The following is a 52194-nucleotide window of genomic DNA, read 5'->3' as shown; positions in this document are numbered from 1 at the left end:
ATGTGTTTGGACAGAGATAATGGCTTCTTGATTAGGGGATAAGGGTAATTTTCAAAGCTCAGCACAAATGAAAAAAAGTAATAGGTTGAATGCCAAAGCCTGATATTTTTTTTTCCAGTTTGATTTCTGAAACACACGAATGCATTTGCTCTTCATTTAAGTGAGTCAAATTGCAGCAAACATGGTATTGCACGAGATCATCCCTGGAAAAAATAAACCCACCGTTTTTTAGTATTTATAATTGTACTTCTTGTAAGTCACGCACCAATTCTAGGTTACCACAACACATAACAATTACACCTTTTACACAAAGGAGCCAATATCCAGTGAGGTAGCAAAGCACGAACAAGGAAAAAGAGCAAATGTCCACCCAATCCTAAACCTCGCTTTTTAAGGTGAAGGCATGTACGTACTGCAAGATAATAAGCTTTGGCCCTTACGTGCTTGGTGATACCAAGGAGTGAAGGTTACTTGGGTGATTTTTCAATTTTAATTTGCATGCTTTCAAAGACTTTCTTTCGGAAAATTATATAGTTAAATGAAAAGGTTTGTCTTTACGCAATCCTAGCTCTAGCACAAAAAAAGCCCCAAGTAAAGTGGGTTTGAGTCCCAAACGTCTACCCGCGAACCAGAGGTGTCGTAACACCTGCGATAAGCGGTACGGCCCGGCCTAACCCCGGGCAGCTACCGAACCTTATCGCCGGGGGCACTGAGAAGGCCCCTTTGCCAGAAAGTCAACAGCCCCTGATCCCACTCCACAAAAAGCCATGCAATCAGTGAGTTATTAAGCATTTTTTTTCTTTTTGATAAGCACTTTTCCTCACAGTTACGAGCACGAGTTCCTTGAAGGCGTTTCCAGGAGGGGGCTGCGCCCGCCCCAGGTGGAGCCTTCCCCGGCCCGGGGCTGCCTCGGCCCGGGGCTGCCGGGGGAGCTCGGCCTGGTGGGCCCCGCCCGGAGCGGGGAGGAGGGCGGCTGGGGCACGACGAAGCGTTCTGCTGTCTCTAAGAGCGCAAAGGCCGCGGGACGCCGCGAACGGCCGCCAGCGCCGACGGCCGTGAGGTACCGGCTCGGCGGCAAACCAGCAGCGCTAAGCCAATCCGCGCCCCTTGCCCCGGCTCACGCCGATAATCCCCCCGCCCCGCCCTCCGCTGCCCCTCGCGCCAGCAGCCGTTGCGGCAGGGAGGGAGAGAGGCGGCGCGCGCCCTCCCCCGCGCGCCCCGGTTCCCGCGCCGCGAACCCGCCAAACCCCGAGCCCGGCCCGAGAGCCGACTTCCCCCGGCCGGCGGCGGGAGGAGGGAACGGCCGGGGAACGCCGCGCTCCGATTGGCTGCGCGGGGCGGAGGGCTGCGAGGTGATTGGCTGGGCCACCCCCCCTACCCCGGCGGCGGCTCAGCGGCTCGAATTCAAATCGGCACCGGGAGCGGCCGCGCGGCGGGAAGGGAGGGGACCGGGCAGCGGCGGCGGCACCGCTCCCGGTGGGTGCCGGCTCTCACGCGTCGTGGGGCGGGCCACGGGCGGACAGCGGGGCGAGAGCGGAGAGGAGCGGCTCTCCGGGCACGGCGGTGGCGCCAAATGTTTAAACCGGATCCCGGAAGGGCCCCGCCCGCCGGTGGCGGCCAATCGGCGGCGCTGCGCCGCCGGCGGCCGGGGCGGGGCGGGGCGGGGCCGGGCCGTTGGGCGGCGGGCGCGGGCCGCCGGGCGCGCGCGGGCCGGGCCCAGAGGCGGGAGGCGACGAGACGTCCCCGGCGGCAGCGAGGGCGGCGGGAACCGGCCACGGTGGGCGCCGCCGCCTGCCCGCCCGCCCGCCCGGCCCGTCACGGGGGTCCCCGCCGGCCTCCCTGCTAACGCTTCCCTCCTCCCGCCCCGCAGAACCGATGCGGAGCGCCGCGGCGGGCCCGGCGGGCGTCTCCTCCTGAGGCCGCGCGACGGCGGGAGAATGCAGCAGGCGGGCGGGGAGATGGGGAGCGGCGACAAGGTAATCCTCGGCTCCCCCCGGCGGGGCGCCGGACCGGCAGCCGGGCCCGCGGGGGGTGCTGTCTGCCGCGGGTGCGCTGGGTCGGGGCGGCGGGGCGCTGCCGCCCGGGCCGGGCGCGGTGACAGCCCCGCGGTGCCCGGTGGCAGCCTCTGGGCCTGGCGTCGCGTTAGCCCCAACGGGCGCCTGGGAGAAGCCTCGGAGGGCAGCGATGGAGAGCGCCTGACCTGCACGTCGGTCTCTGCCCGGAGCAGCGGCGCCTACAACTTCACCCGACGACCTTTATCCGCCAGTTTTGTAACGAGCGGTGCTTCTTCGGGCTCCCCTTTCTTGTCTTCCTGAAGAAAAGGGGTTTCAGTCGCTCTTTCTAGCTTTCTGCTACGGCTTAACGTTCGTTCTGACCGTATTTTCCCTAGGGGGAACGAGAAGGAAAATTACCTGAAGAATGGTTGGACTTACGGTTGGACTCGATGATCTTACAGGTCTTTTCCAACCTCAGTGATTCTGCGAATACCGCGGGCCCCGTGTCTTAGGCTGACGGCACAGCCAAAGAAACGGTGTCAGGGAAGGGGTTCCTTGGTTCTGAGCAAGGCTCCAACCTTTGCCTTTGAGCCACCCAAAAAATGCCATCGATCTCTATCCCACGTTGACCGTTACCCACAAACGGGTTATAGCGCTTCTGGTTTTTAACATCGCGGTTTTTCTTTTTCTTGGTGTGTAGGAAAATCATTCTTCTGAGCCATACAGAAGCGTATTGAAAACCCCTTTGAAACAAGCAGCTACCTCACAGTCGGTATTGACAGAGATACAGCCTCTAACCACACCCCCAAAACCTAAAGAAGTCCTTCCAGCGGATCCATGGACGCCTACTTCGAACCTGAAAATGCTGATTAGTGCAGCTAGTCCTGAGATTAGGAGCAGAGAACAGAGAAGGGAACTGTCAAACAACGCAAGTGAGGTCCTACAGGCAAAACACTGTTTGCAGGTATGTTGTAAAGGTGTCGTCTTTATTTACTTTTTTTTAAAGTTAGCTGAAGGCTGTTTATTCAGTATAAAAAGTTATACATTAACATACTACAACGTTTTTAAAGTTTTCATTCTGGAGTATTTACCAAATATAAGTAAGGATATTGCCTAGTTACATACAACAGGTAACGTTCTGATGGGTTTATTTCACAACTGTTGAGGACAAAGGGAGAACACTGGGCCTTTGACAATGCTCACAATGAAGCCGTTAAGTATCTATGTTTACATATTTATTGTAAAAAATTTCAAAAAATTCTCTCTTCCTTATTTCCCTGTAGGAGCCCTTATCGGGAGATGAGTATGAAAAGTCTCAACCAAGTCGCAAAGAGAAAAGTCTAGGATTACTGTGTCATAAATTCTTAGCTCGATATCCTGATTACCCCAGCGCTGCAGAGAATAACTACATTTGCCTTGATGAAGTAGCTGAAGAGCTTAGTAAGTTGGTTTATATGCCTGTTACGTATCTCTTCATACAAATGCGCCAATAACCTACCATTTGTGTTAGTACATTTTTGCTCCGTAAAATTTTGAATGCTTACTCTCAAACTTATTTAAACCCAGCTTTAAACTCTTCATTCTTAGAGCAATTCTTTTAAAAAGCTGAAGTTTCTTCAGTGAACTGAATTGAGAAACTCTGAACTATGTTTAATATTAAACATCTAAATTATTGCCGATACCACAAATAACCAGTTGCAGTTTTTTGGATCTAGAGATGATGGCTAAGATTAGTGGTTGGATTCTTGCGGCAGGAGCTAGCGTCTCTCAAGCTGAACCCACAACTTCCTGTCCAATCATGACATCAAAGCAAGAAATTACTTTCTGCTCTCTATGATAATTCAACTTTCTCATTTTATGTCACTATTTTTATATCGCTCCAATGACCTACTGAGAGTCTAAGTTGCTAACATTAAGCTGAAGCTTTTTTTTTATCAAAGAGCCATGAAATTACAGTATTCTACAGATCATAACTCTGATAATAGTTATAAATCATACTGCCAAAAATGTTTTGGTGTCCTTATATCTTCAGAATATGTTGGGGGATACAGAAGAGGGATGAACTGCAAATTAAACAAAATGTCTATTTTATTTATACTTTGTACAAAATAACACCTCTTTTAGAAAAGGCCTAGTCAAAACCAAGAATTTAACAGACAACAGAGAGGACGGTGTGTTAATAGAATAACATATAAAAACATGTTACAAAACAGTTGTCTACCGTGAGTTTCCAAGGATATTTAACAAGATGATCTAAAATCGATGCAATGCAGAATTAAAAATGCTTTGGTCTTTTTTTAAAGCTGTATTGAAACCCATCTAACGGCTCTTCTGACAACAGTAACTTTCATTTCTTAAGGACGGCTGTAAACCAAGTATAACTGTGGAAAAGCAAGTCCTTCCATATCTAAAGCCAGAATTGTTTTCTTTTCCTTGCTGGCAAGATCTGTGAGGGCTATTTTCAGAAACCTTTGTAACAAGGAATTGGCGACAGTAGCTTAGAAGTATACTAAGAGGAGGAGGAAGTATAGGAAACTGATCCCTTCTCTGTGCAAACCACGTTTCAGGTAAATGTATGACCAAACACATTTTATGTAGTGGAGATATCATGTTCTTCTTTCTTTTATTTTTCAGATGTGGAACGTAGACGCATATATGATATCGTGAACGTGCTAGAGAGCCTGCACATGGTGAGCCGCCTTGCCAAAAACAGATATGCTTGGCATGGACGACATAATCTCTCCAAAACCCTGCAGGCTTTGAAAAAAGTTGGAGAAGAGAACAAATACACACAACAAATTCAGATGATCAAGAAAAGAGAGTATGAGCATGAATTTGATTTCGATGGTGAAAGAAATGAAGAAATGGCAAGATCTTTTGGCTCAAATGAGCATTCAGAAATGTCTTTTGTCGAGCTCCCAGGAATGGAATTTCGTGCTGGTAATAATTCTCAATAATGTCAAGAATAATATGTGCTTGTAATGATACATATCTATGAACTTGGAAAAAACATTTGTTGGACTTCTTTTTCTGAAATGCAACTGCCTGAAAGGCACCACAACTGTTTGTGGTGAGAAAAAGTGCTCTACATTCTTTCAGTTCTCTTATTCATTCAATTCTTGCACATGTATTTTGTTTTGACAGTGCAAGAACAAGGGGCCATCAGGTGAAACGATCAAACATACCCAACGTACAATCCAGTTTGCAGGATTTGTTACCACTGAATGTCGTAGAAGCCAAAAGTGTACATTACTCGATTTATTTTTTTAATTTAGGTTTGATTCATGGAAGAAATGTTAATTAAGGCTTGTTAAATGCATTGTGTAACCTGCAGTTAAGCATCTTTAAGAGTACAAGTTGTCAGACAATAGGAAATGTATACAGGGGGAAACATCACACTCTCCTCTTCATAGTTAGACTTGGTATCCACCTAATTATCTGGTTCTTGCCATGTAGAAACACGATTCTGGAGTCCACGTGGGCCCTGCCTAGTTGCTGTGTTGTTTGTTCTTACAATAATTGTTACTAGGAAATTTCTTTCAGTGTTACCTGTTCATGTTCATACTTGGCATGTCACTTAATACTTAAGCCTTTCTCCTGTCTGCTGCAGCATCAGTAAACAGCAGGAAAGACAAGTCTCTACGAGTGATGAGTCAGAAATTTGTGATGCTGTTTCTTGTATCGACTCCTCAAATAGTCAGCCTTGAAGTTGCTGCTAAAATCTTGATTGGAGAAGACCAGTTAGAAGACTTAGATAAAAGCAAGTTTAAAAGTAAGTAAAAAGTGTAAGCTAAATGATCTACTCTAGTTTATACAGTGTAAAATACTATCATCTTTTTCCTGCCATAAATATATTTGAGCCTCCAAAAACTCACTAAACACCTTGCGTAGTTTTTAACAGGGACCCACTTGTGCATAGTCTCTGAGACATAATGACATAATGACCACGTAAGAGAAAAAGTCCATTAAATCCTGTCTCCTGAAGTAATGTCACGAGGCTGCTTATTGGTAACAATTTATCTTTCCTCAAGCAGTCTGTCAAAGATTTCAGTATCTTTTCATCGCAGATGCCCCAGAATCATGCAAATCTGTGTTCTGGTCATATAACTTAACTTGTTGGAGATCTAAAGAAATTCTGTAAAAGTCCTGTTAATAACTTACACGTGAGAGGAAGTGAAACCCAACGCTGTAACTGCCAATTATTTCTTCATTCTTTTACCCTGCTCTCAGTTCCCTGCACGCTTCCTCCTCTCCGTTCAGATGTAAAGGTACTTCTAGGTCTAGGCCCGTATATCTATAATAATAAAAAATGTGCCTGCTCTTGAGGGATCAAGAACTAATTGTGGGTTTCATTGAAAATTACACCCTTCCTTGATTCTCAGACAGACTCCATTGCTTTTTTTTGTGGAATTGCATCTGCAAAATGAAAACTGACCCTTGCTGGTTTCAGTTCGTGATTTCCTTTCCACTGCATCATGGTAACATAGAGAGGGCGGGTGGGCAGTCAATAGGGGGTTTTTGTTTGCTTTCATTCTTTCTTCTTCCTCCACAACATCTGTTTTGCAATAAAAGCATTTTCAAGGCATTCCATCCACGTGTCTGTATTTTGGGTATCACATGTTCTACCGTGTTCTTGGTTAAGAAGCATAGTCCCCAGGTCCATGACTTGCTGGACTTCAAATTTTCAGTAGCAGAAGCTTTGGCCTACACATGTTCATTTTGCAGGCCAGAAGTCACTTGTAATTTGAATGCTGCCTAAAGCTTTTCCCTAAAACCTGAACCTGAAAACAGCTAAGAACGTGTAATATTATTATCCTGTTGGATTTTAGTGTGTCTCTTCCCCCTTCTTCCCATGTTCGGCATTGCATGCGTGTACCTGCCTTTTAAGCTACTTATTTTCACTACAGAATTTGTATAGGTTTGGTCACTGCACAGAACCTAACAGCTAAGAACGTGTAATATTATTATCCTGTTGGATTTTAGTGTGTCTCTTCCCCCTTCTTCCCATGTTCGGCATTGCATGCGTGTACCTGCCTTTTAAGCTACTTATTTTCACTACAGAATTTGTATAGGTTTGGTCACTGCACAGAACCTAACTTGTTTAGAAAATGCTTTTTTCTATATTTAGCATAATATACTTAGCAGTATTTTCTTTTCTAGAGCTGTATCTGTGTCATTCTGTTTTACATCTAAACTTTTTATTGTGATATGTTATTTCATAGTATAAATACCTGTTCCACAAAATTGTTCTTACAAAAAAATGCTAACGTTTTTTCTTTTTAGCTGCTAAAAGGGCGTTGTAACATTTTTAATCTGATATATGTTAACTTGTTAACCAGAATTACTATGCTTTACATTTGTTTATTTTATTTCAGCCAAAATTAGGAGACTTTATGACATAGCAAATGTTCTCAGTAGCCTTCAGCTTATCAAGAAAGTTCATGTTACAGAGGAGAGAGGTAGAAAACCAGCATTCAAGTGGACAGGACCCGAGGTCTTGCCAAATACTCAGGGTAGGTGTATGTATCATTTCCTTTTGTTCTGCTGATGATTTTGATTGTGTCTTTGTTTTCTCTGCTAGAAATTTTTTGACCAAAAGACAGAGTAAACTAAAGAGAAAGTCTTTACTAGTGACATCACTGTCCTTGGTCCTTGACAGCATAGCACACCAGTGTGTATTTCCACATAGTAGATGTACTCATACTGAGACTCTTGCATTTCCATTTTTGCTGCTGCTAGTACTTCAATAATTGTAAGCCAGGCTCAAATAACTGCTTTTAATTACTGAATCTGCTTATGATATGTATTTACTCTCTGGGTTTTTTTCTGCTTTTTAGATACAAAACTTGAAACAACTTCTACGACCTGTTCCCCACCTATTTCAGAATCCATCCCTTCCAAAGAGCAGTGTTCAAAAAACCTTTTTCCTTCAAGAGGAAAGCAAAACTTCACTCGACATCCATCTCTAATAAAGTTAGTTAAAAGTATAGAAAACGACAGAAGAAAGATCCAGTCTGCCCCGACTAGTCCAGTTAAAATAAGCACAAGTACGTATCTTTCTCAGTTTGTTTTTAACTCAGATGTAGTCTTGCATTAAATATTCAGGCTTGCCATCTTCTCATAGGAGATGCGGATGCGTGGGTATGCCCGCTTATAACAAACATGTTTTAAGAACTGTCAAAAAATAGACAAGATGGGAAAAATATATGTTGCCTATAAATCTGAGGCCTTACAAGATCGATAGTGAAAACAAAGCTAAACTGATCCGTGTTCAGTGCGTAAGCTCTGCATTTAGTAGAAGCTCTTTCCAGTTTGGTGGACCAAATCCAGTCGCAGCTTGTGCAGTTGCAACAGAGTAAAAATATTCATTGAGATCTGGACCAAATTCAGCACACTGTGGGGAACTCTAGCCTCCTCTTTCACACCAAACACAAGAGGAGAGGCACATTACTGTTTTGGGTTTAAGAATAATACTAAATCCCTTTTTACATATCACTATCTTGACTTAGTGTGGTGTCTTATTGGCTGCAAACTCTCTGTTTGTGTAGTATAGTGGATTCTCTGGATATTGTCTCCTTCTCTATGAACTGCTCTAAACCTGGTTTGTTGTGGAAACTGTGCTTTAGATCTTACTATCTAAGCAGTTCTGTATTCCATAAAATTGCCAGAAAATTACCTATCAACGTTCATGTTCTTGTTAGGTATCCTCTTCGGAGGGGAAAAAATAAAATAGAGCGGAGGCTTTAAAATTTGTTTGACGTAAGCTACTATCCAATTGATCAAATCAAGTCTGGGCTGCGGTTTGAGGATAACATGGAGCCTTAGTGTCTCCTCGTTGAATGTGTATGCGATGTTAAATAACACAGTCTCCTCAAGACAAAATTTAACTCCTACATTTGACTTACTAACAGTTCTGTTTTGTTTTCCCCCTCCAACCAGGTACTGATCAAGATTTACCAGCTTTCCCAAGTAAAATGGCTCAGGTTCCAGCTAAACGTCAGCTGGAAGGACAATCAAAGTAAGTTTGCACAAGCATTAAGGTGAGAAGCTGTATTTTGTCACTGGCCATTAAGTTAAAGCTGCGCTCAGTTTGAGTTGGGTAATAGTCTGCAAAAACCAGTAACCCCTGATACTGCAGGCTATTTTTTTTTCATTTGTTTTCTGTTTAGTGGATTGAGAAGTAAAAGTTCATGTTAAGTCTTTGTATTGCAGAAAGTAAATTGTCAGGGCATTCATTTCATCAGGAAGGTATTAAAATGTGTTTGGGCTTTTTTTTGTTTGTTTGTTTGTTTTTAAGGAAAGCAAAAGAGATGAAAACGAAACTGTCAAGATCTGCTTTGGAATGTAACCTGTCCTCACTTGAGGTAGTCCCCAAGCCCGAACCTCCCGTTAGCGCAGCACCCGCTCAGCAGCCAGCTCTCACGCAGCCACTGGGTGTCTGTCCTCCGAGCCACAGTCCAGTCTCACCAGTAATACTACCTCATACTCATTCTGGTCTTTCCTATGCAATATATCTGCATCCTTCCCAAGCCCACACTGTGACAACATACAGCCCGAGTTTCATGTTGCAGCCTCTACCATGTGCTAATGTAACTGGAGTTAAGAGTATGAATTCAAAAGTATTAAATAAAATAACCACTGAAGAAGGGGACAATCAGATAGCTACAGATGAGCCAACAAAGTCCTTGGCAGCTAGCGAAAGACCGACTATAAAATCAGAAACTTCATCACAGCAGTGCCTTAAAAGATCACAAGCATTACAAGAGAATAATTTAATTAAAAGGTGTAGAAGTGATGAGGAAAGCCGTGATACTTCTCTGGTAAGTTAAATTGTTTTTAAAATGCCATTTTACAGCTTAACGATGTTGCCGCCTACTCATTTTCAAAATTATTTAGGAGCCTACCAGTGTGTGTAGGCGTTTTAAGTAACATTACGCTTGAAGGGATGACGTTGTTGTGCTTGCTGATGTTTGGGGGGCTGTTTTTTATTTGTCTACGCACACACGTATCTCTCTATCTATATTTCAAATGTCACATAATCTTGCTGGTATTTGCAAAGCATCAGGCAGAATATACGGTATGCAATATAACACATATCTTTGAAAGGCCAACCTAGGATCAGGCTGTATTTTTCTCCTTGTTCCCCTCTCTTCCCCCTCCAAATACTTATTTCCAAGAAGACATGTCAAAGCGTACAGATGTTAGTGAAAATAAAACAACTCCCAAAGCATTATGTCAAGACTTACTATTTATACAATGATTCTGGAGTCGTTCAGGTTGCTCATCTTGCTGGCAGTCATTCTTGGCTTTAGAGGTGTTAGGAGAGAAAACGGACACATAAAAGTCCCTGGACAGGGAATGTCCCCAAATCCTGATACCTTCTAAATATTTCTGTCCAAAGTTGTACACTGTTAATGTTGGATTGTTGTAGGCATAACAATACAGCACATGAAGAGAATAAGAGGTTCAGATACACTTCATGCGTACGGAGAAAGTGCACCTGGATTGCTTTCTGCTCCTCGGTTGCTGAATGTTTTAGCGTCTCTGTTAAGTATGAGGCTGCTTTAAATTGTGCTTGCCAAAACAGTCGTGAAATGTTATCAGCGTGTTGTGACAACGCATGGTGTCAAACATCCACTAGCTGTAAAGAAGCAAGAGGGGATAACATGGAACTGGTTGTCTTACTGACTAGAAATATTTATAGGACAAACTTGGGAATCAGGAGAAAGGAGAAAGCTTGCTTTCCTCATTTTTGAAATGTATAAATATCATTGTGGACCTGTAATTGAGAATGTTAAGTCTTACAATGTCTGCCTTTGTTTTTGTACGTACTTTTTTTAAAGGGAGAATCTATTAAAAATGAAAGACCACCTTCCAATAGCTCACAAATGAATCATGAAATGGACAATTTCCAAGAAGAGAGACAGAACAAAACCAAAACATTAGATCAAAACGTGGCAAGTTGCTATGACCAATGTAAAAGAGAAGATGTTCCAGAAGATGAGGACAAAATCAAAACTAAACACGACATACCTGTAGCATTTGCCATTCCTGCTCATGAGGTAAGCTTTGTCGGACACCACAGCACGTCTTGCCATTGCCCGGGAAAACGTCACTTGGAGTCTTTGCAAAAGAAACAAAACTGTAATGAACTACACATATATAGATTGTCTTTAGTAGGATTATTTTTAGCGTGCTTTTAAAAACCTATTTTGTAGCACTTCTATTTCTGCATTAAGTACACAAATAAGAGGACGTGAAGCGACTTTCAGGCTTCGACTGGGATGAAGATCACAACTAAGACTGAGTAGATGAAGGCGATGTTGAGATCCCTTACATCCCCAGTCCTTTGTGTGTATTTAGTCTCAAATACTTCGAATTACAACAGAACCACGTGAAACTCTATTCATTAGTAAAATTTGGTATTCTGCAATTAAGACCTAACTACTGTAGAGAATCTGAATAAAGAACAGATCTGTTGACAAAACCAGAACTTGTAAATGCAAAAGCATTGTCTTCCAATATTTGTCTTAAGAAAAACAACCCAAGAATGAGGTGACGTGATGATTACTTGGTCCAGATGTTTCTTCTGGAAAAAAAAGTACTCAGTATCAGGATTTCTCTTTTGTCTAGTCTAATTGTACTGTGTTAATCCCAGGTGGATTTCCAGTTCCTCGCTGAGGATATCAGCTGGAACCGGAGCCAGCTGACTTCTGCACAGTAGGGCAGTCCTACTTTAAAGAGCTTCTCCCTGAGTCAGTTCTGTCTCATTTCAGACAGAAGGTAGTACAGGCATGGAATATAGGATCCTGGGGATATGAAGGATAAAGAATAAGAACAAGGCAAGGGGGATGCAACTTTGGAGAAAAAACTTCATTTTTTGTTTATTACGTTTTTGGGGTGAAGTTTTATTGTCTTTTTCTTTTTCAGACTTTTTTTCCATCTGGTTATCTTATTCCTCTTACTCAGTGCACCCACAGCAACAAGGCAGGCTTTTCTGATAAAGAGAAAGCTGGGATGTGTTCATTACAGCACACTACCTACAGCTCACCCATTGCTGGTGAGTATTAAAAAAAATAGGCATACAGTTGTCTGGCTTAAAGGATTCATCCTCCTGAGGTAACAAAATCACAACGCAGTGGCTCGCGTCTCAATTTTTAATCCCTTTCAACACTTGATTTTTCTGTTCCAGGTGTCCTTCCAGTGACAGCATCTGAACTGAAAGCAGTTAACATTCCTGCTTTTCATATAACACCCTTGAATATAATGCTGTCACCAACTTCTATAGCTGCTGCACCTGTACTGAGCAACTCCTGTCTCAATTCAAGCATTACCAGTTCTGCCCAAAATCCAAATTCTTCAGTTCTGAACTTCACACTGCAACACGTAGGACTAATACCTGCTGGTGTGCAAGTTCCTGCAAATCCTGTTCTTCAGCACATGCCAGTCTCTTCACAACCAGAAAATGTTAGCCATAGCTCAGAAAACGTGAACGTGCGAGAAGAGAAGGTAAGTAAAAATATAGCACAGCTTCTTGATGGTGGTGGGTTGAGTGGGAAGTAGGGTGCAGCAATTCCTTTACAGCAGGTAGATTTTTTTAAATAAGTATTTTTTTGATCTTTGTAAATCAGCACTGCCCACAAAGAGCTGGCCGTGAAGGCCAGCATAAGTACAATATAACCGAGAGGTGAGAAAGGAAGAACAAGCATCTTCTTTGTTAAGGAAGTGGAGCCAGCTGGAAGATGACAAGATGTGAAGAGACAAGTGGTTTAGAGGGAGGATTTTGCATAGATCTGAGAGGACACTTGTTAACAAGTTGTCCATTTGTTACTTTATCTTTCCTTCTTGTTACTCTTCTAATCTACTCTCAAGTTCTTGCATTTAATGTTAGCTTTTTTTAAAAGGATGGGAGTGTAGAGGGTTTTAAAAGAATATGTTTTTTTCCACAGGAAGTTTCTCTGTATTTTGTGTAATACTGTATCGCCCAAGATCTGGTTGTATTAAAACGGGACATAGGATGGGATTAGAGAAACCAGATTTTTATTTAATTCATTCTATATGTAAACATTTTTAGATATATCAAGGAATCCAGGTATATTCTTCTCAGTAAAGAGTCGTTAAGTTTTTAAATTTCAGGAAAAAAAAAATAGTTTGCTAATATCCTGTAGAAACTTCAAACTACAATTCACTTTTTTTTTTCCTTCCCCTTAACTGAAAGTAACTTTCTCTCTTCCCTTTAGCTTTCGGTTCCAAAGGAGTCCCAGGCAGTTACGGAAAATTTTTTCCGCACACCAGGAGGGCCAAACACCACAGTATCTTCACTACCTGCAAATTCAGATGGTACCGACAGAATCTCTGAAGGAAGTCTGTATATTCCTCAACGAAAACTTGAAGTGTCAGAAGACTAATTTTGGGATATCAAATTGCTGAATGTGTTAGCAGGCATAATTGCTGGTAACACACTGCACACATCTTGGATTGTATGATGGACAATGTGTGTTTTGGACATGTATTGGCAAGACCTCAATACTGGAATAGCCTTAATTAATGCTTTAGAATTAAAACTGGCTCTTTATGAGAAAGTTAATGTAATAATTTTTCCAAAAGGCTTACCTGAAGTATTATAGCAACAAAGTTATGTATCTAGTGGTTTTTGTGTTGCTTTTCTGCTATGCAAAGTAAGCTGAAATTATCTTTGTACAGAAAGGTACAGTCTATCAGTCAGTACGTATTTTGCACAAAGAAAAGTACTGTGAGTGTGTACATATTTTATGTTTTAACAAAAAGACCATAGTTAAAATGTCTTGCTCCTATGTTCAATAATGCTCTTTTGTAAAGTTAGTAAAAAAAAACAAAAACAAAAAAAAACTCAAAAAATGAATTCTTAATCAAGTTTTATATAAGTTAAGAATTATTTATACTGTATTTTTAAATCCATTTGTTCAGATTAAACTTACATCAAACTCAGATTGTGACTTTTTTTGTTTGATCAAATCAAATTACCTGAGTTAAGTAATACATTGTACATTGACTGGCACCTCTTCGTTCTTTCTTTGTCAGACAGGGGTGTGTCTGTCTTCTGGAGAAAGGGAAAATGGTATTTCGTCAGAAAGGGATTTAAGTAACTCCCTCTGACTTCTGAACTCTATCAGTAGAGATGACATCTAATAACAACATTTAGAGGATAATACAGTTATGAAGTTTGGAATTCAGAGTATCCTTATCACCCTAGAGTATTCTGGAAAGCGCTGTCCAACTGTCACAGAACGGAGAAGTTAGATGGTTTGGGCCTCAGGCTAAACAGGCAACCTTAGTAAGCTCTGAGAAACACTCCTTACCTCTCCTCGTCTATTAAACTCAGAGTTTGAGCCAGGTGCATGCTACACTATACACGCTCTATGGGGTCTCTTGACACTGGAGAGGCTTCAAGCCTAAGAGAAAGTTTCTGTAACGTTTGACCTAAGGTTTTGTAACCATCTAGAACAGTTTGTGGCAGAAATCACAGGCGCAGTTACCGAAGCACTAGCTATCCACTGTTGCAAACAAGGTAAGGTCTGGCTTCTAGAAGGAGGGAGCCCCGTGTCGCTCGGACATACTCACACCATACGGAGGCTGTGCTGTTAGATTCCATTCTTGCCAAGATCAACGTCGGCCTCCAACTGTTGTTTCTCCCCTACTGCAATTTCATAGCAAACAGGTTAAGTTAAACCAACTGAACTTAAATACGTACAGCAGAGTCTCTTCTACGCTGAAGGAAGAAAGACAAAGTCTTCTCATACAGGTCGCATACAGATGACAAGGAATAACTAACAAATGGAAGGAAAATACAGTGTATCTGCCTTCCCAGGTGAAACAGGCCTGGCTGTCCAAATTAGGACAGGAGAAACGCTGGCGAAGCCCAAGATTCAGGCTTGGACTAGGTAAAAAACATAGTTAAAACAGCTAACACAGTAAAACAAACTGGCTTGCTCTTTAATAATGCAAAATTATTTTATAATACAAAATACACCAGACAGAATAGGATTATTATTGAAATACTTCTACATGAAGGGGAGAGAATAATAGAAGCTGGAAAATGGAGGAATTCTCACTGCAGCAGCGAGTAGATTTTTTTCTTTTTCTTCTCCAAAGTGGTAATTGATTGATCTTCCTTACATGTGCCATCAATTTCATTCTAGAAGTATAGAGGTATACTTCACTCTAGAAGTATAAAGGCAAAGGTTTATAGAAACTTACATTACTCGAGGGAAACAAACTACAAACCTTTCATTTTTGGACACCACAGTAAGTAGTAGTTAGGTTTGGAGAAATGGTCTCAGAAAATGTGCTCTCTTCTGAAGAGCTGAACATGTATTCGGACCTGCTGCCTCGTGTCCCGTGGCTCCTGTCAAAAGCAGCAAGCTCCTGTTACTTGCTTCTTCACGCAGGCTTTACAACACCGGGCACTCTACTTCTTGTTCATTTTGCAGGCTGAAAAGCTACCGCTTCCCTGCTCAAAGTATCCTGTTCCCCAGAAGACCCGCATTTCGCTCTGACTAGCTGAGCTCGCTGCTCTTCCCACCCGCCCCACCTGCCCTCGAACGTGAGCCGAGTACGCGATGTGCTCTGTTGCCAAGCTCCGGGAAAGTCCCTCTGATCCTCAGGCTCGCTTTGCTTTTGATACGCTGCGTTCCGGTTCTCCAAGCAGTGTTTTTTAATCCCCCCCTTTGATTTGTAGAAAACGCTACATTCTCACTCCACCAGGAATATAAAAATTCATGCATGTGTACGTTCCAGTTGCGTATTTCAAGCCTGTACCTCCAATCTCAGGTCCTGATAACCAAAGTGGAGCAGGGATTATATGAAATGCCAACTAACCCACACGGGTCCGACCGCTCCTTTGAGCGGTAATGAGCCTCTCAACAAGACTCGCTTCCTTACAGGGGCACACGGTATCGAGGGTGGCACAGAAGTGCAGAAATGAAGCAACACCTAATACCGAGAAACTAAAGGTTGTTCCCTGCCTTTTCCCCTTAAGTTCTCTGATAAAGGGAAAATACTTACTGACATTTTAGGGCAAAATCTTACTCCACGGATTTCCCTGCAGTTGGTTACGGCGCAAATCCATCCAAGTACACGATCTACGTGGCATGAGTAAAGATTAACGAAGATTCAGTTCCCCCAAATGTCAAGGGTCCTAACTTACCGATCACCAAGGGTGCAAACGCTCAGCGGCTACAAGCTTCTTCGTGCTTCCCCTGTACCCCAACAGCGAGCTCCGTCCTGCCCCAGTCCCTCCTCGCTGCCGCCTTACAAGAAACATTTGTACCACGTACATCGCCCACCACCTCTGCGTTCAGCCTTTCTTGACACAGGCAGGCGAGTGCCATTAACTATCCTGGGAGAACGGCCAAGAAGAGATGGAGTCCAGCTCTCCTGCTCAGGAAAAAATAGTCCTCCAGCTTTACGTCAAGAACCTGTCTCTGCATTATAAAATCTTTGCTGGACTCAACAGTCAATGGATCCATAGGCTCCTAAGAGTTTTCAAAGTAGCCTCGGCGAACAGAGCCCCAAAATTCTCAAGTCTGACATGGATTGGGCATCTAATTTCCTTATGCTCCCGTGAAAGTCCCAGAGTTGAGACTCTCGGCTTCAGACTGCTGGTGTGTAACGCCCAGGCTGTAAGGGCTTGTGTCACACACAGCAACGCCCATGATCCTGAACAAAGCTTCTAAATTCAGACATCCTTTTAGAAAATGAGAATTAGCTTCTAAATCTTCAAAGCACTTACAATAAAACACTGTAAAAAGTGAACTTTAACTGCTTCATACTTTTAGTCGCGGCATCTTTAATATGCCTGCAGCATCACCCATCGCCAAGGAGCTCCGCGAGGCACGGCAAATATAACTGCAATGATTAGACGTGCTACATATGGTACGTATTAACTAGCCATCTTAACACCTAAAAGCAGTAAAAATTTAAAGATTAAAAAGCGTAATTCTCCGTACCCTAAAAAGACAAACCGATTGTATCAATCAAATCGTGAACTGCTGAATGAAATTCTATTTGGTTTAAAACTGGTGAGTTCCAGAGGTTCCTACAAACAGGCGTTTGGGGGGTTTTTAATAATTATTTCAGTAAATTACTTTTGGCAACGTGACCGTTTATGCCTAAATCCTCATTTCGGGAACTTTTATTTTATGATTCACATTTAAGCCATGCAGTAGCAACTCCAAAGCTTTAATCGTTATTTCTGCTCTATTAGACTGCATTTAGGAATGCCCTCTAGGCGTAATCTGAGGGGCTGCGTTGTTGTCCACCTACTCACAAGTGGACATAAGGGAACAAAATGCCAGGCTTTTGTCAGAGGTTATTTTCAGCTCGGTGATAGCGATGGCATTGCTCAGATCCCTGCAACTCTCAATCTCTCTCTCATTCCCTTCCCCTCCCCTCCCAGCTTATAAGGCCGACAGCAGTGGCCACCGCATTGAAAGCGCGCAGGAATCCCTCGCGTTCCTAAAAAGCGGGGAGAAACATCAAGCGACTCCGGTAAGTAGAGCATATCGCGTTCTACCACCACTGTCCGATATAAGGGTTTGGGTATTTCTTTTTCCCAACAGGCCGTAGGAACAGCTTATTGCTCGACAATGAAAAATGTGTAGGTACGGTACAGAAACGCGAGTCCTACAGAGCTGACAGCACTATTTTAGGTTTGGAGGAGCCAATTGATAAGCGAGATTCTTCTGGGGTTCTCAGCTTGTTTAGTAGCTACTAGTGTTACAAGAACGGGGCTGGGGGGATCCTCGCTAATGAGATACACCTTTGACTACATGCAAAACTGGGTAACAGACGTTTCAGAAGGTTTAAAAAAAATTTGTTGCAGAGCTACAGAATTATGTTTTCCACAAATAGTTTGTCTTCGTACATGCACTTTTTAAAGCACACAAATGTATGTGCTTTCATAATTTCTCAGGTAAAAATATTCCAGAAGTAAAATTTTAAAAAAACCCCAAAAATCCTCAAAATATTTGATGTCAGTGGCCAATTGGTTTTATATCAAGTGAGAAAAAAACTTCTATGCAGACTCACAGAAAACAGCTAGATAAGGCGGCAGGGTGAAAGAATTCACGAGTCCATCACTCAAGCATTAGAAGACAGCACGGATGGTCAAGTCTGCAGAAAAGCCCCAATAGTTAAAAAAAAAAGAAAAATTACTTACTTTTAAAAGTTTTCTACCTAAAGGTAAAATTATTTCAAAGAATAAAGCCTTGTACGTAGATAAAATAATTCTGCGTCTGATATCAATCATCACGGCAACGTTTCGCAGTCCGTAACAGTTTTACTTGGCACTTTAAAAGATTTAGTGCACAGATAAGGATTTAGAGAAGGATCTTACGGAAGGAAAAGTGCAAGTTGATAGCCCAGGATTAGGTCTGGAAAAAGAAACAGGTCCTTTGTACAGCAGGATGCAGTGTCCCCCAGCCCCACGAATCAAACCGAACTCTGTGCGCGTACGCGTGTGTGGCATGGGTGGGTTTAAGTCAGAACTAAGCACCTTGTTCTAGTGTCGGGGTATCTTACTTTTTGGAGGCGCAATTTAAGTTTCTACAAAAGTGTGCATCAAGGAAGAAATGTGGCATTACAACGCTAGAAAATAATAGATAATTTGTAAGGGCAGAGATGAAAGCAAAGGACTCAGACCCAGGACTCTGAGTTTTTCTATCAGCTTTGCGCATCACGCGCTTCATATCAAGTCACTTCATCTTTCAAAAGGGCTCGTGTAACTTCGAGTGATCAGTGTCAATGAAAAATCGTTATTAACTTCCCTGTGTCAGTGTGGAAATTGCCATCCCTTGATCTCCATGTGTTGGTCTACTGCAGAAATAAAGGAAACACGTTAGTCATCATGAGACCGTGGTGGAGGCTAAAGGGATGACACTAACTAATAAAATGTATCTGCATCCATAGTCCATTGAATGTATTGGAATATAAGGAATACGATTATAAATACATAACAATCTTGCGTCTTTCATTAAACGAGCTCACTCTTCAAACACAAACATTTTCTCTGTTGTGAATCTATTCTGCTGGGAGAGAAGGCTTTCTGCAATGGATTGGATTTTGACAAAAACACCTTCAGCCTTTTTGAGATGCAGTGGCAGGAATTGTGCCTTACACCACAGACACATCAAGATGAAACATAACATAGTCAGCGTTAGTGGCAGAGAAAAACCATAGCAGCATTTTACGGCTACTTTTATAAAGGAAGCTGTGTATCGTTACCCCCATGGCACTGGTGAGGTGAGTAACACTAAGGACGGTCCAGTGAGTCACTGGTGGTCACAGGACGGGTCAGCAGTGGGGCCGTGATTAGATACCAGAGTGAGGTCCCGGCTGCATTGGCATTTCCCACAGGCTTCAGCTGGGAAAAGCATTTCAAATGTAGCCTTGATACTTGCATTTCAGTGTAAACAGTGATTTAATTGGTATTATGACTGTTTATTTATCAAGTAAGGAATCAGTATTCTTATACTTTTAACTGAGTCTAGACCCAACAGCCAGCTGGGACTAAAACAAAGAGAGATGCAAGGCACATCCTATCCATCGGTCCTGGTTCAGCATTTTTACCCCCATTTCTACCAGCGGTCATGAAGACCGACATTTCCCATTCTGTTTATCCCCTTCAAAGCCATCCTGTGGCACATGTGGCACCCTGAGATAACCCTCCCAGCCACACGATACGGGACTTCTGCAGTCCATTCCGATATGACTTGAGCTCTAGCCTCGCACATGGGTCAGCACTGAGAAGGGAAAAACTTCGTGTTTAGCAAGGAAACACGAGAATTACTTTCAACATCTTTTCCACTGCACCGTACTGTCTAGCACTAGTGCTGCCTTTTACTCCTCTACCCAGCTTCATCAGGCTGATACTGCATCCGCTTCCCATTCAGATCAATGGATCTAAACATATTTTTGGATTATATTCTTATCAACAGGACTCTGACTAGAGTGAGACTCACTCTGTGACAGTTATGTGACATCCAGATTCATATGGTATGACTAACAGCCCAACAGAAGACGGCTCACATATTTTCATGCCTGTGCAGAGCACAGAAACACTTCAAAGACCTCCTCGCTCTGAGGCTGGCCTAGATAGTAGTGTTACAAGCTCTAAATAATGAGGAGCATGTACCCTTGGCTGCACATCTGATGTGTATAAATTCTACCCCATATAGTAGCTGTATTTTGAAACGGAAGGATACGAGCTGCTGAGTACTATTACAGCAAGACCAAGACCGCTCCTCCAGCTTAACAGTACCGTAAGTGCCCGCCAACACGCTGCAATATTAATACTCAGAAGTTCCTCTGTCACATGTTTAATACACTTAGATTGGGCCCACTCTACTTCCCACTAGATCACCAAAATACAACAAGTACCACGCAGTTAGCAGTCACAGAGAGTTAAACAGATGTGGACAACAAAGTTCGGGGAATTTCAAGGGGATTTAGATACTGACACCCAATGAAATTAAGTGAAACTAAGAATTTGGATATAATTTTTTCCTACGACAAATAGGAGAGAGAGTTCTATTTGCACGTTGTAAGGATGGAGATTTAATCCACCGTTCTAATTTAGATGAATAGAAAACCACGAATGCCATATACCCTCTGGAATTCACTTGCTCACAGTAATAGTGCTGCACAGGCAGCATCCGCAGGGACGGCCACAGCAGTTCAGCGTTCGGAGAGATGAGCAGAGCAGGGACTCGAAGAGCACGGACTTGCCCTGGTACCTCAGCCAGCTGTTAAGCCAGCCAGCGCAGACATCACGGCATACGCTGCCGTTCTTACGCCGGTATCCTTATGGGAACGTTTTACTGTGACTTCTTTCTCCTACAGCTTCCCATCAGGTGATGCCAAAACAACATGGAAAATGTGTATGCATGCCCAGTCATGTTACTATACTTAGCACCAGGAGCAATGGTTCTTTTAAGAGCTCTAACCACAGCCCGTAACAGCACAAGGTTCACTATCAGGCATTATCAGACTTTTTCAGAGATTATTTTTTGCCTTCAGCTAATGATGTAATTAGAGCTACTTTCCAACAAGTATCCCATTGCCACAGATTGAAATGCTTGGTGTGCCTTTGAGGGGAACTGAAAGAGCAGAAGCAGTTTTACAGAGACTGGAGGTTACAAACCACCCTCCTCCCAGGCAGCTATCGGTGCTGCTCCGGCTGGGAAGGGATTCGACTGGAAACTTGATTTGAAAGGGAACACTGTGAACACAAAAAACTCATTTTAATTTTCAAGCAAGTGTTACGAAACTGATTTTTATCTCCCATCGTTCTTCCTTCTCTTAAAATGTTTGAAGCATTACTTGAGCTATTTTTGTAAGAGAAAAAAAAATGGCACCGATGCAAAAGTACTTTAAAAATAGGAGAAAGTACAGAATGAGACAATAAGATTTTACCTAGGTGAAAGATTTCTCTCTGTTCCTTTATCTCCCATTTAAAATGAATGGGAAAAAGATTTTAGCAGTGCTATTCAGTAAAGCCTTGACAGAGTAAGAAGGGACCAAATTCATAGCGTGTTCCTTCTCACAGTTATTTTTGTTTCTTATTTCGGCTACATCAGATTTGTGCCTCTTACTCATTATATTACAGATAAACAGAGTTAGAGGCAAGCCGAGTTTTCTTCTCCTTCTTGCATCCTTACTATTTTCTAACTGTCCGAGCAGTTCGACTCGTGATCAGCCTCCCAAGAGGACTGACGGGGTCTGAAAGAGATGAGCGGTGCCGGTGCTGTACGACAGCAGAGGACTGGGCTGACTGAGCTGGGGGGCTTTGCTCAGCTGAGCATCGATCAGCCCACAAAGAGCAGGAGAGATTGGATCTTGCATCAGGGTGACAGGTATGCTGCCTACCGCAGGTAACAGTCACAACAGTGACTATGTCATGATACAGGGTTAAGGACATGCTAACAACTGCAGTACTGAAGCGGAGATGTTTGGATATGCATTGTTATCAAACACCGACTGTTAAAACGTGCCCATGTTGCTACGTCTTCAGTGCTATCGCTTCAGCGTGCGCAGACGTTCCTACGCTACCTTCCTTTTGCTGGACAGATGCGTCTTTTATACCATTGCATGGTTTTTAGTGTTAGTAGGCAGAAAGAATTCCCTTCAGGTTCAGCTAGTGTGTAGAAATTGTTCATTTCATTCTGAAATGCAGAAGATACAGTACAGAAGTCACTGAGATGATGATAAACTCAGGACATTAGTGTCCAGTGTACAGACATAGTAAAACGTTAGTCTAAAATGCAAGCTATTTCATAGAGCAGCTATGTCACATCGCTGCTGTGATGAACTCCCCTCTCTCTTTCACTTGCCTCCAGAAGAAAATTCTCAGGTAGCAGGCCTGATCCAGCGTTCAAACTCCTTTTCTTAATTGAGAATCTCTCATGGTGAATTTAATCCAATACAAACAGCACAAGCAGGCTTCGAAAGAACTATAATAAGAAGGTGACTGGTTTTCCAAGAAGGACAAGGAAGGTCTGCGCCAGGAGCTTGGAACAAGTCGATAATACGATGTGCAGATGACAAGATGACGTCCCAGTCTTTCCAGAAACGATGACTCAAACAAGAAAACAGAAGGGCAAACCGTAGGTTGGGGCTGTTTCAGATGCGTGATAGCGTAATCATCAGGAAGGGCACTCACTGAGCCTGCCGTCAGGCGACCTAGGCTGGGCTCCTGGCTCCGACACCGCCCTCCTGCGTGACCTTGGTCAAGTCATTTCACCTGTAACTGGAACAGTAAGAACTGGAACAGTAAGCACTGCTCTCTCTTATTTTTTTCTCAGATGTTTAGATTTTAAAAACAATTGACAAAGAAAAACATGCCTTAAGGACCTTCGGAACCTATCTGTTATTACTTTATAACGGCTGTCCAGCACAGTGATCTTGCAGGTGTTTTATGAGGAATTCGGAAAAGCAACAAACAACTTGTTTCTATTAAAGCATCCTCTGAAATAACATCGTACATTTGTTAAACTTCAAGATGAAATTATCCAGGTGTGAATTGTATAAATTTATATCATACTGACACAGAAAATGGCCTTTATACATGTTACCGAGGAAGCTCATGTGGCACTGGATGAACTAGCACTTGCTTTGGAGAGGTATAAATAGTACTATATGCTGTCTCTTAACAGCGTGTTTAGGTAGAACACCGTTCTGTTGAAAATTTCATGCCAAATATTGTCCACACTTCTGCTTTTAAACTCCAGTAAAACTTCAAAGTGTTTGTTAGCCTCCGTTAAAATTTGCCTCGCAAAACCAGATCAACACACATAAAGCAAAGACTGAGGGGAAAAGGCTATGCTGGGATACAAGGACGGGCAGGATCGAAATAAAATTACTATTTGTTGGAAAATAAATCCTAGAACCACTTCTCCAGAAGAGGTCTGAACGATCCTGGCACCTTTTTAATGAAACAACTCACAATCATTTCGTATCTTTACCATCACAACATACTGAGCTAAGGAATATCCTTATTTAGAGGATTTAGACTGCCCCTGCCCCCCAAAGCACCAGCTAGCACCCCCACCCATGGATAGGATACATCCCTGCTGCACAGGGACACACACAGGTACGTCGTACCCGCCGGCTGCTGGCGTGCCTCAAAACCCCGTTACACCAGCCCCAGTTCCCAAGAGCAAGGAGGGTCTCCCCAGGTCTCCCCTCCTCAAGAGGGCCAGCCACGGAGAAGCTGGGTGGACTCGCAGCTACCATCTCATCTCTCTGCTACCGCATTATCTACAAGTACTGGGGCGTAATGCACACGAGCAAACACTGAGTTGGGGCCACCCTGGAACAGCAGTTGACTGGAGAGGGTGAGAAAAGAATAATAATTAAAAAAAAAAAGAAAAAAGGAAGCTGTCCTGTTAAAAAGAATTCCCTCTTGCTGTTGTATTTATTCATGTAATTTGATTTTTCTAGGCTACTCTTCAGGCATAAGGATGCCGAACTGGGGAGGTGGAGCCAAATGCGGCGCCTGTGAAAAGACCGTGTACCACGCCGAGGAAATCCAGTGCAACGGACGGAGTTTTCACAAGACGTGCTTCCTCTGCAGTAAGCTGGGCTACACTGTCTTAACTTCACAGTATTCCCATAGCTCTATATTAATCTTCCATTAAAGCTGTAGATTTACTTTGATATTACTTCGCATGCAATAAAGACGCTTCATAGTTTCCCCAATTCAACATGTTTGCTCACAGGACACTTACACCGGGCTTTTAAACACCCTAAACAGCGTACAGGACGGTAGAAGCAACCAGCATCAGACTGAATTTCACACAGGGAAAGTTTTGTAAAGTTTATGTATCTTACTTCTGGGAAAGTTCGAAGTAGAGGGCAGTCACACATTAATCATCCTACCTGAAGTACAGCACAGCGAGACTGATTCTGGTCAGGGACTCTCTAAAAACCTACAGATGAAACCTGTTTCCCATCCTTTTAGTAACGGAAGGATGGAAAATGACCGTATCGGTTTCCAAAGCAGCAGGCAGTTTTCCAAAATGCCAGTTTGCCACTCCACAGCAGCTCTTAATAATCAAGGCCAGTTTTCTAGCCCTTTAGCCCAAGCAATCTGCCTCTCAGGCTCTTGGCTTTTCTTTTTTCACACGTGCATTGGATGATTATTGTTCAGGACACCGGAGTGATGCAGAATCACGGTATCTAGGTCCAGAATCCGTTATCCTGGAGATGGACCTTCTGTCCCACAACATAGCATATTACGGGTTTGTTTCAAGTTAAAAACTTTAGAAGAACTAAACAAACAGCCCTCATAAGACAGAAGTACGTCTTATTAGGATATTATAGGAAATGATTACTTTTATGGTGAATCCTAACATTAATTCATTTCACACAGGAAAGCTGAAAGACATTACCCCGCTGTCATCAAAGTCTCCCACCAACACTCTGCAAGTGTCTCAGTCTCCTCCTTCCCCGTATTTCATATAGTCCCATTTCACTTACTCTTTTACTCCACGCACCTCAATGTTCGGCAGAGAGCTTCCAGGAATTTTGCTTTCCCTGCAGACGAGCTACCCCTTGAAAAATTAGAGAGAAGGTCCCAATCAACCCAGCTCTGTTTGCCTTTTGTGGAGAGAGTAAACCATTCGATAAGAACTAAAGATAGCGGAACAGTTTATTTTGCAGACAATGCTGGAGATTTAGTGCCTCTGCAGTATGAATTCCAGCATGGCAGCTTAGAAGCCATTGAATCCAATTTTTCACCCTCCTTTCCTGGATGGATAAAGCATTCTTGTTTGGAGGCAGGAGACTGATGTTGCACGCTTAGATGACATGGTACAGCGCTATGCAGAATCAGTCCAAAGGACATGCTTGAGCTGTCTTTGCCTTTCTCCCAGTGCCCTGGAAGTGATGCCTACAAGACTAAGTAAGAAAGAATTCCCTCAAAAAGTTTTCAGTTAATTGACAACCTTCAGCCAGTTCTTACAGAATGGTAAAAATCTCAGTTTTGTGAAAACTAGAGACTTCTTATTGCTTGCATGTGCCGCTTACAACAATTAATACTAGATATCAGAGAAACTATAGGGAGAGGGACACGAATGTGGTAATGATGAGAAAACCTTTAACTGAGGCTTGTGCTTTATCAAATGCTAGAAAACGATACGGCAGAAGATGACAAATGAGGAGACTCTCCAGTGTCTAATAAAAATAAACAGCTGTCCCAATAGGGCATAGTTAGTAATAGTTCTCTCCTACCTAATACTGGAACAAATTTAAGCTTCATTCTTCGCATAACTGTTTGGGGTTTTTTAATGATCCATGACAAACAACATACATCTATTAGCTCTGCCAACTGTTGGCTTGGTTTGTTGTAGGGTTTTTTTTGTTTGGTTTTGGCTAGTTGGGTGAGGGGTTTTTTTTGGTTTTGGGGTGTTGGGGGTTTTTTAATTTTTTTTATTTGCCTCTTGTACTTCTAAGTCTGAACTAAATTATTAATAGGTTAGATACTAAAAAAAGTATTCCCAGCAGAAGTATGTTTAAGGTCAAAAATTACAGATGCATCTAAGCCCAGTTGGCATATGAGAGGTACGTTAATTGGCTGTACTTTTCCCACGATTTACACACACTGATCAGCAGCTCGGGACGACTCAGTATCCTGTATCATGTTCATGGGCTTTTCAATGAACCAATTACAGGATTTCATTTCTCAACAGAAGAAAACCAATCCTCCCCGACCCAATCTCAGGTACAGAAACAGTCAACCTATTGAGTTGAGCTTTTATATACATTTAAAATATAGCTTGTATTTTACATTCTATTTGACCAGACACTCAAAACACACCAGTACTTTTCGACCAAAAAGTTCAATTTGGGCAAAATTACAAACAATTCAAACCAACCTGTTAACACAGTAAGAATCAGACAAGCTAATCTGTAAGTCACACTCTCTCCACTCCACAGTTTTTCCCGACAAACATTATGAGAGAGAAACTCCTTTCCAACAAACCCTCTTTCCCGTGCAGACTGCTGCTTACCTACCTTGTTTCCCCATCAGCTTTTACTCAAACCGCAGCTGTGACGGACATTTGGCAGGATCTCACGCCATCAACCTGAAACTTCTCCGTGCCGGCCCGTGAACGGTGTCTGTTGGCAGATGACAGGTCTCAAAGTTATTTCAACAATCGCACTTCAAGGGCTTTTGCTCCATCTGTTGTGGTGAATTGATACTCTATCCCTACGGTGCCAGAAATAGAAACGCTTTATCTACTGCTAGAGTTTCCATCAGCCCCTAGCTCCCTCAGCAAACATAATTATCATCTCAAAGCAGAAGAGACTGTAGCAGGAGGAGATCAGGTTCACACATTTACAGAAGCCCCTCGTTTTAGTTCTATTAACTATAAAGGTCCTGGCAAATTATTTTCCCCTCTACACAGTACAGTCACAGGCTTAAAGCTGCAGAGGTTCCAGCATCAGCTTAAATTCTCTGCTGTGGATGAATTTTAGACTCACAGCAGGACAGTTAAATTAACATGGGGGAAAAAGGGATTAATCACTCAGCTAGCTCTTCTAGAGCTTGAACTTCCAACCCCTTTCAATACTGGTGTATTCCACAGGTTTCTGTTGCTTACCTGAGCTAAGCAATTGTCTTTTCCAAGCTGTCAACGGCCCCTGCACAGCCGGAATGCCCTCTGTGGGACATGCACTTGTCCAAGGGAAAGTGGAGAGAAAGTTTTTCCCTACTTTTTTTTTCCCCCCCATCAACCACTGTTACCATAGTGAACACTTTGTAAAAAGCGTTGAAATTTTAGTTTTTAAGCATACTACAAAACGCTGATTCTTTTTCTATAGGCACGCTGAACTGAAAGCTTCCTCCTCTCTCAGCGGGGTGGGGGCTGTCTCACGCCGAGTTCCCAAAACACCGCAGCATACACAGTCACCACGCAGATGAGGAGCATAGCTACTATTTTTTTTCCATTATTACTGTCTGGTTTCCATGCGTAAGCAGCAAGGAGAGCCACTGGACCGGTAACAGAATTTAGTCTCTAAACGCTGACCAGGGTTCAAATGAGCAAAGAACTGGGGAGAGAGTAATCTAGCTTCCACGGCCACTCCACCAGACCAACCACGCGTGAGACCGGCCTCAGCAACACTCCTTAGCTCCAGGTCTGGCTTGTGTTTCTAAAAAGATGGATACTTGCTTACTGCCATCCCCAAATAAGCAGCTGTTAGCACGCAGGAGCTTTTGGTCCTTCTAAGTTGAGGCTAGGGTTAAAGCAGTGCCATAGAGGATATAACTTGTATTCCATTACGCCTGTCAGGCATTCCTACGGCACCTCGTGTCCAAAAGTCTCCCAGAGCTTTCCTAGTGAGCTAAGCCAAGCAGTATTCTCTGTAACGAACACGACTGGGAAGAGGTCTCCGGTTTTGCAAGGGCTATAGTCATACTCTTGCCATGCTGGAGGAAGTCTAACAGAGCTGAAACTACCAGTTATTTGGGATCACTGCTTCGCCTTACACCACAACTCAAACAAATAAAAAAAAAACGTGTCCTGCTTGTCTCTGCCTGGACACGGTACGTACGTTATAGCCTCTTTTAGAAACACACCACATTAAAATAGCATGGGCGGAGATGAGAAAGCCACCACAGAGTCAGAGTGACTATTTTGAAAGGTGCAGATGCACAGTAGAATCAACACCCCTGCAACCTTTTTTTTTTTCCCCCCCTTTTTTTAAGGTTTGGGAGTTTAGGATGATGATCTCAAATCCATCTTAAGCTTCACAGATCTAGACAAATTGTCTCAACAAGCCCATGATTTTCCTGGGATTAGAGGGCAACTTCAGAGTAGCAGAAGATCAGCATGTTGCGTGCACGCACAACTACTTCAGCAACAGCCCAGTGAAGTTTTACACTGGCTACAGGCTAACACCCTCCTTTTCCTATATTTTTAAAGATAAACAAAAATAAGCAGTAATTGTAGTTATTCTGAACTACATAAATTCAAACTCGAAAATGCAAATGTTTATATGTGCCTCTCTCTTCCTCTTTTCAGTGGCTTGCAGGAAAGCTCTGGACAGTACCACAGTAGCAGCTCATGAATCTGAAATCTACTGCAAAACCTGTTACGGGAGAAAATACGGTCCCAAAGGTATTGGCTTCGGACAAGGGGCAGGATGTCTCAGCACTGATACTGGTGACCATCTGGGCCTGAATCTGCAACAGTGAGTTAAATCCCACTGGCAGCACCTTTTTCTGGTACTACTTACCACTTAGTGAGGTATTTTAGGTATTTTATTCTGTTTCCATAACAACATCCAACATAAGTAGCAGAGCAGACTTTCCTACAACCTTCCCTTCAGTGGACACAGTAATTTACCAGTTTTTAATGACATTCAGTCTCTTTAAGCCTTCTTTATAAACTATCTCCTCCTTCAATGGGCAATTATTCTGCAGAAGCAGCCTTTATGTGCCACCACAGACATAAATATCCACTGCAATTGTTATTTGCCATTAGTAGCACAGTGGTAAAGTCACATTCACCATAGAACACAGGAAAAAAAAAAATTCTCATAGGCTAAAATACAGTTAGCTTTTACTGTTAGAGAAATAATCCCACTACCACATACTGTTAACTCTCCTCTTAATGGGGGAAATCATGTTTCTAAATCCTCCCTGTGGCTCAAATAACACTCACAAACACACCGAGAGTGTGTTTGAACAAAGGAATTCTAATGGGATACCATCTTCCAGAAGCCTTAGCTGCACATAATTACCTCTGACAATACATTTTTATAGTATTTTTCTACGATTCTCAAAGCTGCACATTTCCAAATCAACGATGCTTTCTTCTGGTATTACTATAAGGAAACCAATTAACCAATATGCTGTACAGGAAATAAAAACTTAAACAATGTATTTAACTGTAGGTCCTTGTAAGATACGAACCCATTATGGGCAGAGTCCTGTATCAAAAACTGTCCTGTCCTGTAGATTTAATGACCCGTTGCAGTCCAACAATTTGATAATTCAAGTGTCGTTCTGTGAAAGGCTTTAAGCCAACACAAAGACAGAAAGCACTAAGTCCAGAAATACAAAGCAAAGCTACCTTTCTGATAGGCTTTTGACCCTAGGCCAGCTAAGAACCTTAGTTCCCTGTGCAAATGCTACAGTGACTAATGAAACAACTGCATACAGAATTTAAGGGCTTTTCCCCACTTAGTACTGAGTACCAGCAGATAGCCAGTTACAAATAAGAGAGAGGTCTTTTGCTTGTATTTTCCCTCTTGCCTCTCAATAAAACAAAATTTTTACTTCCACTTTTCCTTAAATATAATATTTAATGATACTTTAATTATAGCTACTGCCAGCTCCACGTACTCAGCCCAAAACAGGTAATATCAGCGGTTACAGTATCAGCTTTTCAACCACACGGCGCACTATTCAATAGAATACTTTCATTTTTCTCTTTTTTTCCCCTTTTGCATGTCTAAGACCAGTAATTTAGTATTTTTTTATCCCTTTCCAAAAAATAATGAAATAGTATTTCTAGAATGAATATAACATTTTAAGCAGTATTTTGAAACACTGAAAACTTCTGTTTTAGGGGGTCGCCAAAGTCTGCTCGCCCTTCTACACCAACTAATCCTTCAAAGTTTGCCAAAAAGATGGTAGATGTCGATAAATGTCCCCGTTGTGGCAAATCAGTGTATGCTGCGGAGAAGATCATGGGAGGAGGAAAAGTAAGTAGTTACTACAGCACTAGAAACAAAACACACTCTTACAATGGTGATAAACTACAGCTAATAGGTCCCTGATCTTTGAAATTTTTACTCATAGTCTCGACAAAGAAAACATGAGAATGAATTAACATATTGCTAGAGAGTCCAATGTACTTTCAGGTTTAAAACCACGTGCTTTTCGTAAGCCGCCTTCAACTTTTTGCATCTTGTTCACGTCCGAGGAACAACTCCTGGCTACTGTACAGGCTGGCTCTTCTACCACTGTCATTCTAACATCTCTGGGGTTATTTATAATTTAAAAAAATGTTTGTAGTGGTAATTGCAGACAAATTGAAAAGATTATGTGACTAGAAAAACAAAAGCCTGCCTCACATGACATGCTAGCTCTCTGCTCCAGAACTCTCACTAGAATATTATCTCTGCACATCAAAAAAATGGCCAAAACAAGAGTAGTATCTGCAGCTCTCTGCTTTTTACCGGTCCTCCATTAATAACAAAGTCACTAGGTAAGATCTTGATATGGGATCATAAAGCCATTGAAAAAAAGACTAATCTAGAATGACTAAAAATGGAAGGCATAAAGACCAACAAGACAATTTTAACCTTTTCACAGCATAAAAAGCAACAATTCTTTGCTTCTTGTATCTGCTAGCCATGTACTTTCTGTAATATACAATAAATTGTCTTAATTTCCTCAGCCTTGGCATAAGACGTGCTTCCGCTGTGCTATCTGTGGAAAGAGTTTAGAATCTACGAATGTTACAGACAAAGATGGAGAGCTCTACTGTAAAGGTAAGAATTGTAATGAGCTGAACTGGGTTATTGAGTCAATCTAAACTTACTCTTTTTAGACCTAGTATTGCCATCATGATTTACCTTGTTGCATGCTTAACAACTTCAGGAAATTCCATTTTGTCTTTTTTAACAACTTTCTGAAAGCAAAGGAAAGAGCTACGGTAACATTGCAGTTGCGTCTTCTACCTTTAACATTTAAATTTTAAAGTTGTAATTTTTCTACAAACATGACATCCTCTCAGATCTGTCCTCAGACCTTCTAGCAGGAATACTGGCTATATCTACTGGTCAGACTCTTGTACCTGCATAATCTCTCTCACTCAAAAAAAACCCAAACCAAACAAAAAAAACCCAAACCACACAAAAAAACCCCAAACCACAAAGATGCAGCTCTTCAAAGGTCATCTGTTTGAGGTCATGGTCCTAACTGGACTTCTTCCCAGTAGGAGTTAAAAGATACTTCCACTATATGGGTAGTACAGAAGACAAAGCATTCATGCTAAATTATACATCCAGATGTTCTTCTCAGATCAAGAAAATTCAGACTTCACTTGACTCTTAGAAATAGCTGAAAGGGAAAAATATGCAAAGTTTTTATATCCTAGGCTACACTTCAGAGACTCCTAAAGAAGAATACTCAAGTTCAGTGACGTCGGATGCAGTCCGACATCTGCAAGTGATCAAATCAGCATATTTTGAGAAATATGCTGACGACTACTACTTCCTTAGCAGAGTTGTGACAAATAACTACGCGCACACTTCACAATACAGAGTTAAAAGTGGAATGGTTCAAACTACCATCAATAGTGTCTGGACCAAGTTCTAGCTCTTTTAACCTCCTTTGAAAATTTCTGACCTATTACTCAGTCTGTATTAATCAAACAGGCCAAGTTTTACTGAGTATTTTCCAGCAGGAAAGTAGTTTTAATGAAAACGTTACTTAGATCCTAAATACATACAGTTTCTTTTTTTTTTTTTTTTTTGGAGAAGACCAGATGTGACTTTTGTTTAATTCAAATATGTGGTTCCAGTTTCACTATTAGAAACTATTGACACTTCTGAGAAAGAAACACTACTTCAGATTTCTTTTTATTAAGTTTGGAAGTAGTAGTAAAACCAAAAGTCATTTACCTCTGTATGAAAACATTCAGAATACTATTTATCTCCCTCCTTCTTTTGCAGTTTGCTATGCAAAAAATTTTGGTCCCAAAGGAATTGGGTTCGGTGGCCTCACTCAAGTGGAAAAGAAAGAGTGCGAATGAGAAGAAACGATGCAACAGACTCCAACTGCTGTTGATGCCACCAAGTGATAGTTGTCAAGCAAAATGTTAAAGATCACATATTGCTAAGAACCTAGGGCATTTGTTTAATATTTTCCACCTTGCAGGAAGAACTTGTGAGCTTATATCAAGAAATTCTTAGAATAGCTTAAAAAGGTACAGTGATAAAACTAGATTCATGTTTGTTTTACAGTAAATAAAGACAAAAAACCTCATGGAACATTATTCATTGAACATTATTGCTTCTTAAACTAGTGTTTACCACACTTTAGACTGTAATTTTAAAGACACAGCACACCGCCCCATTAAGACAGAGATACATTATAGAGCGCAAGGGTCAGAGTGTTCCAACTTAGGCCATATTTTCCTTCGTTCAGAATGTTATCCCGTCTATATCTCTATCCATCTCCTAATGGAGTTTTGAATGTTTTGACATTTTGTGTTATGGCAAAGTAGACGTTACTCACTTTGAGACAATTAAAAAGTATTTGAGATTCTTTCTCTCAAAGGGAGGTATTTCTGAAGAAAACCAACATTTTTGTAGAACACGGTGTTGAAAGTTTTGTTATCGTATGTTTTCAAGCTACAATAAAGTACTGATATTGCTTCACGTTACTTTTATTTGAATTTGCTTGTGCTTTATGTTCCATAATGTCGCAGATATATGCATTTCACCGAGATGAATGAAATCCCCCATTTCTTAACTACAAGAATTCCGTTTCATTACATTACTCTTATGTTGTCAGTTCTACATGGTATTTAACTTGCAATTTTCTGATCTCAATCTGTTTCCCTGATAGTTTTCATTATTACCTGCTTTGACTTATATTCAAAACCACAGTGCCCAGCTGGCCACTCCAGACTGACGCTGCAGCCTTTTCTTGGGAACATGACTGACATCCAGCTATTACAGAACTATGCATGCAGGTGCAAATAATCTCCTCTTTATATATACATTGCTATTTCCCATCATCAACTTACCCATTTTCATACGCTAACAGAGCATATATATATATGCAAAACATAAGGCAAAGAGTCAGGCTTTTTCTTATGGTTTTGTGCTTACCTGTTCTTAAATACCTCACTGGTCACATATCCCTTGAGTCTATTTCAGTCTGTAAAAATACACTTAGAAGCATGAAAACTCTATTTTATTACATGTAAACCCTCCAAATACAAAGACTTAATAGAGGTTTTCACAACATAAGCAATAAAATTACAGGGTAATTTTCACATTAAATTTTCAAATATGAATATTCCTCTTAATTTGCAAATGTAATTTTCTTTTATTATCTGCAAAATAAAGCAAAGGGTACCAACATGGTTTTGAAATTCTGCCCTAACAACTTACCTTTAAAAAATATATTCTTAGGGTCATCTCATCACATAAAATTTCAAATAGTTTCAGCTCTAACAATATATACACACAGACATATAGTGATTCTTCCATATATAAACCTGCTGTAGCTTATACAAGATAGATTTATTATTTGAAACAATAATAAAAACAAGCAACTTCAGAAGAATTTGTAAAAAAATAACAAAATAATCAGTTTTATTTAGCTTTCAGCTCAAAGGTTTTAGAAATTAAGCAAAATTTCATACAGAATGAACATTTTTCTCCTTTGCCAGATGAAAAAGGTTGTATTGCTTGGTCCAGTCAACTACATTGGGTTTGAACATACCAAAGCAACTGCACTGAAAAAAGTCTGCAAGATTCTGGAAGCATCCAAGACTGAAAATGAGAGAAATATCCATTAATAAATCCAGCAAAAGACTGCAGGCATCAAAAATACACATTCACCATGAGACAGTACTTAAGATAGCAAGCTGTCAATGAAGACACCTCTGGGAGAAGAAACATAGGAAGAGTTCTCTATTGAGCATTATTCCTTTGTTGAACTTTTACAATCTGTATTACATTTAAGAGTGAGAGCAGATTAAGTTCAACTCAAATATTTCAAAAGTTAGTACTTAGTAAGATCTCATCTGCTAACACATATGAGGAAACATGGACTTCCAGTGTAACAGGGAAACCTTGGTACTAATTTCTCTATTGAGCTCAATACTGCCAGGGAAGTCAGAAAGGGGACAGTTCATACCTTAATTCTCTTTCTAAACCTACAGAACAGACACAGAGATTGATGAACAAATTAAAGGACAAGACCCCCTCACCCCCAAAATAGCATCTACTGATTATAGCTATGGATTGATTTTGGCACATCTTTTTCCTATATACACAGCCATGCAGAAAGAACCCCAGTAACTCTTACGCTGGCTGTTTATTTCCTAGGGCAAAGGAAGTTCTCAGCAAGGAAAATTAGGTCCATTTCCTCCTCTTAGCACAACTCACAACAGGCATGACTAGCACGTCCATAGATCGCCCTTTTTTTGCATTTGTGAAGTAGTGAAGCAAATTCGTACTGAAAAGATATGTGCTTAAAACACACTATTCATTAATACTCACTTGTATGGAGTTCTCCTGAGTGAAACAGGATGCTTCGAAGATTTCCTCTGTATCAGGAGGTTCATTCTCTCATGTGAGGTCAATCCCAAGAATGTAATCTTACAGAAAGGAAAATGTAAGTAATGGTTAAAACAAGAACATCCCAAACTAAAAATCTGGTGATACCAAAAGATACTTTTGAGAAGGGAGGGAGGGGAAGGAGGTTGGCTATATACAACAAATAAGTAACTACTGCCATAATTAACGACCAAAAACCGTTTTAAACGTCACTTGGACTAAAAGAGAACCCAGCAAGCTGTAACATTAACGCTTCCCCTGAGAAGGCAAGCTTAACTGGGATGACTATAAAGACTGTACTTTTACAGATGTCTGTAGAAGTATAAGACCTACAGCAGTTAAGCACCTATCTCCTCAGAGTTCGTCTATATTCTACCACACAAACTGGTAGAAAAAGAACCCCCGAAAAAGACAAAGTAGCTTAGCAAAAATGATGAAGTAGGTATCAGAGACTCAACAATAACTCCTTCATTTTCTTCATTTGCTGTCTCTTCTTTCACCGAGTTTCACAATAAGATTTATGTTTTGGTTTTTTCACATTTTTGCTCGCCTATTCCTTTTTCCATTTTCTTTTTTTTTTTTTAATCAACATAAAACTTATAAGCCTTTATAAATGGCTGCAAGGTTGCTTCGCTGAATGACACGCTAAGTATCACAAAGCGGTACATTTACAAATGACCGTGTATGAAACACAGTAGTTAACTGTAAATATCTTACCCAGATCCTTTTTTTCCCCAGGATGATATCTCAGTGTCTTGGACATTACAGAAATCTAGCAGTACACATTTAAAATTGTGGATTTTTACTTTTTTAAACAAGACGTAAAACAAGTCTTTAGCTCAGTATGCTTAACACATATTCAAATGACACTTCTTTCCTAAAAGCTGCTAAACAAGCTGTTTCCTAGATGTTTTAAGACAGCTCTTCTCAATCTTGTTTGCATAGCCAAGCCCTCTGAGAAAAACATCAACAAGAAATTTGACAGTCCTCATCAGGATAAAATCCAGGTCATGTATTTTTATTGTAGCAATGGGATTTAATACAGTCTAATGACGCACTGCTGAGCTCTGCCATAGAATTCTCAATTCAGGACTAATTGTGCTATTGAGCTTTTGTGCCATTTTTGGGGTAGTAATAAAATTCTATTAGTCAAATAAGTTTCTTGCCTTTAAATACGTCTTTTTATAGGTTTGGAATTTTTGATGAGTAAGAAACCCAGAACTCAGTTGTAAGAATGATTTGCTGACTGTGATCCTACTTTTAACATGGGAATGCTGAGGGCGCAAGTACCCATGAAACTTAAAGGACTGCCCTGAGATTTAAGAAAAGCACCTAGATGTGACATTAGTCAAGGAAAGCAGATACAAAGTTTTTATGGGAGCAAATCATCTAGGGAAGAGTTTTAATATGATGACTCTTCAAGAGAGGAGCATAAACGGCATAAATATATATATACCTGATAAAGCTGAACAGTTAGCCACAATGAAGCCCATATAGTATGAAAACAGGCTACTGCGAAGATGTAGGAAACCCACGGAGAACAATATATTATCTGCGTGAAGTATGTCCATGCTCCATCTTGATGATAACTTGTTGCGCAATGGTTTGACCAATCTGACAAGACACACAATCAGTTAATTATGGTTTCAGGCCACTTCAGAACTAACAAAGATTATTTGCATGGAACAAATATTACACAGCAACATGCTCTAGAAATACCATGTTTAATTTATCACATTCCCACTTAAAAGCACCCACACAGATATGTGACTGCTTGCATTCTGGCTGCATCATCTTTACATTATGTGTTCATAATCCACAGAAGGAACATTCAAGGCACTGGCTACATACTTTTTATATGATATTGAAGTAAGTCATCAGCTGTCATTGTCCAGACTTCTGAAGTTTTGGCTTCATGCTTGTTTGTAATTTTAGGACAAGAATTCATCATTTATCTTAAACACCATCATCAACAAAAAAGAAGACATGATGGTGACAATGCCAAGAAAGCAGTATTTTACCACTATTTAATAGACATAAACTGGAATGTCCAACTTCTGTAGGTTCCTTAAAAGATATACTTAAAGCCTGCCACATGTTTTTAACCTATTAAAAAAAACACCCAAACCTAAAAGCACAGCAACTTTTTTTTGCCTCTATGTCAGAAAAACAATCAAGAGATTTTCCTTCCACATTCCTTCACACACAGGAAATGGAGAAAATAATATGCTTTCTGCATACGTAAGACAACCACTGAAACACAGGAAAACAACCCGTGTTCACACCCCGTGTCCTCCACTGCCATAGCTGGTTCACGTCACCGTACGTTGAATATTGACTCATTTCAATAGAATGTGAAGTAATATAAAATAAAATGAACTCCCTCTAATTTTTATTTAAAAGGTTAGTGCTATGCTACTTCATCCTCAGTAACTGCATTATAAGGGCTCTCCTGTCTCCTCCAAGAAATTTCTTCATTTTCCAAAGTAACAGTTTGGATTTATTAATGAGACATAGAGTTCTCTTCTTTTCAAAGTTATCACTACATTAAAAGCAAAAAGAAACTTTTGCAAGTGTTCAATATAGGTATTTCCAAATAACAAAAAAATCAATAAAGCCTTTGCAATAATATATGTACAAACTTATTTTCTATTACAGGAAAGGGTATCCAGACTAGAACCTGTAACCTGACCTTCCTCCACATGGCTTCCCTATTTCATCTCTAACAAAATACCTTCTGATATTGTATTTTCCAACCGACACCCCACTAGAGCTGTAGCTTGGTTCTTACTCAACACAGGTATTTGACCAAAGACTCAGATACGATGTATTTTCATTTAAAGACAGAATTACAAGATAACATCACTGCTGAAATACGGTACCATTTGTGCCGCTATAATTACACTTGCTGCAAACAAAATGCTGAAAAATAAAGACCATACACACACGTCCTTGAAAGCAAAATTAAAATAAAATTCATGGGTACATACACAGAAGAGTTCCATAAAGCAGCCAGACACCGGTCATAGTTAGGAAAGACAGGAACAATAGATAGTAACGATGGTTCCCAGTGCCTGAATTTGAGGCAAGGAAAAAAAAAAGTTTGACATTTTAAAATTCATTTGCATTTCCCCTTAGGTTAACAGAAATAAAAAGAATCAAACCCACTTCTTATTATTACCTCTGCTATCCTCAAGAGAGTTTGACAAGGCTGATCTCTTTCGCAACTTTCTCCTGTAAGCCATCCCAATTTATATAATAGAATTAGTTCTGATAAGTCAGCCAGGATTTGCCTCTTATTCAGAGCATGCCTTCAGCTGTTTTAGCTGGATGAGGACTAATTACGCAACCACAACTCTCCCCATGCACAGTACAACTGTCTCATATGACCGAAAAATCTAAGCTATTCAATTTAATTGTTTGACCTTTCCGTATTTCAGAATTGCAAACATATGCATAAAAAACCCAGACTTGTGTCAGAGAAACTGTTACATGAAGATATACAATTATTTTCCTTTAAATTACAATCACTATTGCTCAAAGCTTTGTAACAATGCATCAGAAGAATGTCTCACCACCTTGTAAATAGCAAGCACTGTAAAAATATTTCCAAGAATTTAACATTACAGAAAAGCTATTGGCAAAAGAATATGCTAAAAATATATGGCTACAGATGTAAAGCTCTAACCTTTCTATCCTGAGCATCACCAGTAATGAGACAGAAAGGAAGAAAGAGGGAGTTTTTCAAAGAACACAGAAACACCCTACGGGGTTATCTCAGTGGTCCAGCTGCTCCACTTCACTGTCTCTTAACAACAGCAATAGGCAACATTAGTTCAGAAGGACACACGAGCCTGCCCACTTTTTGGAGTTCATTCTCCTCATCCACAGCTACTGCATTAAAATGTCAGAGTGTGCATACTTGTCTAGTTCTTTTAGTATCTACTTTTGGACACAGTGTCCAAAAATTTGTCTAATCCCCTTCTGAACCTTCTGATACTGCCTGTATCTGCAAACCCTTAGAGCAGCAAGCTCCAAAATTTCACTACCTGCCATGTAAAGACTTTACCAGTTTTAAATCCAACTGCTATACTCGCTGAGCCTCCCCTAGTTCTAGTATGATGCGCTTCGCAAAGAACAGTTCTGCGTTCACTCTAGCCACCATCTTCATTGCTTTTTTTTTTTTAAAAGCCTCAATCATATTCCTTGTTCCTTCTTCTCTCAAAAGAAAGAGTCCCAGACTTTTTGGTCTCTACTCTTAGAGTGACCGCTCCAGCCCTTTAATGATTTTAGTTGCCTTTCTCTCTGCTGTCTAACTAATTTCCCTCTGGCACCTATCAGTAAGCCCTTCAATATCAACTGTGTATTCTTATATCAAATGTGCTCTCTCTCTAAGGATATAAATGTTATTTCTGCAACTTTTAAAATATGTGGTGTTTACAAATTTGATAAAACAAACACTCTCACCTATGCACTGTCCAGTCCACAGAGAGTGCTGATCGTATCTGGCTACACATGAATCACAAGCAAGGCAATGCATAGATCTCAAAGGCTTCCTTACCTAGTTGAGGATGAAGGAAAACACTACAGTCATAGCAAAAGCATCTATTTTGCTCAAAGTTTAGAGCATCGTCTCATGGGCACCATCATATTTTGTACAATTACTGTATAACAGACCTCACAACACAGAACATAGATGAGAATTATACATCTTAATTTTACAAAAAAAGAGATGGAAATAATTCATTTATTAAGATTAGAGTACAAGGATCTCAAAGCATTCCTTTTGTCACCGTAAAAGAAAAAAAGAAATCCTAAGTAATATAGAACAAACCATGCATGTAACACTTGCATGAAAAGCAATGAGGAGAAAGTTTTTTATAGCAGTATTGAGTAAAAGCCAGGTTCAAAAAGAAAACAAGTCCCAAAGCCTCACTTACAAGACACGATGTGCAAAATGTTCTGAAGTCCAAGCAACCTGCTTCTGCAAGAGCTACAATGTTCTGAAAGACAAAGTAGTTTGCGCTGGCATTTGGATCACATTTTCAGGAGCATCTATGAAAATTTTTACATTAGGCCTTTTGCAGTTCACAAGCATTTTGAGTGCCAAGCACCGACAGGAATAAGCACTTGCTATTTAGAAAGGTTCATGAGAAACACAAACCAGCAAAGACTAATGCAACTTCACCCATGCAGGATTATTCAGAAAAGTACCTCTATGTTGCCAAAATTAATAAATAACGTGAATGAAATCTTCTTTAAAATGAGATGGTACTAAGATACAAGGTACCTCTCATATAGTCAGCCAGACTTCAGAGAAATGAGGAGAGCTGCTGTATTTACTGTTCCTTTATGAGTACTAGATAGACAATGTTTACTAGTCCTGTCAAGTTAAAATTGCCTTTTATTCTCCCGGGCCATCTGAAGAAATACAATCTCATGGAGAGCAAAGAGATTGCAAACAAAATGCTCTCCTTAATCCACAGGTTGGGGAGACCAAAACACTGAATTCTCTACTGATTGGTTGGCCATGATTTCTTTTTGCCATTCTAAAATAGAGCTAGGAAATAGCATGTGATTTACACAATGCTTAAGAACAAAAATAAAACCACTGTACACATCTTCAAAGCATCTGACAAAATTCAAGCCATTTCCAGCCTTCGGAATGTCTTATGAGCATGGAGAATTGTAGGAAAGCACAGTGAATATCTTTTTCTAACTTTAGACAACGGGAGTACAAACCATACAAAATTTCTATTTATTAAGTAAAGTTCTATGTGAATTTATATCACAGATAACATCAGCAGTGTGGGTCTATAGGATGTTTGGCCAAAGCTCACATTTCAATGAGAAGATGGAGGCAAGGAAATTATGGCGGGATGAAGAAGATAAGGAAACAAGGAGTAGTAGAAAAATTATCTATGAGCCATGTTGTTCAATGACAGAACTAAAAACTTTTTTTAAAAGAACAAAGAGTATTTCACTGCTTTCAAGTTTAACAAAGCTGCACACGATGACAAACAAATCAACTAAAAGTATGTATCTGTTGCTCCAGGTTAGCCCTTCCATTTGTTTTTACGAAATCACCTACCTCTTTCCTTTCTTTTTCTGAAGTCTTAATATATCCAGGATCAGTTCTCCAAGTTTTATAGAAATAGTAAAGAAGACCCACCACACTGAACATGACAGTGATTTCAAGAAGTTTATCTGGCACATGTAATATTCAGGTTAAGGAATATATATACACATATCACCGCTATTTGTCAAATAAATAAAACATTCTAAAATTAGTTTATGTTATTTTACAAGCAACACACAAAAAGGAAAAGAATTACTTTCACTTTTATAGTAGGACCCTCTCTGCCCTTCAGAGGCCATCACATTAGAGAAGTTGAATATTCTGTCCAGTTCGAGTGCTGGAGAAGACTTTTACAACTGTATAAACCTGCGTCGCAATATAGCTCCCTGTCATCCTCACTAGCAGAATGCAGACTTTTGCCTTTGAATATCTAACAGATATAAAATGAATCCAATTTCTTTTCTCCCTCTGAAGTTTTCCTATTTTATTTAAACAATACCAATCAGACATGCATAGTCACTAAGCTTCCAGCAGCTGTGAGATTTGTTCGACTGCAGCACACACCCCTCAGTCATTGAACAGGCTGCTGCTCAGACTGTTTCCTAAGTCTTGCCCTCTCTTGTTTGTTTCAGCTAAAACAACCAAATAAATTCAGACAGAAAAACGCAACTGGAAGTCATTCTGGAACTATCTTTGTCACTCAAAAAACCAAGCACACACTGCTAAACACTTCTGAAGGTAATGAGACAGCTACTAGGAACCCTTCTGCCCTCGCAAATACAGTAGAAAATCCATGATGATGAAATGAGAAATTTCTGGTCTAATTAGACATTTTTCTTCTTGCATACCTTTTGCTTTTACCCAGCGGCTGACTGTTTTAATTACAGTATATGGAGGGAACTGATCTCTCATGAACTCCAGAGAAGTATACTTAAATTCAGTACTTTTTATATACAGTTGTTTGTTGCAACTTCTCTAGCAGACGAATTACTATACGTGAGAGAGGATATACGGTCGTTAGAAACGTAATTTTTACACTATGGACACAAAACATCTGTACGTCAGGTGAAAGGGGGAGAAAAACACATCAAGATTAACTGTCTCTATACAGCAACAGAGGAATGTGCAGTGGGACACGTTTCATACCAATTAAATTCAAGCATCAAACCTGAAAGCTTGGTCTACTAAAGAACAGTCCATGATGCCACCAAGGACCAGCCAGAGAGCCCAAGCCTGGATTCCATCTCCAGTGACCAATCAGCCACTATATAAACTACACAGTGTGAGTAACTCTTAAAAATCAAGTACTGCAACCTCAAGGTTGTTTTGTCTTATGAACTAATAACACTGCAAATAGCTCTAATTAAAATCAAGATGATAAATTATGAAATATTGGCACTATATATTACCGGACTTATAGCCACGTTTGTTACAATGCAACTGCAGGGTGCACTTTTAAAAGTCAAAATGATGGTGCGTTTCTTGCGGATACTGCTCGTCTATTTGCACTTCTATTGTTCCTCTGGAGATGAGACAAGTCCTTAATTAGAATGGCTGGATTTTCATTCAGTCTAGAGGAACAGTTTGACAGACATAAATACAGGTAACTAAATACTGATTTTTACAACACTCAGATCTGTGACCAGTTTCAGAAGGAAAACACATTTATGAGAAAAAGGGTTGGATAGTTAAATAGAAACTATCCACTTGCCCATCTTACCAACCTATGGTTAGACCTTCAGGAATATTGCTATGCTCACTATATTCAGCAAAGTGTCCGACTCAATCCCCTATCATTGGCATTATTTTTCATTTAATTTAGATGACACCAAGAAAACCTTAAAACTTCACAACGCAACACTGAATAACATGATTTTCATTTAGACAACCATATGCCTGTATCCCCAGTGGGAGTACACTTGATCAGTTAATCGAAGTTAATCCCGATAATTCTATTATGGACTTTTTAATTGGGAACAGTACAAAAGGAAATGCCACTTAAAGGATGAAGTAATTAAAAAATTAATTAAAATTGTGTAGCAATATATTATAGCTGGTTTAGTACAAAACTATTTACAGTTCTAAGTATCTCCCTAAAGGCCTTCTCACAAAATTTAATCAATAAATAAATAGATGCACCCTGTGTAACAAAAGAGCAGGGCACTGAAAAGCAAGTATAAACTACTAAAACGTTTTTGTACTCATCAGTGCAAAGCCTCTTCAAAGAAAGTAAATGAAAGGTAGAAATTAATCCACTGTACACTAAGGATGCAGTGTAACCTGTGAATAAAGATACGATAGGAGACTGGAAGATCTATGTTGGAGGGATATGAAGAAATTTGGTCCTTGTTTTTTTGGAGGGAGGGTGTTGTTTTTAAAAGCAGAAGCATGAATACCACTAACTGTCAAATCCTTGCCATCTTAGAAAGAAGAGATGCTCTGAAAATTATTATGAATGCATGTGTTATCCAGTTATACCACATGCCAGAATACACTACTGTATGAAAGTCTCAATGAGGAAGATTAAAGAGTCACATGGAGAGGCTAACAGAGACAATTAGGTTTATAACAAAGACGTCTTCATTTTGATATTCCAGTAACATCAGTTCAGATATGTACACAAATACCCGCTAAAGATAAAAGAAGGTACAGATTTTTAGTTCGTATACAACTTTAAATAAAACTCAAAGTTATTTCATCCCTGCCCAATGGGAAGTAAACCAATCTTACCAGACATTAACAGTCACATGGAATTACCTGGGACTGCTCATTACTATTTGCATGACCAGGCTTAGATGTATTAGGAATTGTAAAGAGAGTTCTATTGCAGTTCTTGAGTATAAAGGATATCAGGCAGGAACCAGAAAAACCAGGTCACGGACATCCAAAAAATTGAACTTAACAGAAATGCTGTGGGAAGATACCTTAGATTCTTAGGCCCCACAAATTGCCTGAAAGAATATAAAAAGAAAAAAATTGTTTTTTTAAAATATATTTAAAATGTCATTCCACAGAGTATAAACCATCTGGTTTGTTATTTAAAAACCTCACACACACAGTATACTTCAAGTCTCTCAAAGCAATCAAAAATTGTCACTCAAAAGCATTCTTTAGCCAGATGCACAAGGGGTTAACAATGCAAAAATAAAACTGAAGAGTGCCCTGTTCCAGCCTAGTATTATATATCACAAGTGCTGTAGCACTGGGTGATAAGTGCCATCTCTGTCTATTTGCACACTGATAGCATTGCCATTTCAATGAATACCGACTGTTGCAGGAACTGTCAAAGAAAGCAGGAAACCTGCTAAACAGCTTAGGATAACACTGGGAGGTCTGGGGAGCAGAAGGGGGGGTAATGGTTCATTAAAACTCATCCTGTGTCACAAATACAGAAGTAAAAGTTGACATAAAGGACATTTCTAAGCGTTGTGAATGGATCTTTCAAGTGTCTACCAGATGCAGACCTTCAATAACGCTATCATTAAAATTAGGCTGCTTAAACTTAAACACTTCAGTGGTTTTCTTCAAATCTTTCAGTGATGAGAAACTTACTTTGCACAGCTAAAAGACATTCAATTTCTATGGTCATTCTAAAAAGTACATACATTTAAATCTTTGACACACTCTGCAACCATTTCTCAGGAAGTATCTTTCATGCTAAGTAAAACTAAACTCTGAAAAGAATACTGCATTAGATACCTTATATGGTGTCTATAACAATTAAATACACATACAGAGAGAAAAAGCCACAAACCTCACAAACAGAGCCATCCCAAATAACAGGAAGAGAAGCAGACCTCCTTTCAGGAGCCAAGAATCAGAACTTAAGTTCATTACGTATCCTATGGCCCACATCAATGTCAAGGAAGATGCCAACAGCAGGAAGAGCTATTAAAATGATTATTGTTAAAATATGACAAAGTATTCAAGCAGGACTTACTTTGAAAGCATTCAGTTAATGTAATAACAAACTTTGAAAGACTCAAGGTAGGTAAGACAAAGTGACACGTGACCACACCAAAGGTGAGGGGGGGGAGGGCGACACAAAAACCCCCACCCAAACCACTGCTACACGCTTTTAAAGAATTTTACTTTTGTGCACCCAATTTTAGAAGCCTTAGAAAATCCTCTTGTTAGGAAAAAGTTAAGTTGCATATTATTCTAAACATGGAATGCTATATCTCTATTTCCATTAGTTATTACTCGTGAAATTACCTCGTATTTCTCTACTATTTTCAGTAACCTGTTGTTTCTTCTGCTTCTCATTCTTTCTTCCTCTTTTAACATATAAACCATGAAGCGATTCAGACTTTGATAAGCAAGGTCAAGCGGTGTCTCTCCCTTTAACAACAGAAAACACATAAACACATAAACACTTTCCTCTTTAACAGAAGCAAGAAATAAATATAGCTAAAACAAGAATAACTTCGCAGTTACTCCCCCGCCTTTTTTTTTTTATTTATTTTAAGGCAAGGATAAGCGAAATTCAAAGTTTTGACATGCTTAATCCAGTGCTTTGTAGTTCTAAAAACTGATACTTGCAACTAGATTGCATCCATTTGAGTTATCTGTTGGACTGTCTCCAATAACCTGAAACACTAAACTGTCTACTAGAATACTACAAGCTTACTCAAAGGGATGGTTTCTCGTTCATGTTAACTTTTTAAAACCAAGCACCAATAGCCTAAGAGTCATACATATGAATAAAGAAGCAGCAGATGGAAAAGCTGCACAGCCTAACACACAAACCCTGAATAACTACACTGTATAAATGTATGCATATAGTCATAGGAATTGATAGTTTCAACATTTATACTTCTCACTATCAGTTTTTACAAGTATTAGGACAAAGACTTTCATACGTGACTCACCCTTTTGAATGTACAAACAGGTATTGTCAAACACTGGTTTTCACAGGATGACACACACATCTTTTTAAAGCCTTTAAGAGTCTCACTGGACACCAAGACACTGTTATTTTTAAAAATCTGGCCAAAGCCATTACTCCTCAGGACAAAGATTTGAAGTAGAAAACAGCCAAATTAAAAAAACAAAAAAGAGGGGGGGGGGAGAATCTGCAGAGGACACAATTATGCTCAGAGTGATCGAAAGGCTTGGCTGTTCATTAAATGAACGTTGCAAAGAATCTCTGCGTTCATACTTTGAGCCACACCACAAGAAAGGCGCTAATTCCTTTTGGGAAAGACTAAGAACGCCTGCTCTTAGTCAACCCCCGTTGCAAAGGATATCCAAAGTGGAGAGGACTCAGATTTTTCTTTACATTCATCCTACACATTCAAACCACATGGAATGAAGTATCATGAAAGAAAACGTACCTTGACATTTTTTATGTCCAGGCTAGCACCAGCTTCCAGCAACAGATCCACTGCACTAGTATTTCCTGATGTTATTGCCCAATGCAGTGCAGTATTCTTTTGAACATTGTCTACAGCATTGAGAGAGGGGTTAAACTTTAAGAGAAACCTCGTGGGTTCTGGTCTAGATGAAAATAAAGTATAAAAGTTAACAAACAGAAGATAATCTATACTGGAAATGAAACTTTTGAACACCTTAAAAACCCACTGTTCCCATCTGTGAAGTAACAGCAGATACACAATGCCTTGGCTCAGAACAAGCTCATCAACGGTAGATCCAAGTTTATAATTCAGGACCTGCCCTAAGGATTTTTCTCCAGACTATGTTACCTTACCATTTTAAGAAATATGAGGTATATACACAGATTGTATCTTTCTACAACACTGCATATAAGCTTACATCTCCACATTTTATTTATTCTAAATGCATTTTACTGCATCCACCTCCATTTATTTTCATTTCTGGGAAAGCACAATAATCCTGCAGACGGTTCAGTAACAAACCTAAACTTCTTTTAGAAATTCTTTTGACTTTCTGTGCTATATCAAATTAGCTACTTCATAACTCCCGACCTCTGAAATACTGCATATTTTAGTACAACTAAAAGGGAAAGGCATGTCAGTTTAACAAAAAATTTCATAAGAAAAAATTCCCCTCACCAGTTCTTGGGTACAATAACATAGATTCTTCTTAAGTTATTCACCACTTACCCAATTGCTTTTTGTGCTGATAACATTAAAGGTGTTTGTCCATTGAAGTCTGTTGTGTCTATGTTCTAAGTATAAGAAAAAGATAACAAGCAAGTGATTAGAAGTTATTTCATGAAACAAATTTAGATGGTCAGATTTGGAGCAATACAACTAGCTTAGCTTCACTGCAGTAGTGGAAAGAAACCAAATTATACCAGTCAAGAAGCCAACACTCACGTAAACATTTTTTCCCAGCCTCCAAGTCTTGCATGTCACTCCTTTGAGAATATGCTGAGTCTCCACTAAGGATATTTTTATGGAAGAGTCTCCACTAAGGATATTTTTAAGGGAGCCATGTTAACCATATTTCTTGTCCTCTTCTGCATAAAAATACTATAGATACAATGTACCTTGTAAAGCAATGTTAACCATCTTCCCTGTGTAAACAGAGGTACATAACGGAATGTCCAAGTACATAAAACTGGTTTATTAAAACAACAAAAAAGGATTGATTATGTATCTCAAGATATAATTATTTAAATATCTAACTTGCATTGCCTAATTTTCTTCCTCCTTCTTTACAATGAAGGTTTCCTTCAAACTTTCTTAAGTTTGTGATATATACCATCTATACCTACATTCCAGAAGTCAGTTACTCTACTAAAGAGAGCTCTATGAGAAAGAAAATAAACTTGCCAAATCTTTAAATCTTCATACTCGGTGTTTCAAAGAAACAGTCTAGACCATATAAGAACTCTCCTCTCATTTTTATTAGCAAATTGTCGCACTTGTCATTAATTCTGCTTACTGAAGATGTAAGCTAAGCAGACATCGACTACAATATAAAATTACAGAAAATACAGAAATTTCTAATAAAAAATTCAGACCTAGTCTGATTATCTATGCTGCATGCTTCAATCGATGGACAACTGCACCGATTATTAGTTACAAAACTGTAATCAAATAGTAAATACTTCACGATGTATATACTTCATATGCTGCTTTTTGTTTTTAGGTTTAAAAGACTGTTGTTATTTATACAGCACCACAAATGTGCATAGCCTTAACAACTCTCCTTAAACACTCTGAATTGTGTGTGAATGTGTATGTGTGGGGATGACAAGAAAAGGGGAGAGTACTAAAAAACCCCAAATATATATCTATATATATAACAAATATATATAATACATATTTTTTTAATATATATATTATATATATAAAAAAAATATATATATATAAAAATCTAGGTTTCTCTGAACTTATAGCACTGGGAAATAGTTGTCAAATAGCTGTTTATCATCTACGAACCAAAACAGTTAATTCTGAAACTTACCGTACACACAGGCAGCTACTCACAAGCAGAAAACAATACTTGGGACATCAACAACATACCTGGCCTTTTGATACGAGGTAAGCTACAATGGGCATGTGTTGAAACAGCACTGCTAAGTGAATGCTACTGAATCCTTCCCCATCAATAAGACTGGGATCCGCTCCACATTTCAACAATAACATGACCATAGGTAGGTGTCCTTGTCTGTAACGATATATGAAATGAAACTATAGAGATGACAAAAAAGATGGAAATTTTAATGAAAGCATTGCCTTACTAATTCTCATAGATACCCTGCCAAAAAAAAATAAAATCTTTTCAGATTCTTGGGGTTTTATTCAGGAAATTACTTTTTTTTAAATTAAAAGTTTGTACCAGAAAATTGCGTATTTATTATATACCTGAGTAAGTCAGCCTAAGGAAAACTATTAATTTAGAATACAGTGTTTATTCCACAGTAATTTCTCCTGTGAGCAGTCTTTCTCAGAAGAAGTATCTAACTTTGTTTGGCAGAAGACTAAGATAGCCCAGAAGAAAGCATTGATCTTCCAATGTGAGAATTTGCACTCAGAGAAGTTATGCCAGAACAATTATTTAAGGTTGTATTTTTCCCAGACAGGCAGTGCTTTGTTCTTTTGATCATTTTACTCAAGGTCTGTCCTAGAAGCCAAAGTTGTACGATTTTCAACTGTATCAGGTTGAACAGATGTAGTCTAGAGCAGATGTAGAAAGAGCAGATCCAAAGAGGCATTAAACATATGCAAGCACTAATAGCTACCGTCGCCCAGGAAGAGACACTGCATGTTTGTGGTGGCAGCTAAAAGGAGCCCGAGAGGAAAAGCTACTGATACTGAGAGAAGGTCAAAGACCTCCCTACGTGCCTCTGAGCAACAAGATGTCTTACACTGGGTCTTAACTGCTACACACGTGTGCTTTAAAGCCCAGGACCGGCAGCGCTGAGCCTTACGAGAGCACACCAAAGGAATCCAGTGCAGAAGCTAAAACGACTGAAAGCATACCAGCTAGACAGGCTGAAGTCTGAGGGAACTGTGACGACAACGTTTTCAGACTTAAACTGTGCCCTAATAACCATCAAAAGCTAACTTCAGTGACCTAACACAGGCAAGTCTTCTTTGCCCAGTAAGGCAGGACTTACGAGGCAAAGCCTGACCAGTACTGTTTCATCTTTAGGGAAAGTTCAAAATGTGAGTCCAAGTGACTAACACACAAATACACACATAACGCAGCTTTGTGGTCTGCAAAGTTGCCAGGAACCAGAGAACAGATTTCAACATTATTATGGACGTGCAGTGAAATTCCTTATACCTTAAAAAAATAAACATACCACAGAATTTGATTTAAGATGACCACTGCTACGCTACACAAAATATAACTGTTATCACTACCAGATTTACAATTAGTAGTTGCAAGCAGCATACCTAATGGCCCAGTGAAGGGGAGTTGAATTCAAATCTCCACCTAGCTGATCCACTATTGCACCTTTGGAAATATAGTATCTGTGTAACAGCAACAAAATATAATTAAGAACAGACATAATAAAATATTAAAACATTATACAAAGGATAAGATAGTTGTAGTAGTAAATAGCTCAGAATAAAAAAAAATTCACTAGAGACGCAAATGGACAAGAGTATTTTTGCAGTAAAGAATGCTGTTTTGAGAAAATGTTTAAGGAAAAATGTAATAACTAGCAAGGCACCTATAAAATCAGCTTTAATCTTTGTTAAATAAAACAAACCAAACCCAGGAAAATCTAATGATTTCATGTACTACATGATTTCACATATAAAGAAACCGTGGTAACTTTACATTTCAGTGACATTTTCACACAGGTAATTGGGTTAAATTTTGAATTTTATGCTTTTCTTCTCAAGCAGCATGTTCCCTTTGTTTTCAAGTATAATAGCAACAAAGCGATATAAACGACAGTGGCAGACTACTTGTGTTACTTTCACAAGGACTGCAGAGCTTACTTAACCAGCTCCTGTCTGTTGTTTATCGCCGCCCAGTGAAGAAGAGTCACGTTTTCTTTGTCCGGTTGTCGAACATCATATCCTGCTTCTACCAGTTCCTTGCATCGCTCTATTAGTCCATACCTTAAATGAGAAAAAAACACACTGATTTACTTATGATTCATTTGTTCAGTATCTTCCAGTTTAGAGACAGCCACATACGAAAGAAAAAGTGAATCTCAGTAAGCGTTGTCCAGGAGGTCCTACTTCAGCAAATTCTACATTGCATTCAATGGAAGTCTTGCAAAAAGAGTTGGGCTGAGCCCTGATGAGTAGAATTTTCTACCTAACAAAACAGACCTGGTTGAGATACCATTGTTTATGATAAAAATGCTTACAGTAGTACCTTCTTCGCTCGCTATGGGGAGAAAATGGAACTGTAAAATTTTCCTTTGCAAAAATATCCAACCTGGCTCACGGTTGAGGACACTCCCATCTATTTCAACATTTCGCACACACAGAACATACACTTACTGTGTAGCCTTGACGATATCACAGGTACTGGGGTCTTCAACAACTGGATACGGTCCCGGCAGCACTGGTAAATCTTTATCCCCGGGGCCGCTATGACAGCTATACATGTGAGGTTGATGAGGCCCATGGCAATGTTTTTTATACTGTTGGTTAACAAAACATCTATCAACAAACATTATTTATATGCTGTACACCGCACCTCCCGCTTTACCAGACGCACACGCTATACTTGTCAAGTTGCGTTAATACAAAGAAGGAAGTTAATTTAAAGCACAGTTAAAGCCACCTGACAAGAGACTAATTCTTTTATTCGGCACAGGGGCATGGGAGGACAGAAGGGATGTGGTTAAGGTCCATCAGGCCACATTAGCGAGGTGTTACACGCCTTGCAGAGCTGGCTCCCGACACAGCACCCTTACCCCCAGCAACGCTGCTAGGCTAGAAACCACAGCCTGGGGCCCTGAGCGGGTTTTGCAATGCGAGGGCCGTTGGGAGCCCCACGGCCACCCGCGCACCCCCAAAAACCCGACGCGAGGCACTGGAGAAGGAACAGGCCGGACGGGACAGAGGCCTCCTTTCTCGCTCAAACGCTGCTGCCGGCCCCCGGAGCCAGCCGCCGCCGGCGGAGACCAGCCCCGCGGGCCGCTGCGGGGGGCACCCGCGCCCGGCAGCTCGGTTGCGGCGGGCCGCGGGGAGAGCCCGGCCCCGCCGGCAGCACTGCGGAGCGGCGCCACGGCCGCCCGGGGCCGAGCTAGAGGCTCGCGTCCGAGGCGGAGGGAGGGCAGCCCGCCGGCAGCGAGGGGCGCGCACCCGGCCCGGCGCCCCTCCCCGGCTCTAACCGCCTTCCCAGCCGCCGCCAGCCTGCCCCGGCAGCCCGCGGCCGCCCTCCGCGCCGCCGCCTCACGGGGCCCCGGGGCCTCCCCCGCCGGCCCCGGGGGTCAGGCAGGGCGGCGCCGGGCACCTCCCCGCGGCCGGGCGGACCGAGGGCAGGGCCGCCCCCCCAGCGGCCCCTCAACACCCCTCCCTCCCCGGCAGCCGCGCCCGGGGCTCCCCTCACCGCCGGGCCGCCGCCGGCCATCCTTCCCTGCCCGAAGCTCGGCAGCCACCGCGGCTTCCTGCTCCCGCTTCCTGGTTACCGGCTCCGGGGCGGGGCGGGGGCCGGGCACACAGGGCCCGGGCGGCCGCTGCGCAGCCCCGCAGCGGTACCAGCAGCGCCCGCGGGCCCCGGGGTGCAGCGGGGGCCGCCCAGGGGAGCGCGGGAAGGCCGTCCCTGCCCTCCCCCGGCTGCTGCAGAGCCTCCCCAGCTCGCAGGAGCGCAGCAGCCGCTTCTGGTTCCCTTCAGTTCTGTCTCCAACTGCTCCTTCCC

At 40.8% G+C, this 52194-nt stretch overlaps 3 protein-coding genes across 4 annotated transcripts; 2 read left to right on the top strand and 1 right to left on the bottom strand.

Annotated features, from left to right (window-relative positions):
- The first annotated feature begins 1937 nt into the window (after positions 1-1937).
- Positions 1938-13646, top strand: E2F8 (E2F transcription factor 8). Its single transcript, XM_059825826.1, has 13 exons — positions 1938-1976; positions 2695-2958; positions 3278-3434; positions 4629-4934; positions 5605-5766; positions 7370-7507; positions 7832-8041; positions 8934-9012; positions 9292-9814; positions 10838-11056; positions 11925-12054; positions 12187-12503; positions 13235-13646. The coding sequence occupies exons 1-13, from the start codon at positions 1938-1940 to the stop codon at positions 13400-13402; spliced, it is 2712 nt and encodes a 903-aa protein (XP_059681809.1). The 3' UTR covers positions 13403-13646.
- A 3775-nt stretch (positions 13647-17421) lies between these two features.
- On the top strand, positions 17422-32935 carry CSRP3 (cysteine and glycine rich protein 3). 2 transcript variants are annotated; one of them, XM_059825771.1, is made up of 6 exons: positions 17422-17522; positions 23973-24104; positions 28559-28727; positions 30110-30245; positions 30944-31037; positions 32223-32935. In XM_059825771.1, the coding sequence occupies exons 2-6, from the start codon at positions 23993-23995 to the stop codon at positions 32300-32302; spliced, it is 591 nt and encodes a 196-aa protein (XP_059681754.1). In that variant the 5' UTR covers positions 17422-17522; positions 23973-23992; the 3' UTR covers positions 32303-32935. The 2 variants fall into 2 exon arrangements, with proteins under 2 accessions (XP_059681754.1, XP_059681755.1); XM_059825772.1 differs by lacking the exon at positions 17422-17522 and adding an exon at positions 20275-20293.
- Positions 32936-33860: 925 nt separating this feature from the next.
- ZDHHC13 (zinc finger DHHC-type palmitoyltransferase 13) lies at positions 33861-51906 on the bottom strand. The gene is made up of 17 exons (XM_059825861.1): positions 51886-51906; positions 50829-50971; positions 50316-50438; positions 49761-49838; positions 48381-48525; positions 47010-47074; positions 46260-46422; positions 45139-45264; positions 44678-44811; positions 43774-43874; positions 40936-41060; positions 39785-39847; positions 39312-39405; positions 37835-37918; positions 36301-36458; positions 34788-34885; positions 33861-34055 (listed from the first exon to the last, which is right to left on the bottom strand). Exons 1-17 carry the CDS (start codon positions 51904-51906, stop codon positions 33920-33922), a joined length of 1857 nt encoding a protein of 618 aa, XP_059681844.1. The 3' UTR covers positions 33861-33919.
- Positions 51907-52194: the final 288 nt, after the last annotated feature.

The sequence above is a fragment of the Gavia stellata genome, chromosome 17, assembly GCF_030936135.1.
Source record: "Gavia stellata isolate bGavSte3 chromosome 17, bGavSte3.hap2, whole genome shotgun sequence".
Taxonomy (NCBI): domain Eukaryota; kingdom Metazoa; phylum Chordata; class Aves; order Gaviiformes; family Gaviidae; genus Gavia; species Gavia stellata.
Note: the sequence above shows the minus strand (reverse complement) of the source record. Positions and strands in the feature narration are given on the sequence as shown.

What these genes read in the sequence shown, in the direction of transcription:
- E2F8 (XM_059825826.1), top strand. Translation starts at nt 1,938, where the DNA reads ATGCAGCAGGCGGGCGGGGAGATGGGGAGCGGCGACAAG. An exon ending in GGTCTTGCCAAATACTCAGG is followed by an intron (nt 7,508 to 7,831) that starts GTAGGTGTATGT and finishes TCTGCTTTTTAG; the next exon opens with ATACAAAACTTGAAACAACT. An exon ending in TGAACGTGCGAGAAGAGAAG is followed by an intron (nt 12,504 to 13,234) that starts GTAAGTAAAAAT and finishes TCTTCCCTTTAG; the next exon opens with CTTTCGGTTCCAAAGGAGTC.
- CSRP3 (XM_059825771.1), top strand. Translation starts at nt 23,993, where the DNA reads ATGCCGAACTGGGGAGGTGGAGCCAAATGCGGCGCCTGTGAAAAGACC. An exon ending in CAAGACGTGCTTCCTCTGCA is followed by an intron (nt 24,105 to 28,558) that starts GTAAGCTGGGCT and finishes TCCTCTTTTCAG; the next exon opens with TGGCTTGCAGGAAAGCTCTG. An exon ending in TGGAGAGCTCTACTGTAAAG is followed by an intron (nt 31,038 to 32,222) that starts GTAAGAATTGTA and finishes CTTCTTTTGCAG; the next exon opens with TTTGCTATGCAAAAAATTTT.
- ZDHHC13 (XM_059825861.1), bottom strand. Translation starts at nt 51,906, where the DNA reads ATGGCCGGCGGCGGCCCGGCG. An exon ending in TCAGCACAAAAAGCAATTGG is followed by an intron (nt 46,423 to 47,009) that starts GTAAGTGGTGAA and finishes ATTTTCATCTAG; the next exon opens with ACCAGAACCCACGAGGTTTC. An exon ending in TGGACATAAAAAATGTCAAG is followed by an intron (nt 45,265 to 46,259) that starts GTACGTTTTCTT and finishes CTGTTGTTAAAG; the next exon opens with GGAGAGACACCGCTTGACCT.